The sequence below is a fragment of the Dicentrarchus labrax genome, unplaced genomic scaffold (genome assembly GCF_905237075.1).
Source record: "Dicentrarchus labrax unplaced genomic scaffold, dlabrax2021, whole genome shotgun sequence".
Classification (NCBI taxonomy): Eukaryota; Metazoa; Chordata; class Actinopteri; family Moronidae; genus Dicentrarchus; species Dicentrarchus labrax.
The window spans coordinates 19,406,834-19,478,922 of NW_026136721.1; the positions used below are offsets into that span (position 1 = coordinate 19,406,834).

General features: G+C 38.5%; 1 protein-coding gene and 1 long non-coding RNA gene across 4 annotated transcripts in view; both read left to right on the forward strand.

The window, feature by feature from the left end:
* Positions 1 to 10,184: 10,184 nt before the first annotated feature.
* LOC127354379 (uncharacterized) lies at positions 10,185 to 36,266 on the forward strand. Of its 3 annotated transcripts, XR_007881522.1 has the most exons (6): positions 10,197 to 10,284; positions 18,681 to 18,789; positions 32,515 to 32,605; positions 32,741 to 32,825; positions 33,099 to 33,425; positions 34,583 to 36,266. It is a non-coding gene; the product is annotated as an uncharacterized LOC127354379 (long non-coding RNA). The 3 variants fall into 3 exon arrangements; XR_007881523.1 differs by lacking the exon at positions 18,681 to 18,789 and having other exon boundaries at positions 10,185 to 10,284; XR_007881524.1 differs by lacking the exons at positions 10,197 to 10,284; positions 18,681 to 18,789 and adding an exon at positions 22,465 to 22,483.
* A 35,698-nt stretch (positions 36,267 to 71,964) lies between these two features.
* The window catches only part of LOC127354361 (GTP-binding protein Rhes-like), a 1,680-nt gene continuing 1,555 nt past the window's right edge, over positions 71,965 to 72,089 (forward strand). Inside the window, exon 1 of the mRNA XM_051384255.1 lies at positions 71,965 to 72,089. This exon is cut by the window's right edge and continues 1,555 nt beyond it. The gene's annotated coding sequence lies outside the window, so the exon portion shown is untranslated.

The following is a 72,089-nucleotide window of genomic DNA, read 5'->3' on the forward strand; positions in this document are numbered from 1 at the left end:
GGGAAAAACACTAAGGAGCCAGCTACTCACTGAGTGGAGCCAAGAGTGTACCACCAAGTCTGCTGAACAATCTGGCACCAAGCAAAGGGACACCGGGCTCCTTGAGGGCTGAGACTAACGAGGTGATAGAGAGCAGGTGAGGCAGAGCACAGGTGAGGTGATTGGAGACTACACCCTCAGACACACACAGGGAAGGAGGAGGAGCAAAGGGAGCAGGAGAGGAGCAGGGCCATGACACCAGATTCTGTGGTTGACTCTTTTTGATCACTTAACACAGTCTATAAAGGGATCACTTCAGGCATATATAATCACATTTTTAAGATAAACCCAACTTGTTTAGACGCCCTAACATCCATCAGGGACCAGGACCTCGGGATTACTATGTCAAACAGGCAATGGGGACACATACCACCACAGTCTACTTTCAACTAATGCGAGACTAGCCAAGGTACAGTCAGACAGAACTATATGCACATGTTTGACCACAAAAGTGTTTTGGCCTTCGATATTTGATACACTCAGTGGGGTCTTAGGTATAACTGTAGATCATCTCGCTACCCTTTTTCCTTCTATGCCCAAAGCACCCAAAGTCACACAACCGGTTATTGCATTTACCACTCTGCTTGCTAGAAGTTGTCAGGTGACTTGAAGCCTACAGTGTTTTAAAAATGTTGACCCCGGGAAGACTGGTAAGTGCTTTGGCGACAGATACAGTGGATTCAAACAAAACAAAAAAGTATTTATAGCTACATGAATAATTTTGTTACAATAGGGTAGCCTAGCTAATGAGCTAGAAGTTTCTTTTACTCATAATTTGAAGTCAGTGTGTATTTAGCATGTTTTTTTGTTAGAACCTTATACCTTGCATGAGAGGCAACCATTTTTATGTTTTTGAAATACTACCCAGAGGCAATGTAAATATTCAAGAAAATTCCAGACCTTGTAATCAATATGAAATCTCTGCATTTCAGTCACTTCATCTAGTTGGCAGTTGAAACACAAGCTCTGAAGCTCACTCCTGAGGGAGGACGGATCACTGAGGGGCCACCCATCAAAAGGTGACAGTGACAAGTTGAAACAGCTTTTTGTTATTTCTATAAGATGAATGAAAGTTTGAGTTTACTGACACTAAACCATAATCTCCTCAGTTGCTTAATATATGTCATTGTTCATTAATGTAATTTCAGTTGTATTCATTTTAATTATCGTGTTATTTTTGTTACAGACTAGTAATACAGTAATAATATACTAGTATCAAACATACATGTTTTACAATAGGAGGGCTTAAGTGATTTTTTTTATTTGTATATGATCATGTAAGTTTGGTATAGGCAAACTGTAAATATGAAATCTACACATTTACAAGGTAGAAATTGTTGTAGGAGACAGCACCATTCAGTATTGTTTGGCAGTCAGTGTTGGTTTGCTGTAAATCAGTAACATATGAGGAGCTGGGAGACAGAAATAAATGGATTCTATTTTGAGACACCTGCTGTGTCTAGACAACCTAGATATGCCAATACTTGATCTGGCACACTGTCACTGGCGGCCTTTATGCCTAAATATCTCTTCTGGCCAAGAAAGATTGTATTTGAGCACACATGGGTAGATGTTTTATGCCCCTGGGTTGTTTGATGAGATGAAAAGAAATTCTCTTCTCAGCTTTTTTAAGTCTCACATGCTTAAGGAGAAAAGTGCCACTCTGGGCCTAGAGGGGGTGTTGTCACACGAAGTTTCCCTTTCTGCTTTAGTCCAGAAATACTCAATATCCACACACTGTAGCTGTAGCTATCCCAGCACTTACACAATAGGTTTTGCCTTTTTGTGTGAAATTTCAAAAGCGTGGAAAATACCACCTGCCGCCTTTTAGAGCTTATGCATGTCTCTTGGCCCACAGTTATCCTCTTTCCTCTGGCTGGTAGAAGATTGGGTCTGAATTGGCAGTGTTGTACTGGCACAAAGAAAAAATATCTACATTTTGAAACATTATTCTGCACAAAATATTCTCAAAGATGAATGTCAGACATGCTGATCGATAGCACTGCCATTACTAACACAGTCAATTGGGAAATTAAAGAATACTGAATTCTGATGATGCAAAACCTTTCTACAAAATAAAGAGAACAGAGGGAAAACTCAGGCATTTGGACATAGCACATGGCAACATTGGTGGCAAGACTGAAAAGAACAACTTTCTCTTTTTTTAAAAAAATATGGAAACAGTGAACCTCTTCTGTAACAATCTTTATGACTCCACTGCATGTTTCTCTCTCTCCTAAATGTCTGACTCTAATGAGGATGATTTAACAGTCAAACGCCCAGCTCTATGATAAAAGCGTAATTGATGTCCTGGTTAATTCTACCAAAAGTTGCAGTGGGAGTTTAGTCCATCCACTTTAGAATGACTGAATATTTGATAGTGATAATGATGATGGTTTAATGTAATGGTCATTTTTAATGTTTGTGAATACCTCTCTTTTACTGTATCTTTTATCATTATATTGCCCATATAGGTGTGAAAAGTGAATTGAAATGGACTGAAATGAAATGGGCTTATGTTCCAGATGAACCACACTCCTAAGAGTTTTGGAAGGAAAGTAATTTTCAGAGCGTTGCCAGAAAAAAAGTCATCCCCCTCCTCTACAGACATAATGTGTTTATAACCTTCAGCTGGTTAGCAGTGTAAAACGAAGACTGAAACTGTCCACTGGCATGATGTTGCTGTGCCCCTGTCTGCCTGCTCCTCTCTCCCTCTCTGTTTAAACTCCCATTAACCAGTCACACTTAATGGCTTTGGTATTTCAGACAATTTAAAGCCCCTCACCAGCAGAAAGGACGGCGCGATCGAGCGTGTCGTAGAGCTAATTGAAGTCCGCTGACACCATTAGCAAACTGCCATCAGCCTGATAGCCGGTCGTATAACAAGGGGCTGAGGGCCGAGGAACTGACACAGAGCGACAGCGCATGATGAACAGCACAACACTGATTTCCTTTTCACAGGTCAAACCACGTCTCCCTTAACAAGCTGAAAGAGAGAGGGTGGATATGAGGGCATATTTACCCACATACAGCTTAATGGTGTATTTTTACAGGCTTACATACTGATGTCTCTTTCTCATGCAAACTCACAAATATTAATGCTTATAATCCCATAACTAATTCACCTCTCAGTTATTGTGAAGCCACTCTTACAGAGGTCCTGTACTCTGTTACAAACAGGAAACAAAGCTACAGTCTTATCTACAAAGGTCATTGAATACAGTGACCTGCCAGCTTCTGTCACGCACTGGCCTTTATCTCTGTGGCCCATCCTAATGCACCATGACTGTTGCCTTTGCTGAAAGGACTAACGAGTGTACTGTTGCTGAAAATGGGTTTTATAGTGGAGTCTCAAAGACAGAAGAGTAAGTTAGTGTTTTGTGTGTGTTATTTAGCCTTGTACACACGCTAAAGGTGTATTGAAAATACGGATAATGCATAAATATGCATTATATTTGATGATTCGTGATTTTTTTTAAATGTCTTCCAGCACCATCTAATGCAGTTACTCACAGTGGAAATCAAGCCTGCAGCCTTGGCGGTTTTAACAATATTAAACCATTCAACTACCCCCAGCCTGGCTGAAGAAGCACCACAGAAGGTGTCTAAACAGACCAGTAACATGCTGATCTGCGCCATCTTCTCCCCCACTGTGCTGTGGATTTGATTTGGCTGCGACTGTCTTTATTTCCCCTGGGCTGCACGGCTATCACAGTGAGGCGAGGAGGTGAGCCATCTTGCTGAATAGAAATGCTCCCATAGATGTGCAGTATGTGAGAGACTAGCCCTTGGGACCAATACTGGCTAATGGCTATCTGATTGACTGGGCAAAGAGAGGAAGAGAGGCAAGGAAGTGAAGATGGGGAGTGCAGGAAGGTGATACGCTTGTCTGTCTATTTGTCTTCCCGAGCACTTGAGTATAATACTATGTAAAACATGTTTATGCACGCTTATGAGTCTTTGATGTATACTTGTGTGTTTTTGTGTGTGTGCTCTGTGTCCCCCGGCGCCTTTCAGCCTGTGGCCCTAATGAAGGCTGCTTACAGTATAATGAGAGATGTGGTCAGATAATGGAGGAGGTAATTACTCCAGTGTGCAGCAGCCGCTGGTTAAGAATTATATTATTGATCGGCACGATGCAGCAGCATGATAGGCCGGGGAGGGATGCAAAAATAGAGAAGGGAGGAAAATCAACTCCTAAAATAAACAGCTCGTCTGTCTGGCTTCCAATCAAGGCTGAAGCACACAGGTGAGTGGAGAGTATGTATGTGTACACATAAACACACTCCAGCTGAGCAACTTCCCTCAGCAGGGAACATGTGCAGCTACGCAAGTGTGTAGTGATCCAAACAGTTCCACTGAGCGGGGAAATGTGTAGACTGCAGCTAAGCCTCGTTAAATGTGAGTCTATATTCTCCAAACGTAGATCTATTAGCATGACTAAAAAGAGGAATACATTTGGGAAACATTTAATTCTCAACAAATATTGTAAAACTGATTTCATTTAGTCTTCGTAGAATTTGAACAACTGCACTTAATCTGACAGCTTTGCCCAGAGCTACTGCACTGCCCCAAGCAGCGATTTGCACTGAGCACACACACTTCTGCACATACTTCATAACACAGTTTAACTGCAGTTATTGTTGACCAAAACTGCAGAGTTCCCTCTACAGACAAATTTGCTTGTTAGAGCTTTAAAAATGATACAGCAGACCAAACAAGCTTATTTTATAGGAAAGAATCCAGAGACAGTAAAGCATTATATGTTTATGGATTTAGTCAATACTTATATGATACTGTAGGATAGTTAAGGCTGAAACTGCTAGTTAGTGCTGGTGTTTATAATCTGTTGTTGAAGCTGACTGCCTGTTGTTATTATAGTAAGATTATATAGCATGTCAGCAGGAGACAGTGAACACACACACATGCTGCACATACACCATACACATTATACTCTGCACACGACACACATTATCTTGACCCACTACCCTTCATCCTCAGCTGCAATCGATACATTATATTGATTTTCTCTTAGACAGCAGCTTGTAAGACATAAGGATCTTCTCTAGTTCCCAAGTTCCTCTGACCCCACCCATGTTAGAGCATCTCCTCGCTTTAGCAAGACATCAGAAAATAACAGCCTACTACTAATGCACATTTGAACTTCCTCATTTAGGCATATATTTATAATGCTCACTCCTGCCATAAGGCGGGATTGACATTCCAACATAAATCTCCCTTTCAGCGGGCAAACAAGGTGGTAACTCCAGTTGTTAAATGCCAGCGGGACTCCACATAGCATAAGTAATTATGGACCCAGATCCTCCTGCTAGGAGCTGCTAGCTGTACGTATGTGTGTGTCAGTTTGTATGCAGCATATATGAGAGCTTTGTGTATAGGTGTGATTGCTGGGGCTTATCATTAAAACAGAAGGCCTGGGAAACCAGTGCTTCAATGTATGTCCCCAGAGGCTGCCTTTTTCCATGAGCTCAACCCAATCAATTCGCCAACCTGGGGAAGGGAGAGATGGGAGATGTGAAGGGGTGGACTGAAGAATGGATGGATGGATAGAAGGAGAGAGGGAGGGAGAGACAGGCAGGGACTGAAGCATGGCAAACAGGATTGATGACAGAAAACTCCACCAGCATAGAAATCCCTTCATTTTTGCCAGGAGGACTCCTGCGGGCAACTGGGGAAAGCAGAACAAAGTCAGAGTAGCTGCAGTAAAGAGGAGGGAGGAATAATGAACAAGGAAGGCAGTAAAACTCCGTCTGTCCTCCCTCAATCCCTGAAGTTGTGTCACCCAGTGTGTGATGTCAGGAGCCACATACTGTATGCTAAATGCTCAAACTATTATTTTTCATGAGCCTCATAAAACACTATGTTCAACTAATAGTACACATTCTCTTATGTGTCTGTAGAGAGTAATCTCTAATGTGTAACAATTATTTTCAGTGTACAGACAAACCTTTTACCCCCGAAAATCGAACAATTTCAAGACAGCCTGCAGTTTTATTGTCATATTTGTTACTTTGTCCACTCATGCATTCAGATTTGTCTATTCTTTCCCCCTTTTTATTGCTTTATTGTGAGTAGGTCACACATTTTCCTTCACATGTCAAAACACACAACATACAAATGGATCACAGACATTGCACTCAAACACACTACATTAATTTCAACCTGTCTCCTCTCCCAGAAATAAGTACAAAAATAAATAAAATACAACTCTGACATGTAAACAAGGCCTTGCCTCCTTGCCAAGTTCCTGAACATTGGAATTTCCCCATTGTGGGACAAATAAAGGAATATCTTATCTTAATAGTCAAGCAACGCTCTTCCCATACAAAGTTCTTTAAAAAAAATAACAGAAAGGGTGGCTACTTGGTAGCTCACTGGGTAGAGCCAGAGGCATAGAGATAGAAAGAGTTGCATCATCTCTGTTGCTCTAATGGCAATGGCGGATTGTGAAGTCTCTCAGGAGTTCCCGGAAATTAGCATACTATACAAGCAGCACCGTTGCAGCCTATATCAGATACAGTAATGCCAGGGAACCCAAATTGCTGTGGGGCCATTTCAAGCCTCCCAATCCCCTCCCTTTGGCTCGCGACATAATGTTCAAAATAATATATAATCTGGGACAGACGGTTACTTATTTATTTTTCTAGTTGTTTCATGTCAATGAAAACACAATTATAATGATCAGTATTAATTATCAATATGTTCAGAACATTGTGTTTTCTTGTAGTACTTTAACATTGAAGTGGCCCTCCCATTAGATGACAATAGTAGCAGTAGTCCTCAAGCCAATATGGGTTTGAGACCCCTGAGCTAGGCTGAATGAGTAATCATACTAAACATGTATTCTCTCTCTGTATTATCTAAGTAATGGTGTTTTTAATAATATTACTGTAGTGTACTGAGCACTGGGTGCTGTGTGATGGAGCATCAGTGAGGCTGTAGGTAAGAAGTGCTGAGTGGAACATGGTGACATTGAAAACATAACACAGGTATGTTTAAAATAAGCCAGCAATAAGGAATCATACTAAATGTGTGTAATGCTGCCATGATATATATGGGATCATACTAAACATTTTATATAAATTATACAAGTAATAATACTGAATATGTAATATTTAAGTACTAAATTTAAGAATGGGAAATTAGCACTAGCCAGCAGCTAAATGCTGGTAAAATATGAAAGCAGCTGGTATTTCATACAAAAAATAATGATTTACTATTGAGTGGCTGGTGAATTTAAAGTGGCTGATAGATTTTTTATTTATTAATTTATCTGTGAGTATACACTCATTACATATCTACAAAACAACCCAGGACTATAGAGAACAAAATTCATATCACATCAGTAACTAATGCCACTTGTCTGCAGTCAACAGTCTTATATTTCTATGGCTCTGAGTAAACACAATTTTTTCTTACCATGGTTTAACCCTGAGCCCTTTGCTGCATGTCACCCCTCTCTCTCTCTCTTTTTGCCTTTTCTGTCACTCTCTGCTGTCACTGTCCAAATAAAGCAAAAATAAAAGAAGAAACTAATGACAACACTACAATAAAGATAAGGGATAACACATCTTTTCAGACTGAATCTGTTTTTGTGGATGCCAAACTATAACACACTGGGAAAACACTTCATCAGCCAGTGTTGATCTACACTTGCTGTTCCTAATGGTTCAGAGTAGCTGTTGTAGAGCACTAGTGTGACCTCCTCTTCATAATGGTACAACAAATTGTGGCAAATGTTATTGACAGAAGCCCATTAAAAGCTCATTACATTCCCAGCCATATAGTACAGCAGCACATTGTGGCTTGCTGGTGTGGTTGCAGGCCTAATGGAAAATCTCAAAACCTTTCAGCGCTGAAAGGATATTAAAAGTAGGGTGAGTATGGCTTTATCTCACTCTATACGTCTCAACCCATACGAAAAGCATGCTAATGCGCCACAAAATGCACCAATTGTGTCTCAACGGTTTGTTTACAACTCCAGTTTTTTTATTTACTCATTAATAATTCTGTTCAGCTCAGTTTCTAACATTTCTGATGTTGTATATGTTTTTTTTTTTTTTTTACTTGGACCCATTTCCCCCATGTTTTTCTGACTAGTGGGGACAACAATTTTTGAAATTGGTCCTGTATTGACTGAGAGCTGTGAAACAGGCTGCAACGTAATCCTTCTGGGCAATTGCACATTCCAGACTCCATTGACAAAAACAGCCATTTTACCTCACACCGAGGTTAGCTATTTTAGTTATTGTGTGACAAAAACAACAAAGTCACAAAATACAATATAACAAGGAAACTGTGGCAGCAGTAGACCAGCAAATCCCAATGAGGGAGTATAATGATTGTTTCTGGTTAAACAAAAAGGATCTTACTCTTTAACAAAAATGTCTATCTTTGTCTATTTATCTTTCCATGATGTTTTCAGACACTTATCATATAACAATAACAATCTGAGCTTGTCAGTAGCCAAAGCAAGCACTTATAGTTGACGTACACGGAGGGTGCACGACTGCCCCAAAGGATTATGCTGCAGCACCTTTCGCGGCTGCCGGCACTCTCACTCCATACTGCACAATTTTTTATTTTTTTTGGACCCAATTATCACTTAGAAAACATGGGGAAATGGATCCAGGCTGAAAAATATTAAAGTTTAAGGTCATAATAGAAATATCAATAACCAATAAAAATTAAAACCTTTCATCTGTTGTGTCATATTGGGCTGACAAATGCCAAGAGACACCAAGGGGAAAGGGGGAATTTAATTACTATTGTTCTCTGAGCTGTACGAGGCAATGTCTCAAATTGGGAAAACTTCCTGCATGACTTCATTAGAAACTTTTGTTCTGCTGTGCTAGCCAAGATTAGCTGGAATCAACGACACAAAAGTCTGGAAACCACACCACACCATCCCTCACTTCTTAAACACTACACAAGAGCAAAAAGGTGGTCTGTTGAGACGCTTACTCAGGCTACTCAGAGAAATATAAATAAGTCATAGATCTCTTTCTTAGCATTTTGTTCTTCTTTTTTTATTGTTGTTTGTCGTTTCTCACTGCTAGACAGGCCTACTCCAAAACCCACCTGTCCCCTACATGAGAATCCTGAGCAACAGAAGCTAATTACTGTGCAGATAACCCTAATGAACACCCCTCTGAGGTGGTAAGCCCTCTGCGGGATAAGGATTAGCATGTCTAATAAATAACACAGGGTTTCAATCCAGAATGACTTGGATTTTAAGAGTCCTCCCCACTCTTTACAGCCTACTGTGTAACCACGACTGCTCTCTTCTAAATTCAACCCGAAATTTAGGTAACACATATGCTTGATAAATATAAATATACTGATCAGCTTTACAAGTGATTTCAAATCACAATTCTCTTCATTATCATGCCCTCAGTCTGTCCGACTACTCTGCTGTTGCTCTGCAGGGAATTCCACTTTATTTTGTCAGTCTGCGAGGGTTCTGATTTTGTCTTTGCTGGAGAGATTTCACATTGATTTTAACCTTTGGTGTGTGAGTGGCATGCACACACAGACAGTGATCTGCAGTATTTCTGCTAGATGTGGCAGAGTGACTGCTTTTATGTTGTGGAATAAATCCGAGGGTCTAATTAGGTCTATGACAGCAGTGGTTCCTAACAGATCCTTGAGACAAAGTCTTCTTGTGGCCCATCCTCACTTGCTCATTTTGTGGGTTATAACAAATATAAAAAAAAAAAGGCAAAGATTAGACAAGCATTTGATCAGTATATTTTTAAGTGAAAGGAATGTTTTTTTTCACTTTTTATTTTCTGTTTTCATCATACTGTCATTGGGTTTCATCCACTAGGACTCACTGGAGTATATATTTCAATCACCACAAAATTTAATTCCAAAACTGCTCTTTCACTTTCTAGGAAATATAAAGGACTTAACAAATGTCCTATCTTACCAGGTACAGAGGCAGACCACTGGTCAAGGAAAGGTCAGTTGCAGCAAGCTACAAACATTCAATAGATGTCAAGGAAGGAAGGGAGAAACAGCAGTACTTGACACAGGTGATTTTAAAAAAGGAAGTCGCAAAGACAGAAACAATACTCATGGAAGGAAGTGACTCAGCATTCCATTTCACTGATGTTGCAGATGTATGTGGTTGAGCAGTGAGTGCCAGATAACAAACAGTCCAGGACAGATATGCGCATTGCAAGATATCATTCCACAGCCATCAGACAGAAAAGGGAAAAGGTAAGAGGAAAATTACATTTGTAATTAGAAAGCCTTCAAAGCCCTGAAGCCCTGTGAGAGAATGTTCTCAAGTGGATTAAAATGACATTTCTGATGAGTTTGTTTTGGCTCATATGGCCATGGAGCTACTCCCTTGACACCAACGTAATATAGCCCACTTGTCCTAAATCGACTCCTTCAGCATGGCACACTTTCCAGCTTTATATAAGTATAATCTTAAAGTTGTATTTGGTCCAAGCTTGGTCCAATTTTCTCTAAAGGGTAATCAACAAGAGAAGTTTTATAGTAAGAAGGTGCTGGAAGCTCTCTCTGGCAACAATATTTTTACAAAATAGGAATCTACCGTAGCAAACTTTCCATACCAGATAATAAGCAGTGCTGTAAACTTGGAATGTGCCAACTTAGTAATTTCCTCACTCCTTCCTCTCAAATATAAACAACATGATGAGTGATTTTTAGTTTTCATTGAAAACAGCTGTCTGCTGTGGCCAACAAAGACAGTATGAGAGTGGTAAAAGTGAACCAAAACAATTAGTTTAACATCCAGTGTGTAACCTTTATGATGGTCTATTGGCAGAAATATATATAATACAATATTCACAGATATATTTTCATTAGTGTATAATCACCTGAAAATAAGAATCACTGTGTTTTTGTTACCCAAGACTGAGCCATTTTCTTGCAATCTGCAACTTCACAGCTATGCCAATGACTCCTACACACAAAATATGCTATAGCTTCTTAGGGAGTTAAGGGGAACTGCAGGGTAAGGTGATGAATCTCTCTGACTTCATCGCTACCTTCTATTGTTAATGTAAAAATATTGATTATAGCCACTTCAAAGGTATATGATTGGAAAGAACTAACAGAGGAATACTGGACTTTCTTTTACACAGAAAAACAGATATGGGTCAATAACCTAATGATATTTAACCCTGTATTCTTTGTTTGAGATGGCATGCTTTACTTTCTGGCATTTACTAAGACATTAGTAATTTAAGGTGACTGATTTGACCGGACAGGCTTTGGCAATCTCTCTTCTCATGCTATTGATTTTGACTATCACCAAGATTAAAAAATTTAAAAGTAATTGGGGAACATAACCATTAGATTCATTTTCAGGCATGCTTTGATGTTTGAAATGAGTGTAAATTAAGGAGTGCATATACTTCTGGCATTTGTCAAAGTGGTCAAATATTTCCCTCAATTGAAGGATGTAAGGCTCCCTTCTTTGATGTAACTATAGTGAATGGAAACCCCACACCTCTTTTTCCACAATGAGGCTCCTAGAACAATGGCAGCTGACCACTTTAAATGCAGAGTAGAGACACGTGCATACACACGTGTGTATGTGTGTTGGATGGAGGGGGATGCAAGGGAGCATTTAAAGGTTTCCCTTTCGCCTGTTTGGGTCCTTAATACTCTCCACACCCCCACCGCTTCAACCACCCGCCCTTTGGTGGAAGCCCTTCTCATCTCCAACAAGGACACCACTTAACACTTTAAATCAGCAGGACTTGTTGTGGCAGGATCATATTATTGATGTTTGTCCTGGAGTTTTTTCGTGTTGGTGACCTATAAGGCAAAGATAATGGATGACACTTTCTTAGCCTCACTCCCACTGGGGGAATGATCCTCAGACTCAGGGTCATAGTGGTGTGGGAGCATTGATAGGGGGCCATTTTCGTCAGCAGTAAAACAGCTCATTTTATGCACTATCACTAATGGACAGGGCTATCATTTATGAAGGGTAATGCCTTTAAAGGGGACATCAATGGAGGCTAATGATCTGATCGGGCACTCTCTTAGTAGCAATCCTTTGTTGGATGATATTTAGACTCATATCATTATGGCGTACTTTCTGTGATGAATGGCCAGTCTATCAAAGTTATGTTGATGGAGGAATATTATTAAGAACTCTTATTTTCACCGGTTCATTTACAAAGGAGATTGTAGATAGTATCCTGCAGGTGAATGTAAAAATGGTAGTTTCCATTTGGGGTTTGGTCCCCAACTTCCCGCTGCTTAACACAGCACCATTCTGTCTTACCCCACAGAACATGACTTGTGGAGATGAGCACTCCTGTGAAATAACAAAAACATCTTGAACCCATCTGGGATGATTTTCTCCCCTGTGAATACTTTATTTTCTCACTGTTGCAAAAATCCAAATATACACATAGGTACATCCTGCTTTCCCAATTTTAGTCCTTTCTTCCTTTCTTCATGCATTTAATTATTTCTCAGAAATCAGCATGCAGGTTTGCAAGCACTTTCCCACACACACATACTCTATGTTTATATAGACACTCTCTTATCACTGCCAGATTATGGTCCCTACAGGACCCTGTAAACAAAAGCATGAATCACTTACTCTTGTCTTCAACTGCCTGACTGAAATTCATGGTTCTCGGCTCCACTAAATCACAGTAGATGAGTGCCCAGGAGAGACTAGAGGGCTAGGAACTCACTGTCCATGAATACCATTGGCAGCGAGGCCAGTCCTATATGTCTTAACATAGTCAATGCAGAGATGGATGGGCCTAAGCTGAGCAGCCATAGAGAGATGAGAACACCAATAAGGTTGCTGAGTACTCGCTAATTGTAGACAAGTCAAGACAGATTTATTTATAAAGCTCAGTATCATCAATCCCAAATTTGCCTCAAGGGGCTTTACAATCTGTACAGGATACAACTCCCTCTTTGGTTAGACCCTTGATTAGAATAATGACATACTCCCCCAAAAAGCCCTTTAAAGAAGAAAAAAATTGATGAAACCTCAGCAAAAACAACAGAGAAGGGATCTCTATCCCAGGATGAGCAGACATGCAGTAGATGTTGTGTGTACAGAATGGCCAATGGTCCAGCACAGTGATGTCTGAGTGAAAAGAGAGGATAAGGTGGCGAAACTAGGGAGAAAGAAAGAGATAAGCACACTTGTGGGACACAAACAACCAGAGGGTTGTAGGGATACAGTTGCTTTTAGAAAGTTTACAGTATTGTCTTTGGCAGGACGAGCATGGACTACAAATACTAAGCTTGATAGATGTATTGAGGCTGTGACATACCCAGTGGATAATTGAAAGTTAAGGTGAAAAGATGAGTTTTGAGTTTGGATTTAAAAGACTGATGTTGACAGCAGTTGGGGCTACTGTTACTTCATTGCTGTCTGTGTCAAGCAGCTGCTTGACAGTGAGCATCATTTGCCACTATAGAAAGTGCAGTTTCAGTAAAATCACAGGCCCTGAAAGAATACTGAAAAGGTTAAAAAAAAGCAAGCAGTAGTATAAATATGTGGATCGAAAGCTGCTAAGTCACTTTGTAGTAGTTTCTAAGAAGTGTCTAGTACAAAAGAATGGAAGTTAAGGAGACTGGTCGATAATTATTTAGAGAATGGATTAAGATATGGTATTATTATTATTATTATTATTATTATTATCATTATTATTATTACTGTTAAGTAAATTAATGCAAGTATGTTATGTATCAAGGGCACCATCAAATGAGATGTCAGTTTCAATTATAAGTAAAAAAATAAATAATAATTTGAGGGAACATGAAGAGGATGAAGAGGAATGGCACCCTCCTGGTTACACAAACAGTAAATCAGCCTTAACAATAGAAGGTTAAAGGACACAGGTTTCCTTCCTTTTCTAGACAGGGTTTCATAAGTGTGAGGTTGTCACTGAAAATCGAAAGGTTGTATTGCTACGTTAAGAACATTGACATGTTATTTCCTCTTGGACAGACCGTGTCTGCAGTGTTACAGTGTTACTGTAGCATTGTTATAGTGTGTTATAGCTGTGTTGTACAGAACAGCGTTGTTTATGTTTTTGCTAGCAATGTGGCTATTGGGATGGCATGTCATCCCAAACCTTACTGCTGGTGGCACTAGGGGTTGGGGTTGACATTTTTTATTTTTATTGAAACATCTTGACAACTATGGGATGGATTACCATGTTATTGGTAGAGACATACGTGAACTTTAGCAATCCCTGTAATAACATCATCATCAGATTGAGATTTTAACTTGTCAAACCCATTGTTTTATGACCAAATACCTGCAAATTTATTTGACATTCCAATCAGCCTCAACTATACTTGGTGATATTTTGGTTTGACTATTTTGGTGATGTTTCAACCGAATATAAATGACAATACACATTACAGTTCACAACAATTCATCCCTAAATGTTTAAGATTTCTTATATATTTCCCCAATCTTTACTAACCCAACACTACATATAATGTCATAAGATCTCAAAAGTGACTGAACGTGTTGACCTTTCTCACTTACTCCACCATGACCACTACCAGTGATGGAAAATATGTAACATTTAGGATCTATTGGTAGAAATGGAATATAATATTCAAAGGTATGTTTTCATTAGTGTATAATCACCTGTGTTTTCTGTAAGTTTCACAGCCACCGTAGTTTCTCTTTTGCACGTTGTTAAGTCAAGGGGTTTCCATGGTTCCAATCTCACTGCTAGATGCCACTAAATCTTACACACTGGTCGTGTGGTGCCTTTAAGTAAAAATTTAAATGCATGACTTGCATTTGTATTCCAGAGTATTTCAGCAGTGTGGTATTACTTATTATTTACTTAAGTAAAAAATATCTAAGTACTTCTTTCACCACTGACTGCTAGATCAGAAACACATTTTACAGCCTCACAGAGCTGATAGCATGTCAATTAAATCTTGTTGTTGTGTGTTGTTTCCCCTTTTGTTTGTGGTTAAGTTACCACTGGGATGCAGACTCACCTTGTCATGGTGAAGCACTAAAGCATAATCAACAGAGCTGCATTGTAAGCCCCAGCATGTGAACATCTGTACAGTCTTATTACAAAATAAAAAATAATTTCTCTGTCAGACATGGATGGCTCATGATGCGATGAAATGCATAGAAATGCTTCCGCTGTAATTACCATAATCATTTCCTACTTATAATTAAGGTGAATACCCCCACTTTAAATCTCTGGCAGTGAAAGCACTGTCTATAAGCACTTCAGTGTGAAGTGGTTATCTGAGTGTTGTTAATCACACAGGGGGTCATCTTTTTCACTAAGGCAGATTGAACCACATTTAATCATTCTATCATAAAACACCTTTAGAAGCTAGAATCTCATCTGGGAGTCATGCCAAAATAAGGATATGTTTAGGCCCAGTAATGCTGGAATAACACATCAGCAACTTCAAAGTGCAAGCAAACAGAAGAGGCTAATCCTCTGCGTTAGCAAACATTGGCGTCAAGTTTGAGCATGGCTCTACATTTGCTAAGAAGGTAGGCCAGCTACCCTGTATGCTCTGAGCCAGATTAGCTTCCTGATTCTGAAAAAAACATGCCTCTGATCTCCTCAGAGCTGGTTTCAGAGTGATAAACTCTCCCTCAAACATAAATTTGTCCCGCATCAAAGCTGCTGAAAACACCACCGGGCTTACAGGAGGCATGGGATAGGTATCCAAATATTGTATTTTACCCATTTACAGTCCAAACAAAAGATAACAAGGATCCCTGAGATGGTTGTTCCTTTAGAGATTAGAGAGAATTATGACTCACATAAATCTGATTAAACGGGACAGAAGGATGTTGAGCTGGTCAACAGCAACAGCCTGAATTTGCTGAATCCATGAATCACATGCAGAAACAGTGACAATGCAGATGAGGACAATGCAGATGAGGCAAATACCAGCACAGTGGTACCTTAAACTACTTATTTAACTACAAAACTACTAACTTATATAAAAATATTTTATGAGTTCATTGATATGTGGTGGAGGGGAATGTCACACGTCCTGTCATAACATGCACTCTCTTGAGATTTTATGATCTGTGAATAAATTGGTTTACTGGTTATGCCTTAATATGAGTTTGACTCTGCATAGGCTTACAGTAGTCTGCAGAGTTTTGGAGGGTGGAAGTGACACATTTCAAATGCAGCCTCTTGTTAACCTGATTTTTAAAAATATATATATTTCACAATTTGGCTTAGTTGTTATAATTTAATGTGTAAAATCAGCTGTGGGGTTAATGCAGTCGCAGTGCCATTTTCATTGGATACATTATTCGTATCTGATTAACTTCATTCTTGCATCTCGAGTTGTTAATCAGACAATGAACGGAAAGGAAGTCTTGGCCTTTTTTCACACATGCAGCAATACTCTCCAAGACCTGTAACCACTTTCTGATATGTAAAATTAATCATACTGTAGCTGGAAGAATTTGTGTTGTCATTGCATGCAAAACTACTCTACTACTCTATGCAGTACTGTTAGGCCTCATAATTTGGTTTCAGTTTACTGTGGTAATTCCAGTCCAGCTAAACCCCTTATCCCAGTCGCCTGTGCTCTTCTGAATGCACAGTCTGTCTAATAAATCTTTCATTCTTAATGATCTAATTACATACCATAACCTTGATTTTCTGTTTCTTACTGAAACCTGGCTGAAGCCTGGGGAGTGTTCCCCTCTAGTAGAGCTATGCCCACCCAGTTACAATTTTTTTAATTTGAAAAAAACAAGACTAACAGGCCGGGATGGGCGTATTGCAGTTGTGTTTAAAAACCATCTCAGCCTCGGCTCTTTAAACAGTTTTGAAATCTTAACTTCTAAAATTGTGTGTGAAAACCCCATATGCTGTATAATCACTTACCATGCCCCCAAATCCAACCCCAGTAGTGTTTTTTTCAACAAATTGTGTGAGTTACTTATCAAATTTGATAAGGCCATTATAGCTGGGGACTTTAACATTCATAATGACAAAACTTAAAATCTATTTGCTCCAGACCTTTTAAACATTTGTAAATCTTTTAACCTTGTGCAGCACATCTCTGGCCCTACACATAACTGTGGGCACACCTTTGACTTGGTTTTTACTGATCTTAATTCCCTGAATATGCATTATTATGTCTCTGACCACAAATAGATTACTTTTGATACACATTTTGTATCTGCTTCATCATCCCAGAAACATTTAATCCACACTCGCATCTTTAATAATCAATCAGCAGCCACATTTTGTAGCCATTTTTTCTAGTCTGGCAAATTCCCCTCCTCACTTCTTAAATATTAATGATCAAGTTAGCTGTCCCAGTTATTAATACCAATCCTTGGATCCATGTTAAGATTAGACAACAAAGAAGGTAATATAGGAAGGCTGAGCACAACTGGAAAAAGCTAAGCTGCCACCAAAGACTGGATGTCTCCTGACAAAACTAAAAATAATTTTATTTGGCCCTGAAAACTTTGTCACTGCAGTTGATCAGTTTATTGGACCATTACTCACAAATATCAAACCCAATGCTAAGAATCTGGGTATGATCTTTAATCAGTATATGACATTTGACCTTCATGTTACAAAACTTGTCCGGTCCTGTTTTCTGTAGCTGTGAAATATTGCAAAAATCAGAAGCTTCTTGTCCTCCAGAGATCTTGAACAATTAATTCACGCCTTTATTTTCTCCCGTTTAGATTACTGTAATTCCCTCCATAAGTGCCTCAGTCAAGCTTCCTTAAATCCTTTACAGTTAGTCCAAAATGCAGCTGCCAGACTTTTAACCAGAACCAGCCGTCGGTCCCACATTATTCCTGTCCTCGCATCCTTCCATTGGCTTCCTGTAAATTCAGAATCAACTATAAGATATTTCTGATTACACATAAGGCACTTCATGACCTTGCCCCCAGTTACATTTCAGATCTCCTTGTTTCTCGTTCCACTCCTCGGCCTCTTTGCTCCTCAAATTTCGGCCTTTTATCCATTGACTGCAAAACTAAAGGTGACTGTGCCTTTGCTGTTTTAGCCCCAACATCATTGTGGAATACTCTTCCACAATTACTCAGATTCGCTGAATCTTTGGACTGTTTTAAACGGCTCCTTAAAACCCACCTCTATAGGCCTTTTTATAGATCACCTTCTTGTTTGTTTACTTATCTCTGTCATCCCTCTTATAATTGTATATATTCATATATATACTGTATACCCGTGTGTGTGTGTGTGTGTGTGTGTGTGTGTGTGTGTATGTGTGTTTATATTTTTATTTGTTGGTTTGTGAAGCACTTTGTGACTGTGTGTTTTAAAAAGTGCTATATAAATAAAGCTTTACTTACTTTCTTACTTGATTCAGATAGCAGTTCTCTTGTCTGGCAGTATAGGTTGGTTTTGGGTTGGGTTTGAGATCTGCACTTTATTTGTCTAGCATCTCATAAAATCATCAATAAAAACTGCTTTACAAATGGCTGACACGCACGTGAGAAATAGAAAATGTATAAATTGAATTATAAAATGAATAGAAAAAGCAGTACAGCACTCTGTAGTACCTACAGTACACTGTGTGTCTTTTATGTCAGTAACAGAATGAAAGATATGTTCTTACTGACATAATGGTTTTCTTTCCAGTTTCAAATTCCTCAAAGTCCTGTTCCTGCCAGCTGCAGCAGGCAGCTGTACTACAATCAAGATTATTCAATTGGATCCTTTTGAAGCCTGTAACAGCCCGTAGATTATGGTGAGATTGATGCATCATGAGGCCCCAGATGGCAAAGCACAATGCTCCCTAATGTCTAAATGTTCATGTAGTAGCTGCAGCTTTTTCTAACCACATGAGTGTTATTTCAACTACAGTACAATGTAGCTTTATGCACATCAATATAATGACAGGCCATTTGTATCGATGATGTTGAGACCTTTCAGACATGTGAAGGAATGACCTTTAAAGTAAAGAGTGAACCAATTATATGCATTTATGGCTTACAAAAATGTCAAAAATGTTTCATTGATCTGATGAGCTTTGTGTGTCTTCCCACTAATATGTAATATAATGTTGATGAATTGCATGTTAAAGTGATATCTAAAATGGTCAAAACCTGTAGGGTCAATCAACAATACGCATATAACGTTTCCTGTCTAAATTTTCTTTCTGGTCTGTCACTTGTCTGCACTTTTAAGTTGTTGCTCCTTTTCATTGAAAAGGTCATATATGACTTCCAGGAATAAAGCTAGAGCATAATGAATAATTCATTATATCAGCTTGTCTTTTTATCACAGTGATATGATTTAAAAAAACAATCTAGTTTGTGACCAAATTCTATAATATTTACATCATAAAATATTGTTTAAAAATACACCTTTCTGCTCAATGATTAATATTTATAATAAAATACCTAATTAGTACTGATTGTGTTATATTTTACATTTCTGGAAACAGGGTTTTTTCTTCTTGGTTTTTGCTCTTGCATCCTATTGTATTATACAAGACTGAGTGCAGCCTCTGGACAAGACTTGACAAGATCCTGATTTCTGTTCAGACAACTTTCCTCAAATCCATCCGAATAGTTCATTCCATTCCTGTGTATACTCACATGCTGTACACTGTATGCTGTGCAACAACCCTTCCAATAGACATTAACTGTGTGATAGCAGCCTTTATGGGTGGGGATTGGGTCAGGTGGTGTGTTTATGAGTGCAGCAAAGCTTCTAGATCTGCTCGTAAATGTGATTCATGATTGTGTGTGATGGAGATGTCCTCAAAGTTTAAGGGCTAGAACAGAGGGCACAGAAAGAGAGAGAGGTTGGAGAGGGACAGCAGGGGAGTAATATGTGTTGTTCTGTGCAAGACTATTAGCAGAAAACAGTCTGGAGTTCAAGCTCATGGGTAAACAGGAATTACAGACACCATTGACCTGTGCATGCTGGCTGTGTGAATATGTGTCTCTATACACCAACACGTCCTCATATCTAAACCTCTGAGTATGTCGATTGCCAGTGTCTCACAAAATGACATGACCATTAGAGAGTACCACCAAAGGGCATACTGGATCTTTGATAAACAGAACCTTTGTTCTGGACCTTCGTGGTCACATTGTGAACGGTCGCAGTTTGGTTTAGGTTTAGGCAACAAAACGAATTGGTTAGGTTTAGGAAAGGATCATGGTTTGGGTAAAATAAGTATGTTAGTGTCCTCTGTGAAATTAAAAGCCTACATTACATATGTGACGTAAGTTTAGTATGTTTTGTTAATCAAAATAACTCAGTGTTGACTTTTGGTTAACAGCGGTATTCTGGGTGAAAGTCTGGGTTTGTTTGAGACAGCCATTTCCTCAATCTCCTTCCTATGCAGACTTTGTCGCTCTTTATACTATGTTGAACGATCCACGGACGGCCTATAGGACTGTTTTCTCTTGAACTTGTTTCAGTACCAGCAAATTGATAATCTACTATCGGGTACTCAGAGATTGCTGCAGTTTCACCTTTGAGAGGTATCCACGTTGATACTGTAAATCATATTCATTTTTAGAAACTTTGTTGTAGCAAAACATGTCTGCCATTTAATAATACCATATACAATACAGGCTTTCAACACAATTCTGTAAAATACTGTACTATAAAACCACAAATGTAAACCAGTGTTCCCATAATCACCTCAACAACTTGCATATTTGTGCATCAGTGTATCGTCACAGACCAGATTATATGACAAACTCTACTGTCTTTTTAAAACTACATGTGACTTATATATATTTTACTATATTTTCTTCCCTGGTCTAACATCAAAGATGCCCCATTCTTCCTTTTACATATTCATCTTGCTTTGATATTTATATTGTTACCAAAAAACAGGAAGCCAAATTAGGCTCTGCTGATTCAATAATATAGGCCCATGACTTCAGCGAGAACAATTAGAATCAAACAAAGTATGAAGTATGAAATATTTAATACTTGATTTGAAAATCATTATTGAGATACATTTTGCACCACACTGAATGGTCATGTTATATTCATGGTAAAAATTAAAGGCCTGATTTAGCTTGACTACGGGTGGCTATGGCTCAGAGGCAGAGCGGGTTGTCCACTAATCGGACGGTTGTTGGATCGATCCCTGGCTCCTCCCACCACATATCAAAGTATCCTTAAGCAAGATCCTGAACCCTGAATTGCATCGGTGTGTGTATGAATGATTAGTTTCTGTTCAATGGACTGATTGAAAGGGTGAATGTGGTACATAGTGTAAAAGTGCTTTGAGTGGTCGGAAGACTAGAGAGGCGCTATACAAGTACAGGTCCATTTACTATATAATAATTTATGTCCCTTTATGTTCCTGACGCAGGTAAATAGAATTTACTTGTGTTGAAGGACAGTTCCAAATACATGCGGCACCCCACGCTTTCAATTCAAAATACAATTTGCATAAAGAAAGCAGAGAATTTGAATTGATTTTTTTTCACAGCGTACTATAAACTCAGTGTGACAGCAATGTGAATGCTCCGTGCCTCTTCAAACTTTTGTCCTTAAAAAACACATGACAGCCATCCACTGAGGTGCTCCTGTGAAAGATTGGGAATATTGGCTCAGTGCATACCTGCCAACCTTTCAAAAAACCTTGGAGTGATATTTTTTGGGGGTGACCAAAATTATGCCGCGCACGCAGCCACACAAGTTGTTGGCTCAGATATCAGAGAATTGGAATTCATTTGATGTTGTACCCATGTTGTACCCTGCATTCTGGGGGTTTGTGGGGAGGCCCAAAGCCGCTGATAGGGGCAGCCTACTGGAGATGGATAATATTGGTTACATTCTGAGAAGCAGACATAGCTGAAGGTCCACCCCCAGGAAATTTTGGATTAAGTAGATGTGATTTCCTGCATTCTAGTGCATTTTTGGGTGGTCTGCTAAAGATGTGCAATACCTATTATTCTGATTCATGTTCGGCATCATGACTTGTAGGGCCTTCTAGACTTGAGCTGAACATTCAACCAGAAAACTATTGTTGTGCCTAAATGACTGCCTGTATCACAATAAAGCCTTATTCATAGACCAGTGTTTAAGATTTGACCTAGGTACCTGTAGGTTGATTGATATTTTGATTAGAATGGTATTAAACTTCGACGTGTCACACACGGTTTTGCCTGTTTTCACACGCACTCACGCCCCACATCAGATTTCTCACGCAAAAAAAAAAATCCGATCTTGGGCCGTTTCGGTCCCCTGCAGTTTTTACCGTCCAAAAACAATGTTATGCTATAGTAAGCAGAGACTCGTCAAGCACTAGGACCAAGAGGAAAACGGCCGCTCCAGCTGAAGCCTGTTTCCCTGAGTTTAGACCGCCCATAAGCTCCTCGATTGCCTCTGCCGTTTCTTGTGTGATTGGCCTTCCCCGCTGTCACTCCATCTTGCTTGCACACCGGTCTGCTGGAGTTGCCCAGGTAATATCAGAGGCTTCATTTACATTCACGTTTGAATCGGTGTCCATGTGCGTATGTGCGTGTGTGTCCAGAATGTTTATTCTATATTTACATTTATATTTACATGCTTTACAAGCAGTCAAACCAAAAAATGGAACAATAAACGTAAAGTAGCAATAGAAAACTAGAAGAACTACTATTGTGTGTAGAGGGGCGTCCGCCGCTTAGCTCAGTCCGTAATTGAGGTGAGAGAGAGAGAGAGAGAGAGAGAGAGAGAGAGAGAGTTATTGCAGCAAAATATGTCTCCTCATGCCACGAACTGAGGACGACCAGTGGAAACTCAGATACATGTATAAAATAATTGATTGTTTTAGTTGTCGTTGTTTTTGTTGTTTTTTAATACACACACACACACACACACATTTTAATTTTAATATATTTTAATATTATATATATTATATTTAATTATTTTTATTACTGTTAACTGTAGTCTGTTACTTTACTACTGTTTTAATTGATTGTAATTAATTACTAATTGACTGAGATTGATTGATTGTGACTGTGATTGTGATTGAGTCAATCATAGTTACAGTATTACCAACAGTATAGATTATTGATTATTATTAATTTATTGTAAATATTGTTTTCCTTTATTGTTATTATTATTATTTTTAATTCCAAACGCTTGCTTTGGCAATATGTACAGTGTTACGTCATGCCAATAAAGCCATTTGAATTGAAATTGAATTGAGAAGAGAGAGAGAGAGAGAGAGAGAGAGAGAGAGAGATTCCGGGTTTCAGGTTCGAATCCGACCTGCTGCCCTTTGCTGCGTGTCATCCCCCCTCTCTCCACCCACCATCACTGTCTCCCTACAGCTGTCTCTATAAATAAAGCCATCAAAAGGCCAGAAAAAAAAAATACTTGTGTCCCCCCCACCTCTGAAATCAAAATGTGGTCCTTGATCTGAGCCTAGGTATGTAACAATGAAATGTCGTCCAATTGAGTACTCACTCTCTTAAACTTTAGATCTTAAAATAAATTATTTGTTTGTGCGTGTGAACATGATTTAGTGTGGTGAAAGCTGTCATAACAAGCAGCAGGAGAGCACCTTGTTAACCTCGTAGTATACTGCATGCTCAAAATATCAGCTCATTGCATTGTTTATTTACTCACAGTTTAATACCATTCTTATCAAAATATCAATCAACGTACAGGTACCTAGGTCAAATCTTAAACACTGGTCTATGAATAAGGCTTTATTGTGATACAGGCAGTCATTTAGGCACAACAATAGTTTTCTGGTTGAATGTTCAGCTCAAGTCTAGAAGGCCCTACAAGTCATGATGCCGAACATGAATCAGAATAAGTTCAGGTATTGCACATCTTTAGCAGACCACCCAAAAATGCACTAGAATGCAGGAAATCACATCTACTCAATCCAAAATTTCCTGGGGGTGGACCTTCAGCTATGTCTGCTTCTCAGAATGTAACCAATATTATCCATCTCCAGTAGGCTGCCCCTATCAGCGGCTTTGGGCCTCCCCACAAACCCCCAGAATGCAGGGTACAACATGGGTACAACATCAAATGAATTCCAATTCTCTGATATCTGAGCCACCAACTTGTGTCACCCCCAAAAAATATCACTCCAAGGTTTTTTGAAAGGTTGGCAGGTATGTTAATGCTTTGTTGAATGTGTATTTAATCAGCCCTGTCTCAAGATCTCCACACGCAGCTGTTCTTTGAGGTTGAGGAACCAAGAAAGGAACAAAAGTTAAAAACTAAAAGAGACTAGCTATTAACCTGACCCTAAAAAAACTGTGCTGTACAAAGGTTGTTTTCAAAGTGATATCACTTGAGTGATTATGATTCATTGTGCTGTCATCCGGTCCGGATCCTCCATGAATCCCATACTGTATATTTACTTGTCAAATGAATTGGAATTCCTAAAGAGATGCCAAGTTTATAGTGAGATGGTATTGCTTTATAAAGGGCTCATAAATCTTAGTTTCTGGTGTTGGTAAACAAAATAGTTTTAGATCGATGACTGGTTTTGACACTGCACATTAAACAAGAGCTATTTTTACAGAGTGTACTGCACAGCTGACCCAAATAAGAATTCTGTGAATATCTAAAAAGGAGGAACAAGTTAAATCTCAGCACTGACCCATCTCTCAACCTAGAATAGGACAATGAGTTTGTTAGACAAATGCATAAACAAACATGATAGTGAATTATATTAGGATTCCTTGCTCTTGCCCTTAAAGAGTAAACCAAAGTGACAGTTGAGCCACGGCCAATATCACAATTTATACTGTGTGTCTCAACTGGTTTTACAGGCCCAACACAACAAAAATGGTTCCCAACCAAGTTTAAACTGTCTGTGAGAAACTAAAAATGCCACATGCAAAAAAAATATGGTATGATAGCTCGATGCTCTAGGATTATTGTGAATGTACTCTACTTTGTGTGTTTTTGTGATTCACCTCCAGAGGGGTATTGCACAAAAGTAGGATAAAGAAATCCAGGATAATTGAGCAAGCGCGGCTTGACCTAGCCTGCTCGGCGCATCCTGGCTTAAATGGTTGCACGTTTGCCGAGCCAGGATTAAAAGGTGCAGCTATGTTAAGCCAGATGTAGATAGTCGGGATAAGTGCGTGTTCACGGCATACTGAAATAGACCTCGCGATCGCTCACAGAATCACAGATGGGAACTTGGATAAGAGTCGCGCTTCATATTTCATGGCCGCTGAACAACAGCTCCTGATGGAGTTCTATGAAGAGGTGGAAGATATAAGAAAAAAAAGCAATACCAATGCCATAATTAAAGAAAGAGAGAAAGCCTGGCAGACAATAGCGGACCGGCTTAATACTTAAGTAGTCCAAAACTGTACAATGAATAAACAGTGCTCCACTGGAACTCTCATAATTAGGCTACAATTAAAGGACTAAAGGAGTTACTTTAAGTCCACTTATCAACTGTTGTACACTTTGCTTTAAATATGGCAAGTACAGGTGCTTGTTACTTAAATGTAGAGTATGATTAAGTGCAAACAATTATCCACAATGTGTGTCATTTAATCTATTTTAATCTATTTTATCTTTCTATCCTTCATAAAGAACAAACTTGTCTGGCCATAAAAGGACCTGGCAGCAAGTTAAAATTAAATACAAGAACATTTTGCAGGCTGGTAAGTGACTATAAAGTAGATAACAGTGAACAAATGAGGTGAATAGATTAGATGTCTGCTGACATGTTGAATGTATGATTGTAGCAGTTAAAAAAAAAAAGCCCATAGAACTGGCACAGGGGGGCACAAGCCAGGATGTGTGCTGCAAATGGTTCATTTATTGAGGTTCTCTGCATCCCCAACAGAATAAAGGAAGCTCCCACTTGCAAAACATCTCAATGTAACACAGACCATCTGTGGTACAGTGAGAGCATGGCTTCCTGCCGTCTGGTGCTGTATTTTTGGACCCAGCAGCCTACATAAATATCTTAGTCCATCGCCTGAGAATCTGTATCTCTCAATGAGATTGTCATCTCCAACGGCCAATGGCTCTGACCTGTCCCGGAAGGCTCTTTCATGACTAAATGCTCGTCTGAGGATTAGGGCTTCCTCATTCAGTACATCCTCCAAGAAAGGGCAAGACATTATGAAGAGGGAACAGGTGTGAATAATATATATATATATATATATATATATATATATATATATATATATGGTGTGTGTGTGTGTGTGTGTATATATATATATATATATATATATATATATATATGGTGTGTGTGTGTGTGTATATATATATATATATATATATATATATATATATATACACATATATATTATGGCATGCCGTTTAGGAAATGAAGCTTTGAATATATGGAATGAAGCTTGAATATATGGAATGAATCTGTGAAAGAGCGTGTCTGCAGCCCGGACATCGAGCTCGTCGCCGTCGGACTTCGTCCGTGTTGTCTGCCACGCTGGCTTTCCAGTGTTGTAGCCATCACTGTCAATATTCCTCACAGTGGTCTTCATCATCACCATCACTGTTTACATTTATGATGTCTTATTTATTCTCCTGTACAGCACTTTGGTCAACTTTGGTTGTTTTTAAAGTGCTTAACAAATAAGTTGGATTGGATTGGATTGGATATATGGAATGAAGCTTTGAATATACTGATAAAAATGTGAGAATACTGAATGAAATTCAAAACCTAGTTGTATCCTTTTCATCAAAGTGATAGCCTTCTGAATTAGCTGGTTTTACAAAATGGCATCAGGTGAATACTTTCTTAAACTGGAAAACTTTTTTGCTTTTTCTGTCAGGATTTTGCCTGAGGCCTGTTGTAGTCGGCCTGCCACGATTAAAAAGGGAGTGAACTTCTTCGTCAGGAGAACGGTATTGGGCACGGGTACTATGGAAAGGATTTTGGCCCGTATAAGCACTTGCCAATGAGTTAATAATGTCCTCATTGCTCAGTATTGCTGCCACAAAGTTCCTGACTGACTCATTCTCACTTCTACAAGATGACAGCAGTGCCTTGATGACCAGTCAAGTTTCATTCCATATATTCAAAGATTCATTCCATATATTCAAAGTTTCATTCTATATATTCAAAGATTAATTTCCCAAATGGCATGCCATAATATATATACTATATTGCCCTTGTCACAGATTTCATTGAAAACACCTTTGCAACTTCATCAGCTGTGTTTTGTAATCTCAATTACTGCAATAAACACATATGTATGCAATTTGACAAGCAGTCTTCATTAGCATAGCAATATAACACTTGTCCTGAGTAATAATACTACCACTTGAATCAATATAAAAAGACTGTTGCAATTACAAACACCCAACAGATTTAAATGAAATAAGAAATTACAATATATATGTAATATTTTAATGCAGGATAATTAAAATGATGCAACATACTTAGAAAGACCATGGACACGCTGTAAAACACATTAATTCCTCACAGGATTGACGGTGGAAATACAGGTGAATCACTAGGATTAATCTTAGCCTGGCTGTTAGCCTGGTCTGCGGCAGGCTAACTGCAGAGAATAAATCACCATAGTAACTTGGCCGGGATAAGTTTGACCTGCTTTCATGCAACCGACTTGAGGCTAAATTCATCCAGGATAACCAACATATCCCGGCTTAATCCCTTATCTTGGTTTTGTGCAATACCCCTCTGTTCAGGAAAACCCAAAACACTGTGTAGCACCCCAACACTCAGTAAATGCCTATGTTAAAGGAACTCACCCTGGACTTGAATGATGGGGTGTCTGGGTTTGATTTATAAAAGCTCGCTACCACGAAGGTTTACCTGTTTTGTGTGAAACTTTTTATAGCCTAATACTTTATGAATAACCAACAACACTGTTAGACTAAGCAGTGGCTCTATTCACACGTACTGTACACTATTTTAAATAACTGACCCCAGACAACTCTTTCAAATAAATGAAATAATATTTTACTAAACAGTGGTTTGCAGTGTAACACCAATAATATTTACTTTGTTAGTTAAGAAGAAACAAAAATGAAATAACACAATTACCCAAATTAGACTTCTAAAAAAAAATAAAAATATTATAGTTGAAATGCTGAATTGTAAACAAAATACCCTTTACCAAAATTGGCATAACACTGTAGAAAATCACTTATAATAAGCAAAATAGAATTGGCAATATCAAAATACTATTCAAAACTTAAATTATCTCAGGTCTCTAACATTCCTAGTTCGTACCACTTTAATATGATTTCTCTGTACTCATCAGACTCAGATCAAATATGCTACTTAACTAAACTCTAAACAAAACAGTGGGCCCACACACACACTCTCACACACACACACAAAAACAATAAAAGTTGCAGGCCTGTGTGTTGCTCGGTGCGGTGTGGCAGGCAAATCTTTATCCTCAGTGGCAATTAACTTACTTTAGCTCTGCATTTCTCTCTCTTTTCTCTTCTCTCCTTCTCGTCGATTCTCCTGTCTCTCTTGTTGTCGTTTTTTTTTCTTTACCGCCCCTTTTCCGCTCTCTCCCTTACCTATGGTCAACCAATCAAATGAAACAGCATGAACCAATGACACAAATCTGAATATTCACGTTTGGTTTACCACACACTTTTCTTCAGCTACTATATAGAACAATTTAATGTACTTACTTGATTAACTATTTACACTCTACTTTATTATGAATTTATGTTAATCTCTTGGTTAACATTTCATCTATCACTGCTTTTAATCGAAATTACTGTCAGTTTACTTGCATTACTAAATTATTTAATTAAATAATTGCAATAATTATTCGTATTACAAATGAACTTGTTTTAACCCCTCTACGTTTACACCGGGCTACAACTGCATGTTCAGTTGCCACTAATGCAGCAAGTATTTAAAATGGAAACTTGCAGCAGCAGCATACAACATGCTGTAAGTGAGATTCTTATTGAACTTCTAAAGTTAAGTGCCAGCGCGGCTTAGATTCTTTAAATCTCGTTGAGGCTGAGCTTTAGTGGGGCTTTGGGGGGTTTTAACAGCTAAAGTCTTCAACAGGAATTACATACACAGGAATTATGAGTGCTACCTGTACCAGCAGCTTCCAGACACTGATGCAATGATGTAACTCTGATGCAGACTCTAATGTAATGCAGTAAACAAGTTTCCATTTCTGGCATTCAAAAACCTCACAACTTGTATTAAATGAAAATCATTTATGTACTGAGCGCCATAATTCCTGTTGTCCATAAAGCCCATTCATATGATTTTGTATTGGTAGTAATTAGAACATTATCCAAGGTTTCCTATCACTGAAACATTAGCTTTTGGAGCCACAAGTGATTCATCTAACAGAAGGGACATACAGTAAAGGTCACATAATTCATTCTTTGTTTGGAGCTTAATGACAATTATTACAATTACTGACATTCTCCATGCTAAAGGTTTCTATGAGTGTGATCATTTTTCAGTCCCTAAAAAAGTATGTAATCCTTCAACTTCACCAAGACAGGAGATGTGAATTTTTGATCATACTGCAATAAAAAAAATGGCAGACCAATCACCATAGCAACAGGTCCGAAGTGCAACTCAAATACAACACTGTTGAGTGCAGAATTACTGTCGAACTATGTTTACCAGATGCTCAACAACTTCAGCGGTTTAGTATTCCTACTGCAAATCGTGTTATAGCCACAAAAAAAACTCAGCATTATTGGTAATCTGGTCCCCACAGCAATTAAGTACAGGATAAAACTCGACATGCTGTGTAATAAGCCGCAATGTTGCTGTCATGCAGGGCAGGAAAGGCCTGAGAGTTATACATAGCCAAAGACAGATTACAGACTGGGCAAAACATGAACCTGCTCCAATGCTGCAGATTCCCACTGGCCCTAAAGTCCCAGATTTATGAATAGGAAGTATTTGTTGACACTATTCTGATGTGGCAGATTATAAATGTTAATACAAAGACTTGAGGGCTGGGTCAACAGCTACAGGAAGCTGTGTCAGAGTGAGGAATTTTGTCTACTTTATGACTACGGAGCATTGTTAAAAACGAAAGGTTTGAGGAATAGCAGGAGCAGTCGACTGCTTAATTGAATAAATGTGTTAGTGTTCAAAAAGGGACTTTTTATAATTTTGTTTACTTTTTGTCTACAGAGCATTGTTAAAAACGAAGGAATAGCAGGAGCAGTTCACTGCTTCATTGAATAAAATGAATGAATTAGACACAGTGTAATATAGACATTTAGGGTTTGTCTGTGACTACACTCACTCCCTAACCATAACCAAATATTTACAGTTTTTGTAGAATTCTTCTTCCTTGTCAAAACCATTAACCACAATGCAACTCGCCCGCCAACAGTTGAGTTGGAGATATGGAAATGTTATCCTAGTAGGCCTCAGTGCCCCTGCTGAGCCAGTAGCAGAATTCTGTAGTTGTTTTTATGCAGTGATGTGAACACCAACAGCAATATGTGGCTTTTTACATTTGGAGAGAGGAAAGGATAATTACACATGGTAACTCGAGTTCTGTAATCACGTCCAGAGTGCTCTAATTAGGCTAAATGTACAGGATTTCTATGTCTTGGTGCATTCAAATTTGCATGTGTTGTACGTACTCAGCAGCTTTTGCAATAACCTTCACCAGGGGTCCCTACAGCCTGTGAATCCTTGTTATATGATTGTGAAATGTTGTTCTAAATAACCACATGGATGATCCAAGAAAAGTAGCATCAGTTCATCAGTTTATCTTCTATTATTTTGAGGCTGGAACAGATTAATGGGAACCAAAGTCAGGTTTGCACAGAAGAAGGACATATGGTTAACAAATCAATCCTTGAATGACTCCTTGATAAACAACATTGAAGGCTGCTCAAATTTCTCATGACTTAAGTGTCTGAGATCTCTTTGGCAGCCACTTCTCTGCTCCCTGTCACTTTGTGTCTCCCAGTGCTCAATTAAGTAAATCATAACCAGTTACTTTGTCTCTGTCACACACTGGACAAGCAACTCTCTAATTAACACTCACACTCACCAAGTGACCAAATTTGTTGCATGTGAGATCATTTTTAAAGGATACTACTGGCATCACTTCACAGTTAAAAAATAAATAAAATTCCTAATACAAAGAAAGATGTTAACCATGAAATGACATGTGTCCCTAATTAATTAAACAGTAATGAACAAGTTTATTATCAGTTATATTTGTCAGCATAGCACGTTCCATCCCTAGCATCCTCTGTGACATCTAGTTCTCTAGAGATTGAAAATGTAGCAGTGGACAGTTTCAAAATAAACTGCATACTCATGACGTTTGCATTTTTGGGCAATGTTGCAATTAGCAACTGACAATAGTTGTTAGTAGGATAAATTCAATGTTGGATTTGGTTTCTTCCCTGGTATTTGCTGCTAATAAAATAACAAATATTGGTAGCATTATCCTATAACATAAGCATACGTGTAGCGGTCCCTGGAGAAGGGGATATACTCTTAATATACAGTGTACACCGATCAGCCGTAACATTATAACAACTGACCACTGGTGGGATATATAAGGCAGCAAGTGAACATTTTGTCCTCAAAGTTGAGCAGGAAAAATGGGCAGCATGACGATTTGAGCAACTTTGATAAGGGCCAAATTGTGATGGCTAGACGACTGGGTCAGTGCATCTTCAAACCTGCAGCTCTTGTGGGGTGTTCCCAGTCTGCAGTGGTCAGTACCTATCAAAGTGGTCCATGGCAGGAAAAGTGGTGAACCGGAGACAGGGTCATGGGGGGCCAACTCTCAATGACGCATGTGGGGAGTGAAGGCTGGCCCCTGTGGTCCGATCCAACAGACGAGCTACTGTAGCTCAAACTGCTGAAACAATTAATGCTGGTTCTGATAGAAAGGTGTCAGAACACACAATGCATCACAGTTTGTTGTTTATGGGGCTGCATTACATTATGACCACCAGGGTTCCCAGGGGGTCATAATGTTAAGGCTGATCGGTGTTTATATGAGTGTGCTAAGTGAAGGTCACAAACACGAGACAGTTTTTTCTTTCTACCCTTGGGGTCATTTACCTGCCACTTGTCTTTAATTACTTATATTTTGACCAATGTGTCTGGTGTCTATTACTGACATTCACAACCCTTAATGACTACTTCTAATGACATGAATCATTCACTGAGTGAGAATGACTCTTTGGAATATAACAGATTAAAGTGTTAACCCCGTGGCTTTCGCCATGGAGTCACAGACAGAATCAGTCATATTAACCTCATGGGAAAAATCTGAGTTGAATGCAAAGAAATGAGGCAACAGAAAATTGCTATATCAAAGGCAGTCATACAAGTCTGTAGTTGTGGCAGCTGTATGAATAGGCCCTCACTGTGTCTGTTTTTCCTACTTCCTCTCTCTCACACATACGCTCTCTCACACACACACAAACAAAACAACTCCATTTCACTGTTCAGGTTCCAGCACACACCCACAGTGATAAGGAATTCTCAGTAATTCCTTTTCATAACTCTGTAATCATTAACGTTTGCACTTAGGGACAAGTCTGAAGGACTATATAAAAGCACCAGAAGGAATCATCAGGAGTCTTTGTGGACTAGAGACAAGCTGAGGAGAAAAACACCTAAGGTCAGTTCCACTGAGATATAAGACTTAACAAACATTGTGTTTTTTGTTTTTTTCAAATACGGAGTTGGGGTTGCACAAAAAAACTTGTAGTGTGTATATTTTGAGATTTGTTTTGATTTGTTCTCCATGTTACAGTGAAATACAAAAGAGATGACAATGGGGCTCACAGCAGTGCATATACTTCTCTGTCTTCTGACTGCACCCACTTTTGCAACAAAAGGTAGGCTATGTGAAACTTTTAAAGTAGTTTGAACTAATTTGTTCAGTCTAAATATACATTGAAGAAAAGTCTTTATGTTGCAATCTTCCAGGTTACCTTGGCTATACAGATGGAAGAAATATTAATGTTGTAAACACTACAACGTCGTAAAATTTTACATTGCAATTGTCTTGATAATAACGCTAACTTTAAGATAAAAGAAAGCAACAAAAAAATTCTGTTTTCATTAATCTCATCATCATCTCAGTACAATATCTGTCTTTTTGTCTGCAGAGTTTGGACTAAATGTAAATTCAGAGATTACCAGGTGTGGCAAAGTTACCCTAAACTGCAACGTGTACTCATCTCAAAATGGATTATCAATCAAATTAATGAAGTGGCACCTAAACAATACACTTTTATGCTCGTTGGACAGTGAAGGAAACGTTACCTCACACAGAAGAATCCTAAGTGACTTCCAGTGTGAGTATGAACATAGACAATTCTCCCTCAAGTTTCAAAAATTGCATCTACTGGAGAGTGGAAACTCAAGCGTCTACAATTGCAATCTACGTTCCAACCAAGGAATTGCAAGTGAAAGAACGACAGTGGAGTTTCAAGGTCAGAGATAACGTTAACTCTTTATGACTTTATGACTGAATATACAAAATACAAAAAGACTGGTTTGCTTCTTTTTAGCTATTTTTCTTTAGTTGCAGTGCCATGTGGAATTTTCTTGTTAACAAACAAAAGTTATGTTTGCATTCATTGTGTGTAAAAAAATTTTTTTAGTTAATTATAACCATATACTTTATCACTAGTTAATAAATAACATATTGTCTTTTATACGTCAAGAATCAGTCAGTAAGAACAACCTTTGAGTTACCAGGTTGTAAAAAGTTTATTGTCCTCCAGCTTGACAATGGCTTTGCCATTTTAGCTAGCTCTCATCTGGAGGTCCCCTTTAATGGATTATATTCCTTCTGGAAAACAACAGCACAGCATCTGAACCAAAATGAATTGAACGTATAAATTATTATTTTTTTACAACTGCACCCTAATGGCATATTACAAAATGAGACCTTTTTAAAAGCATGTACTCACTTTGGTGGATTATTGTGGTTGAAGAACTGTTTTCTTAATTTTTAAACACAGACTTGATGGCTTATTAGAAAATGAGCCACCATGTCTGCAATGTAAATTGATTTTGGTCTGCAGCTCTTTTGCAGAAAGTGGTTGAATTAGCCTATTAAAGGATATTTCCTGATTAAATGAAATAGCTCTACAGCTAAAAAAAGACCAAACAAGTTATGCTATCAACACCTGAACACCAGCAAAAAAAATCTATACAGTGTTGATTCATTATTAATTAGCTGATAAATACACAGCTTACCAATCCTAATAACTTACGGCCTGATTAAAATGTTGTTTAATGCAAACTATTTTATATACTTTTGGGAAATAATTATGTTATATGTTGTGTGTGTTCAACATTGAAAGTAACTAGCAGCTATAACTGTGAGATGTAGAAGAGTAAAACTTATTTCTAAAATGTACTGAGTAAAGTACAATTGCAATTTTTTTCAGTACAATATTTGAGTAAAAGTTTTAAGTTACTTCCCACCACTGCTCCCTTGTGATTGGTATTAGTTTTAAAATGGAAATCAGCAATGAACGAGGGGGTTTCTCACAAGCTAAATGTTAAATTCCTAATGTACGAGTATATTACTGAGGTTAATTTCTCTTCCTCTTGGTTTTCCTCTTGGTCTTCTCCTCAGAGTGCGATTCGAGCAATGTGAAGCCGCAAATATTAGACATCCACAGCATCACCACTGGAGCTGGATCACATGGACCTATGACAATATTTTTGTATATTTTGATCTTACTTGCTCTCACACTGAAATAATGAATTTGCCAAAGTAAATGCACGCCAGGGAGCGTGTGAAGACAGGGTACAACGATAACAGAGGAACAATACGCCACTGAGATTTATTTCAGAATTTCACTTCCAGTGAAGTGAGTCATCTTGCAAGTTATTTTATTCTTTCTTTTACCTCTGAGCTGAAGTCACTGTCAATTGTCTGATAATCATTACACTGTATAAAATGACTCTGATGTTTTGTTTCGATAGTTAGTCACAGATGAGGGAGTAGAGCTTATTGGTTCCTTTACACTCTTTCAAAAAACAACAAATACACACATAGAAACACACACACACACACACACACACACACACACACACACACACACACACAGAAACCTTTATCTTGAGCTATAGACCTTCTAGCCACATATTATTTTCAGGAGTATGGATTTCTTTCTGAGAGAGTGAGATGAAAATGTCTGTTGACAAGTGTGTCCACCATGTTTTTACGGGAGGGTTGTGTATGTGTGACTGCTGTTTGAATGCACGCTGTCTGCGAGAGCACCATAAAAAGAATATCTGTCCGTCTCATACAGAATGAAAAGACCTCAAAAGACAGAGAGTGAATTCCAGAATTTCGGAAACACAGAAGCTTTTGTGTCTGAAGTATAAGATAGCTGGACTCAGGAAATCTCAGTCATGCAACCGCTCTGTCTGGGATCTGTGGTTAGATGCTGCCCTCTGGTGAACTAGTTGTGATCAGTAAGACATGTGATTACTGATTCAGGGGCAGGGGGCTGCCAGATAGGGTGGGCAACATGTGGTACATTTAAAGTATACTCCCTAATGATATGTGGTCAGCTTTGGTTTTGACATCTGACAATTTTGTTTTCATATGTAGAAACAATTTTTCTGTAGAAAGTGTGGTTGCAGAAATTTTAGAGATTTCAAACCTGGACAAACAAGACCAACCCTGTTTGTGGCTACATTTCAGACAATAAGTACAAAAATGTTCTTTTTGTGCACACAGTCTTAGTCAGTGTCCTGAGAAGAGCAGATACAGATCACTTCTTCTGTTTAACCATCTTCAACTAGCCCTCTGCCTCTCCCCAGTCAAGTCTTTGCAGGTATAGCTTGAAGCTGGAGGACAAACCCGGCTCAGGGACTAAAACTCTGCCTTTTTCACGCTTCAGTGCACCTTCCATAGACAGGAACATTTGCCTTTTCAAATCAGAATGACTCACTGCTAATGCTGTCACTAAAACAGTGCCATGCAGGGGCAGGATGAGCTTTCAGCAAGACGTTGCTGCGGCTGGGTAAACAAATACGAGGTCACCTTGACCAATCCAGCACACAAGGATGCATCCAGACACAGGCACACACACCCATTCAAGATTTACCATTTCAAGATTAGTACAGTTAGGAACTGTTTTTTGTTGTTGTTGTTGTTGATGTGTTCGTTTAGTTTAGTTTTTATTTGTTGTTTTAAATTTGGTGCATTAGCTGGTATAAATGTTCACAAATCCTAGCCAGTAATAATTACTGTATCCTTTCAGAATGAAGCCTTTAATGGGAAATAAAGAACATTATGAATGAAATGATTTGTGGTTGTTTTCTTGATGATAATAACATACTGGAGGGCACAGTTTATCCATGCTATGATGTGATGAAGGCTACTGTGGCTCAGATTATACCTGTTTTGTACATCACTTTGGACAAAGGCGTCTGCCAAATGAATAAATGTATAAAAGCCGACATGCACAAGAAGTCCTTGAAGCACTCAGAAAAACAAAAGAACCAACTCCATGTTCTGATGAAGATCTGAACTCCATAGCAGGAGTTGAAATGGACTGTGAGATGTCATTTTTTGTTAAGCTTGTAGCCTGAATAATGTTCTTTTTACTGGAACAAATTGCATCAGTGTCGTTCTCTGAACTTGTAGCAATCACTTCTTACCACCAGAGGGAACATGTTACACACTTAACAGTCATCCTCCAAATAGCTGCAAGTATCAAAAGGGCCAAGTTACTTATCAGTGAACGGAAGAAGGAAGCTCGAAAGGTGCTCTTTAATGGGACCGCTGAAAGTACCAGAAAAACAAGATCCAGGGAGTCTTGCTTAATATGAGTGGTGCAGACAGCAATGTAACAAACCAAGGCACTCTGTCTTCAGGTGAAATAATATTATGAATTTATTATGAGCCTCAAACAGACCAACACTTATTGACTCTAGTTCTTCATCAGGTTCTGATAAATACATAATCAGTCTGAATTACATTCCAGCTGTGGGTGACCTAGTAAATAACTCATGTAGGGTGCTAAAATAGTAGCATTGACCTTACTGAGAACTTTTCCACAATTGTTTGCTTCATAATTGAAATTGGTACATAAACTGTTCAATGTGTTACTAAAGCAAACTGCAAAATAAGTTGCCCTAAAATGTACAAATTTAAAACACATATTTATTTGTACTATATTACAATAAATGTGTGTAACTTTATTTCTCATTGCCAAAATGTTTGGATTACTTGTTCATAATTACGGGGGAACAGGTTTTGTTGGTGTTGGACTGGACCAGCAGGATTTTCTCTGTTATCCCAGAAAACATGGGTCTTTTTTCTGCAAGTGGCCCTACTGCTTTGTTACATCAGCTCAATGTTTGAAGTTTGTTTCTCCTCCGAGCACCTCATCTGGCCAAAGTACACAGTGGGGGGTGTTCACTGAGATGTGTGTATGTGAGTGTACACAGGGGCTTCAGGTCAAGTTCCCATGGTAACTGTGAGGTGCCTCACTGTGTGCCCCTGGCTTCATCTGTGTGTGTGTGTTTTCTGTGTGTGTGTGTGTGTGTGTGTGTGTGTGTGTGTGTGTGTGTGCGCGCGCGTGTGTGCCTGGCCAATTATCCCAGTGGGCTGTTATCTCCTCGCAGAGAGGTTTACATTATCACCCTGACAGCCTGGTGGTCATTGGTCAGGTGAGCGGCTGGCCACAGATGGTTATATCATACACAAGAGCAGAGGGAGCGGTGGACAGATCAAAATAGACAAGATAAGAAACTGACTGACTGACAAACAGTGAGAGAGGATGGATAGATGGGACAGAGGAGAGAAGGCAGATGGATGGAGGAATGGAAAGAGGAGATAAAAGCCATATTCTGTCAACAAACAGGGGAGATTTATGTGAAGCACTTATAGCCTGTTACCTAACATTACGGTAAACGCGAGTCACCTTAGGATTAATTGCCCCAAGAGCTGATGTACACAAGGATCAGTGTTGTTGGTGACAGTCATGGCACAGTTACTGTGGACTTCTGTCTGTTTTCTTTCTGTCTCTATGCAGTTCTGTTAGCTGTACTTATACTTATTTACACTTAACTAAGCTTTTGAAAACGGGACTTTAATTTGTAATGTATTGTATGTAGTATTGTTACAGTGTGGAAAGAATATTTAAGTAAGTAAAGAAAAACGAATACTTCTTCCTGCACTAGAAGACAAATGAATACACTATAATGCCACAGTATATATCTCAGGTGCAGGGGCTTTCATTACAGTTCCACAAATCCATCCTCCTCACCATGACCATACTATAGCAGATCAGAGAGAATCAGTGACTCAAGCACTTCCACTGCTGCCAACACGGACTTAATTTTAACAGTCTTGTTATTATCCTGAATGTTTTCACAAGGTTGTCAGAAGAGACTCCTGACAAGCTGCTTCATATAACAGCTGTTGCTTTATAGAGATCAATCTATGAATAACCCAGCAGGAAGATTGAGCAGTGCCTCAGTTGCTTTCCCATCTACACTGAGAGGATGTGGTGCTTGAAGGTTACAGTAGAATAAATATAAATGCTGAAATGTATGAATAAGAATAATCATACAGACAGACAGAGTGAAGTCTTAATAAAACCAAAATATTACAACTAATGCAGAGTGCATTAGTTACACATCCTGTTTATGAAGTCTTACTTCCAGGTGTTATGGCTAAGATCCACTTTTGACAGACTAAGCTCAAGAGAGGAATATGTTGAGCTTTCTTATTTTTTTCTCTCTCCTTCTGCATACTTGAGCTCAAATAGATACAAATAAGGATGGCTTATGGCACCTAAGTCATTCAGTGACCAAGGTCTAGCACCCATATGTGACAGTACACGTTCTTGTCCATGTTCCTGCTAGTAAGCTGCGTGGAAAGCTATATGGTGAGAGAGAACCACTAAGTGAAAGCTAGAATAAAAGGATGAGAATTTCACAACAGCACACAAGTGACCCATGATGCTGCAGATAACGGACATCGTACATTTAACATTTCAGGCTTTGTTCTAAACAAGGACTTTTCACACCTATCTGGTGCTTTCATACAGCTCACAGATAGCAGCCAGGCATGTTTGTTTAGGTGTGTGTGTGTGTGTGTGTGTGTGTGTGTGTGTGTGTGTGTGTGTGTGTGTGTGTGTGTGTGTGTGTCGTAAAGGGAGTATTTCATTTAACTGCACGCACTCCTAGCCTTGGTTGCCCTAGGAGACCACACACAGTTATAATCCTTACCTCTCAAATCTAGCGCTCATTAACATAATGCCTTTTACCAAATCCAAGTGACAAGTCCTGGGCAGCTATACACAACTAAGCATATATTTGCAATATACACTAGAATTAGGATTGTATGTCACAATGTTGCATAACAACAAGACTAATACGTTGTGCCTACACTTACATTTAAAAGATTTCATATTATTTACACAGGACACATATTTATGCAGGATTAACCCGCTTAGAGGGCCTAGGGGCAAAAATTAGCTGTGTGACTCCACTGATCCTGTTGTTAGTAATTTAACTAAACACAAATTTCTTTTTTGATTAGTTTACTTTACTTAATACTGAATTTGATCTAGTTGTAACTGCCAGTGATGGAGAAGCTGTTTTAACCAGTCAAATCTTTTGGTTTGTTTTGTTGTTGTTGTTCTTTCTTGTGGAACATTAAACAGATTGTCATTTACACCTAACATCTTTTCATGTGTGATTGGCATTGACAGTATCTCTGAGTCTAAATAACTGGGAGGCTGATGTGACCAGTTAATCCCATTGGCTGGTTGTAGTTTTAATCTAAATGATTTGACGTGAACATACAATATGAAGCCTATTCCATTTTGGCTGATATTGTGCTTTAGTGGTGCATATTTCCAAACAAATTTGCAGTTAATTTAATTGCACAAACAAACTGAGACACAATAAATCTAAATGCATGTTTTCTGGCATGTCAATCAATTCAATTTATTGTCCTCCAAGGGGGAAATTCATGTTTACATCACTGCACCTGCAGGCAACTCCATACACTCAACAAAGAAACACGCTATCCACAATTAACAAATCTACAGAACAAAACAAAACAAAAACAAAAACAAACAAACAATCAAATGAATAATACATGACAGGTTTACACACTCAGCGCGCCCCTTTGTTTAAAACAGCAATAGCTGCAGGGATCAGGCTTTTCCCATAGCGAGTTTTCTTGCACCCTCAATGTACCTCCGCCCAGAAGGCAGTGTGGTGAGATATTGATTGAGTGGGTGTGTAATGTCCAGTTCTATTGTGTTTGCAATGTGGTATAAATGTGGTATATAGTTATTTTCACCCATTGTATTTGAATATTTTTGCACAGTAGGGTCCATGTATACATATTAATGACTTATGATTCCATTTAGGTAGCAGTACAAGGTCTGTGGCTGATCTAGCTGCCAATTGCAGGTTACTTTGTCGGCTATTGATGTGGGGTGACCGGCACCAGATAATGTTATTCAGCATGGCTGGGTTACAGCTGGCTGGCTAACCTTAGCTTGCTTGTTTGCTAACAAATCATTTTTATGATGTGACGACGCTATAGTTAAAGCCCCTACAAGGAGCTTTTTGTTGATTATGGCGGCCCCTGTGGACAAAAGCAGTAGTGTTTCCACTGCTTCTTTTTGTGGAAATCCGACCAAATCTGACCATGTGGCAGGTTTTCTGAATAAACTATATATAGAAATAGCCAATCTTCTCGCTGATGGTCTTTAGGTTGTATAGAGGCATCGGTATTATATTGAGACTGTTTTATAACCAGGAAAAAAATCTTTGCAGTACGTTTAAGGTTTGGTTTGGTTTAGAGACTAAAACAACTTAGGTTAGGTTTAGGAAAATTATTACTTTGTTAAGGTTAGGGGACCTTCGACATCTAGGTTACCGCGCTAAAAGCTCCAACTTTCATGAAAAGGTGTCTGTGCATTAGAATAACTTTAATAGCATGATTTTGCAATGTTTGTATCAGAATAATAGCAAGGATAGAAATATGAGTTCCCACTGTTCTCACACATTTTGAAGACAGAGAATGGAACTGAGGGAGCACTTTTTTCAATCAAGTCCCACTTCTGAGGTGGCTAACCTTTGTCCAGCCAGTCTTTGAGAGAGGGATTGACCTTGCTGTATTGTTGTTTATATGTGTTTGCAAGGGCTCAGTGATTCTCTGTCCCACCGGGGATCTTACTCACATCATCAAAGGGACACTGGTCAATTTTTTTTAATCAAAGTTCAAATAAAGTGGCAATATTGAGAGACTAGATGTTGTTGTACTCAGATGTTGAAGATGTTGTACTCAGTCCCCTGCTCTTCACCCTGCTGACTCACGTATGCACACCAACCTACAGCACCAATCACATGGTGAAGTTTGCGGACGATACAACTCTGGTGGGACTCATCACCAAGAACAACGAGAGCGCTGCTCTGGAGAGAGTGAGCAGCACCAAATTCCTGAGGGTGCACATCAATGAGGACCTCTTCTGGACCACCAACACCGCATCACTGGCAAAGAAAGCCCAGCGGCGCCTCTACTTCCTCCGCAAGCTCAAGCGAGCAAAAGCTCCCCCACCCATCATGTGCACATTCTACCGGGGCACTAGTGAAAGCATCCTGTCCAGCTGCATCACTGTGTGGGGTGGGAGCTGCACTGAATACAGCAGAAAAGCACTGCAATGCATAGTTAACACAGCTGGTAGGATCATTGGTGCCCCACTCCCTTCCTTGCAAGACACTTACATCACCCGCCTCACCTGTAAAGCTATCTCGATTGTGAGCGACGCCAGTCACCCAGCACACAGTCTGTTCACCCTCCTGCTAAATTCTCTCCCCTCTCTCCCCCCAGTCTGGACTCTGGAACAAGCTGTCTATTGCACTAGCACTATTACTACCATACCATACAGACTGGAATTGGCTGCTATTTTCTATTTACCATTTACTGTTTTCACTGACTGTTCTTTTGCACTGTTAATGTTTTTTGCTGCCATTACCAACTGCCTTTTCTTTGCACTACCATAAGTATTGTTGCACTACCACAAGTATTGTATATTTTATATTATTGTATATTTTATATTTTAATGTCATACCTCCTGTGAAATTGAATGTTTACTTTTAGTTTTAGGAAATGTCTTGTCTGTTTGTGCCAGTGCACTTTATCTGTTTCACCGTGGGAGAGTGAGAAACGTCCTCTCAATTCCTTTGTATGTCTGGTGCATGTGAAGAAATTGACAATAAAGCTGACTTTGACTTTTTTTTACTTTTGTGTCCACTGTATTTCATTAGTGTATGTAAACCAATTATATTCTCAAAATTGACTGTGTGTCCTGTTCTTTACCCTCATATGGAGTGGGTATTGGTATTTCCGGGATCCCATCTTTGAAATGTGCATATTTTATTGAACCATTCCGGGTAATATACAGAATCAATATCTCATCTTTCCGTGTAACTGCATTTAAACATATGAAACTAAGCCAGCAAATGGTGAGTGTCTTACCATATATTGATAACAGTACAGTGCGCCTCCTCAAACTAACAGTAGTTGGAGGAGGTGGACTGTAAGATAACAGACTGAGCCAGACTTAAATCAAGCCCTTTTGAATCATTTATGGATCAATAAAGCTTCATCTACGGTACTTCTTACATAACACACCATCTCTGGAGGATTGCAATCACCGCGGGCCTTGCATCAATGGGCTGTTGATTAGATCATGTCAAAAAGTCATCTCTGTCTTTTATCCATGTGTATTACCTTCCCATTTATCTCACTTTTCAGCTCCAAGAAGAAAGGGAAGAATTCATGGTAATTTGTGCTCATTCTCCTTTCCCTTCAATCTACAGGTCTCACCGCCTATTATCCATTCTTTGCATGAGCGGAGGTGTCTACGCGCTAGAGGTAAAACGGGTATCTGATTGACAAGGTTCACTGTGCTTGGAGAATAACGCCCAGATGGTTCTCATTACTCAGAGACCCCAGCTTTACAATTTGTTGCTTCAGGTTCCAGCCACTGTTTGTGTGTCTGAGTAGTTATGTAAGCTTGGATTTATGTAACACCTGGAAACCTTGACCACCAAACTGGCAAACCAGGCACAGCCTCAGCATCTTCACTTTTTCTACTAATTGCTTGGAAGCTAGGGGAGCATACCTCTTTTGTACTAATAAAGAGATTGCCATATCCATTAGATCTGAGTGCTGTTTGCTGTTTTTCCAAGTACAACAGATTACTTTGAAGTGACCGAGGGCGTAGGAGGAAGGAGAGGTAGAGTTGTTTGGTGACTGAGTCTAATGTGGTTTCCAATTATGGTTAAGAAAGGAGAATTGGAGGGTCCCCTTTGAAGAGTAAAGAACCTTAAATGAAGGTGGCTTACTCTTCAAAGGGGATCATCCTCCCAAGATGACAGAGCCAATTTAAAGAGCAGTTTTTATATGACTCTTTATTTCACAGTATAGAGGAAATGTCATCAGACTTACGGTGATCAAAATTTATTTTCACTCTCCATATGGTAGAAGACTTATTCTTAGTGTAAATGTTCAAAAGCTATATGGGAAGGGAATTTATAAAAATGTATAAATGACAGTGTGATTTTTTCCCCAGGATCTCATCTCAGTTTTAATTTCCCACACTTGTTATGACACATTTTGTGCGCATTGAAGATTAGTTCTTATGGTGTTTTTCTGATCTGATCATCTAATTTCTGCAAATGAAAACCACCTAATTAGTGAACGATAATGATGGTTTATGACAACAGAAATCAAATACCATCTGGGTTGATCATTCACAGATGGTGTTTGATTTCACAGTTTTAATACCTGTAATAAAATGACTGACAGTTATATGTTGAATCATCTTTATTCAAAGGTTTAATCTGGTAAAATTGGATATTCTCTGACACAAACAGAAAATGAATACATCCATCATTTTCTATGAAAAGTATTTAAACCTTTAAAAAAGAACCTGTAGCAAAACACATAAAGGACGCTGATTTTCTGTCATTGTATTAGCCTGCTTTTAGTCATCAGGGCGACAAGTGACATTAGAGCTATTTTGGAAAAGAAAGAAGACTTACTGATGTGCAGTAATATATTATAAGGGATCAATTATTTCTAATGGGTGTAAACATAATATAAGTTGATTCCAGGAAGGATTTTTGACTCCTGACATTTTTTATCCTTAAACGATCAAATTGTAAATATATTTATTAAATGATAAATGTGAATGTGATGAAACACCAAAAGAAGTAAGTTTTAAAGTACCAATAAACATGATTGCTTTTAGAACATTCAACTGAATTGCTTCCTCATTTCTACAATTCTCACAAGTCACAGTGCAGATGAGGAAACCAGCAAATGTGTTAATTAAGTGTTGATGTAAAAAGTGACACTGCAGGTGATTATACACACCACACACTCAGAAAAGCCTTCTTTTGTCAAAATAAACACACACTTGGTGTTCTGGACAATCAATAGAAACCATCTGACACAAAAGACACTGAGACAAGTGCAAAGACAGCACGCCAGACGAAATGTTCTTTGCAAACACAAACACAAGGCCAACACATGCAGTGCAGCAAGCATACAAGAAGACAGACACATATTAAAGTGCACACACCCACACAAACAAACACATATTTAACACCTCCATCGGACGTTATGTTTCTGTTGACATTACTTTAGCAGGAGGAAATGTGCATTTGTGAAGTCTTTTCATGATCAGCAAACAGTCAGATTTCATTCATATGTCCTATTCTTTGACAAATGTTTACACACAATATATTACACAAATACTTTTTATTTTTGCATTGATGCAACACACACTGACACCGACACACACATTACAAATGCACACCTGCACACATACACACATATCTGTCTACTAGACTAAGTATCATAGTAATATTTGTGGCAGTCCACTGTTTAGTGTACCAAATCTGTCACCGCATATCCTTGCACAACATCATCGGATATATATTTATTTTAATATAAATCTCCACATGTAACAAAATATGTCATTGAGCAGAGGGAGGAATTTGGATCACATTCACATCCTGTGACAGTTCATGAGTCACAGCTTCACATTCGACACTCATACACAGAGGGAACAAGACAAACACAGCCAAGCTGCATTTGGGTACAGATTGACAGCAGAATTTACATATTCATCTGTTTTTCTTGTGGTTTTGGCAATATTGTATAGCCTTGCAATGTTGTGTGAAAATTGCTGTCCAAATACCAGAAAAGGGAGAGTGAGACCAAATGTGTGAACGCAACACAATAATAAGTAGTTTATGTGCACATTTTATAACATCAGTTACAGTTGAACGATGGCACTGTGGATGGCTGCCATGCTGAGTTTACCCACAACTCTATGTGTTCGGAGAACTTGAAGTGCAAGTATTTCATTGCCAGCAATGACTGCCACCACTGTAATTGTTGTGCATTTGACAATTAAAACCTAGTAGTTAAACCTCTATTAGTTTATTCTAACCTAAAAAAAAAGTCCAACAAAAGTCACCAAACAAAACAAGAAAATCATGCATATAATGAAAATCTGTTATTGAATGGAAGAAAAAAGGATATATCAGAATGCCCCTTCAGCCTCCAAGTCAGTAGGTGCACAGACACATGTCAACAATACTGAACTGGCAACAAGGGAGATAGTGTAAGGTTAGCAGCCTCTTTCAGCATCAGACTAGTCAAAGCTGGCCAGACAACTGGCTTTATAGCCCGCTAATTGATGTTAGCATGTGCACTATTACCTGACTCACTCAGCTCATTTAACAGGCCATAGTACAAGTCAAGAAACCTGTCCCTTCCTGACAAAACGATACGGTGCTTTCAAAGCACAAACACATCCGCAATGTAGATTGTCACTCTCAGAACTGTGCATTTGTTTTCACATTCTTCTGCCCCTTTGTGACCATGCAGATAACTTACTGTAGTTTTGAGATATGGTCAATACAAGGGAAATTAAGTACATACAGTAATTGTGTGTCTAGTCTTATTGCACATTTCAATTTGCTTACAGGAAAGGAGACATTTTCTCCTTTATTTCAGTATATGTGAAGATTTTTTAGAGGCACAATTTAGTGGCCATTACAAAATTTGCAGTGAAGAACTTTGATATTAACTTTACCAGTCATCCATGGTAGATTGCTGATTGGCTAATTGTTCTTTTTGTGCCATGAAAAAACATGGCAAAAATGACACCCTTGTTTTGCATTGTCATTCTGGCTATAGTAGTTTATAAGATTTAGTTATGTAAGATTTCATATTTTAATAGTAGTTTAAGCACATATATCACAGTTTTCCAACAAAGATTATAGAAAAGCAATCTTCTAATTTTAGATCAGAAGCGGATTCATTGCTCTGTGAATTAAACATTAGGTCAAACTGGAATCATAGTTAAAATCATGTCTGCATGAACAGGCTCTTAGGCAACCCAATGTCAGTATAACCCCTCTGAACAACACAAAAACAACAAACCTAAGGTAAATGCCCAGCTTGAGACTGTGCAGCAGCGGGGAAATGAGGCTGAAAAGGTCTAACAAGGCCGATCTAGGTTATTTTGACCTCTCTTCAAAGAGAAAATTCGGAGACACAATCAATCAGGCCTACTTCTCATTGCAGAAGCCCTGCAGAGCTTTCCAGATGGATTAAGACCTCAGAACTATAAGTCATCATCTCACACACATGCATGGATGCACACAGACATTCACACACAACCGATGAGGGGACGCTGCTGTCAAACCCCCAAATCCTCACTGGTTTTATTTTTTCTTTTAAAGCCCAGAGTCACAAGAGGTCTTCTGTTTGCTTGACATTTGATATTTATGCTTGATTGATGTCTAAGGACATGCAGACTGATAGTGAAAGAGGATGTATGAATGTTAAAGTTGGGTAGTCCATTTTTAGTTGTATTTTTGTTCCTCTGTTTCTCACAGTTTGGCCACACTTTCCAACAGTTCATTTTTACATATTATTTTGATCACATTTCTGACACTTAAAACAATAAAAAGATTGTTGTGAGCAATAGGATAATGTGATCTTAAACAACCAAGATACATGTGAATGTGTTTTTCCAGACTACTACAGTTCCTGTTAATGATTTCATAACCTTTGTGACATTCGATCATAACCAACATATGGATGAAGGTATACATCCTCTCTTAGAGTGGGAACAATCATACAGGCACAGTATGTACTGTTCTGTATCTCCCTGGAAGAAAAAAAACATGCATCACAGTTGGACACAGGTCCAAGAAAATCTTACAGAAAAAGGATAGAGCCCACTGGTTTATATGCTCCAACCAGAAGGCACACTTATGAGTGCCATAAATATATATTAACAACTATATATTATTATATCTGTGGGAAACAACTGTAGAGGCAACTTGTCACAGGCAGTAACATCACAAAGTGTACAAACATTGTCACTGACTGGCCTTCTACTTATATATATACTAATACTAGAAAAAACATAAAACACAGGGAAAAAAACATAAAACACAGGGTTAGAACATAATGTTTGCAGAACATAAACTGGTGGCATCAAATTACTGCACAAAGAGCCCCATGATTCCAGCCCAATATATGCCAAACTGCTGCCTCTATTGATTTAATATTCAGCTATCTCTACGTGTGATGAAGTTAACTGCCATGGCAGTATAGAGGGCAAAGAGGGGGGCAAGTCAATCAAGCTTAGCTGAACTCGCAGAGACAGGACCCTCACCTCCCTGACTTCCAAAATCTCAGAACTGCCTTACAAAAAAACTCCAAAGTAAAACACAAGCCTACAACAGACCAAACATTACTTTTTGGTACTGTAGTTACTACATGCGTGGAAGGCTGAGCTGTATTCAAATGATTGCAATCTGCAGCTTCAACACTAGATGCCACTAAATCCTACACACTGGTCCTTTAATATATGGTGCAAATGAGAGAACAGTTTAATTGAAATATGAATAACTTCCATGCCCTCACCAGTGCGGTGAGCAAAATGTAGACTACCTTCCTCTACACAAAAACCTTTTCAAACAGCCCGAAACTATTTCAGCTGACTCATTTAACCCAATGTAACAGTCCCCTTGTCTTGCAAAGTATGAATAGACTTTCATCATTTGTATTTAACACAAACGTTTTAAGCCCTTTGTCACCAAGCTGTTTACCCAGGTGCATTTTTCAGAGTTTTGAGTTTGTTGTTGAGTGGCTTTCTGATACTATTACAGCAATAACCAGAGCAGACTGTCCCTTGTCTCTGGCCAGGTGGGCTATGTTTTACTTCAATATCCCATTTGTCAGGTAAACAGGCTGGTACAGGGTTTCCATAGCGAGTGATAACCGTAACAGGTATCGACCAAAGTGGTGGAGACTGCATGAGAGAAAGTGGCAAGAGAGGTGAAAGAGGGTGAAAAATAAGCCTGGTAGTACTGATTGCTGCCCAGAGCCTCAATATGCAGAGCAAACACAGCTCTGCGCACTCCATTAACACTCAAACATGGCAGAAATGAGGAGAACAAACACACAAGCCTGCTGTTACAAGTCATTAGTTTGGAGAAAATTCTGTTTTTATCGCTGCTGAAAAATTACATTAGTGTGTTGTTGGTTGCAGATCACTATGTTTACCCCACAAATACGAGATAGCCTCTTGTTACACCTGCTAACTGTGAACATCTTAAATGGCCACTTTAGGGACATGGAGTCTCACACTTTGCAGGCAGTGTTTGAGATGGAAAGCTCACAGGGAATACCAAGTCTATTGTTTTACTCCTCCTGATGTTATCTGGGAACACACAGCCAAATCCTGGGCCCGACCCACTTCAAGACACACCTTCCCTGTGTGACTTTAAAAATAGAACTGGACTTGGAATTGTGCATTTTAATGTTAGAAGTCTCCTCTCAAAAATGGACATGCAAAAACTGTGGGTTGATACAACAGATGTTGACATTATGGTCTTAACAGAAACCTGGTTAAAATCAATAGTTCCATATAATATAATTACCATTGATGGCTACAATGTTTTCAGGGCAGATTTTTAAGGCAAGGGGGGTGGAGTTGCTATATATGTTAAATCAAAATGTTTAAACTCAGTGACATTGTCTTTAATTGAAGTCAAACAATTTGAACTACTGGCATTGAAAGGTAAGGTTAAAGCTTGAGCCACAAATTCTCCTGCTGACTGGTCTGAATTGTAAGAAATGAATGCAAAGCTTGACCAGAAAATATAAATCTGATTATTATTTAAAAACTGTGTTTCTGAAAATCTCAATAATCCCTCTAAATTCTGGAAGCAAACCTCACTTCAGATCTCCCTGAACATATTTTTGTAAATTCAATTGAAATTAAAAACAAAAATGAATAACTGAGCACTTTAACAAGCACTTTGTATCATTTGGCTGTATTTTCAATGAGTCCAAAACAGGTTCTCATTGCTCTAACTCCAGCACTGAAACACCATCAGAATCTTTTGTTTTCAGACCCATTTCAAAAGAGGATATCTGTATTGCTCTTAAAGCTATTGATCCAAAAAGGTCCACTGGACCAGACAACCTAAAGCCCTTCCTATTTAAGGTTGCAGCTGAAAGTATTACTAAGCCTATAGCATACATCTTTAATCACAGTCTCTTCATATAAGTATTTAGGTATTTGGTTTAACGTCCATGTTAAAAAAAAATCTTATGTAGAAGCTGAAATTAAGGATAGGCTTTTATTTTCGAAATAGGGCTTGTTTTAACATGTTAGCCAGGCAGAAACTTGTGCAGGCTACTTTTTTAAGTGTTTTAGACTACGGCGATGTTGTCTACATGCATGCCGCCTCTAGTACTCTCCACCTTTTAGATTCTGTGTACCACAGTGCTCTACATTTTATAAGTAACTCAAGGTTCCCGTACTAATCATTGTACATGACTTATAATTTAGTAGACTTGCTGTCACTAAGTCTACATAGACTGTTCATTTGTATATTTTTGTGTACATATATCATATTTATGTAATCTTATGATGCAGAACTCCAGCAGTCTTTAGCTTTGTTCCACCAGGTGGCACTCTTAGGTTCCAAGCATTTTCACTTAGCTTTCTCTTACTTTTTTGTGTGCAACTGTTCTATATGTCCTCCTCTAGAACATCCACCCTTCATAACAAATGATAGAGGATTTACAAAGGGCAGGGCTTACTGATAGCTCCATCATACTTAGCACTTAACACATAGATAGTACTGGGGACACTGTGCAATCAGATTGGCTTTCTTTTGAGCTTGCAAACATGGATGGGGAGAGGTGTAATCACCTGGGTCCTGGTGTTTACTTCTAGTCCTTCAGTAAGGGTTGTTGTGAGATTGACAGAATGTTATTGCAGCATTCAGTCCAGTGTGGTGTACAATAGATTTGACTTCAGGGATTCAGCAGGCTTGTAGACAGAATAGCCTTGCCATTCTACCTGCCAGCATACAGACCCGTGATGAGTTTGTTTGTCCGCGTGTCCCCGCTTCTGTGTGAAATCAGCAGTTGACATCTTGGCATAGAAAATGTGAGAGATGTATGGTAATAACGGACAATAGCATCAAAATGTGTTCATGATGTATTCCTTATCTGAATGGATGTCCTTTCCCCTTAGCACGCATGCCCTTCTCATGATGTCTCCACTGCATGCTGCTTAAACGCACCTGTGCTCTTCAGTATGCTGAACCAACTTTAACTTTAATTTCTTCACAGCTTCATCTGTAACACACATCTGGCTTTTAGTTGAAGGAGCTCTGGGTCATTTGTTGGCAATTACATTATTAGTGACTGCAATCAACAATTCATCACAGTGCTGATGTTGAAGTATTATTAATTCTAGTCACCTGCATGTGTGCATCTGTGCGACTAATAGTTAAAGTGCGAGCACAGAATGCAATATGAGGACCTGCACAGCAGATGATTATGTTCAGTATAAATGCATACTGTGCACACAGCAAGATACCTATCTGCATGCATTTGCATTTGAGTTCAGTTGGTTACTTTGAAAGCAGCCTCCATTTTATGCTTCCACATTAATTTAAAGTGAGTGTCAAATACATTACTCCTCTGTCTGCTGCATAATATACAGCCACTATCAACCAAGATAACTCTGAAGAGGGTACTTAAAGTGTACCGTACTATCGTGAGGGTTTTGACTTTTACAAGAGCTGAGGATTCATCAGACTTTTTATCTCAATCCCCCACACATTATTTACATTAACACAACAGATCATTACACTGACTAAATCAATAAGTCATACTGCATCAGTGGGTGTAGATGTTGCTATTGTGGTTGTATAAAGGTGGTAGTTTAAATGTGTGTGTAGGTAGGTTCTTGGGTAGTCTATACCTCTGAGCAATTTGTTTGTGTTTCTAATCCAAGGTTCTGTGTGAGCTGGAGTCGTGGGAACCTCATTGAGGTCACTAGGTCGTTCCACAGTGGGATGGTCATGAAAAAAGCAAAGCGTATGGTGTCCATCACTCAACTTCCCTTAGACAGTCATTTAGCTCTCTTGTCCAACGTACATTAACCTGCACACAATAACATTTAGTCTGCACTGTTTATAGGACATCACCATTATTCTCTTTTTCCCCTTTTAATTTGACCTTTGCAATGGCAGTTCAGTGATTGTCATGGCAGCCCTAAGTGATTATATTTTTTGTCTGATGATTATTATTACTTATAATAATGCTCAAGGACAGTTGCAGACATGCAAGACGTTCAGCAGGAGAAGCCGGGATCGAACCACCAACCCTCAGATTAGTGGATAAACCACTCTACCTCCTGAGCCACCCCTAAAATTAATTTAGTTTTTTGCTTTAGACTCGCTTTTCTGTTGTTTGTCACTATACAAATACAATCGAATTAAATTAAAATTAATTTAGAATTTAGACTTAACTAAGGCTTTTTCCTATATATATTAAAAAAAAGTTATGAATTGAAAGAAATTGCTAAAAACAAATTCCCTTTTAAACTGTTGATTGAATTCACACCTGATGGTGGGAAATATCCTTCTCAAAGACCAACCTAGGAGAAACCATTACAATGAATTGCATAAATGCCTGTATGTGAATGAGTAAACCCTCTGGAAATGCCATGGAAACCGATCACTGCTCAGTGGGGCTCATTATGTGCCTCATTGAAGAGAGATGGAGAAGGAGGTGGGGGGTTGGTTGCAAGAAGAGATAGGAGACAGGATGATGAGAAAGCACAGAAGAGTGAGTGTGAAAAGGGTGAGGGAAGAAAAAGAAAAAGTTAAGAGAAAGGGGAGTGAGGGAATGTGATCAATATTCCTTCCAGACTGGGGATCCGATTAGGAGGTTATAATGAGTTTTATACAAGGGAGAAAGGATTCATCCCGAATGGTGTACACACAAGCCATTTTGTAACAGTGTATGACCTTTGAGACTCAAATGGTCAAGCTTTAGAAAGAGAGATAGCCTTATCATTTATAAAGAGATTTTTTTATGGGGTAGAAACTGGATTAGTGATTTAGGAACTTGTGGTACAGTTTACTTTGGTTTGAGCTTGGCAAAAACATTGCAATATGATAAGAATTCAACTTTCTCACTAAACATATAGTACCTGATGTTCCTTCATGAGATTAATTTAACTTGGCGCTTTTTTAAATTGTAATATTAACATTAAGGGATATGACTTTGTGTATAATGTGAAAAGGGTTGCTTCATCATACAAAAATTACAACCCAAATGAGCAGCTCGACTGAGCTTTCAAGCCTCTCTTGTTTTTGTTTTTTTATGCCATCACATTCACTGAGTGGCTCAGTCTAACTAATTTCATCAACCTCCTTTTCAGCAGCAGGAGGCACTGCTTTTCAGAAAAAAAGAGATTATACAAGCCTTGCCTAGCACCAAATGACAAAATGATTAACCAACTGGTGAAGAAGCTCAAACTTCTAGCAAGGCAAAAGGACCTGGATATATTTCTCTGGAGTTGGTAAAGACCAAAGGCTAAAAGGAGATTATCTATCAGATGGCAGGAAACTCCAATGGGAACATAATTTTGCTCTGAAAATGTTTTTTTTACTATAGCCTGAACACACTTGTAGTTGTTTGGAGGATGAACTTACCTCTATCTCCTGTTTTTGCAGAGTTTGAATGCACTCATTAGTTTTAGATTATACAGTGACACTGGGCCAAATGATAGTGTCAGATATTTTGGACGCACAATCCCACAATATGTCTCCTCCATTTTTTAAAATTCATATTAAATATTCTATCACAGACTGCAACCAAGACTTCCGACCCATCTCACACAGTTCGACATGTAATCCACTTCAAAGGTTGCATAGGCACCTTTAGATTTTACAATTTAAGGTTATGTAGGTCTGTCAGCTTGTTTTGCAGCTGTAGCTGTGGCCAAAAATACATTCATGTAGTTTTAAAATTGGTTTGTTAAGAGTTAATGGAGAAGTAAGAGACAGGAGGATTCTGACTGTTATCATCAAGAGGAGCTTGAAACTAACTGGATTGGTCATTTGTTTTTAGTAGCATGTTTGCTCTTTGACATGAAGAGTATCACTATCTTCTACCTAAATTACATTTACTTTTATTTACCATTGGAATGAAATTACACATTTCTACAGCAAATATGTAAGAAGCTATATAAATTGAATGAATGTAGCAGGTTTAGTTAGTTCCCTCCCCTCACAAGAATGACCTCAATTTCCAACAAAGACCCCCATTTCTATTCCACATATAAGCAGAAAAAGGCAATTCCAGAGAATATCCCGTCCATATCCTGTGAATTATTTGGTTGCTTCATTCTGCCTTTGAAGCCAATTGAGGGACTTGCAGTTGCACAATGATTTGCTGGGGATTTTATCCAATCACTGGGGTACTGTAGAGAAGCTTTTCATCACACACTGAGTTCGGGTGACAGAATCGAGATAGCATGGTGTAATTCAGCTCTTTGTGTTGGCAGGAACCTCTGTTTTGTGTAATAACCTTAGAGATGGAGCACAGAGGGCAGGATAGAGCTGTCAATTGCTGCCTTCATCCCCATCTTTGAGAAGTGTGCAGGGTCTTATACGTAAGATGGAGCCTCAATGTGTACGATGAGAGAGAGGACGACGGAAAAAAGCGATTACAAAATAAGGAAAGGCAGAAGGAGAAATGAGAGAACGGGGTAAGGGCAAAGTGGAGGAGAGAGCAGTAATAAGGATTAAGGTGGACAAGGTGTGTGCTGGTCTGTGTGATAACACTGTGTGTGTGTGTGTGTGTGTGTGTGTGAGTGTGTGTGTGTATGAGCGCATATCAGGAGCTGATTTCTTCAGATGTTTAGCATCCTCGGCCGTGTGCAGAAACACACCTGCTGTTAAGCCTATGGGGGTTTTAAGAATATCAGTAAGGCTCTGTAATCTTTCAGTGAGTGAGGTGTAAAGAGGCCCTGCGGGGCAGCTTGTTGTCAAGGACAACATCATGCTCTGCCATCAAGGCTGATGGGAAGCTCACTGTGGTAAAACTGTTGGCAGGCAAACAATTTATCTGATGTGATTCAGTACAACATTGTGTTGTCCGTTGCAACATTTTGAGTGTTGCTGTGCATTGAAACAGACTATGTAACATCCAATACTTCACTTTGAGCGTGACAGGTTTTCTCTACACCTATAAACCCTGAGCCTGGATTATGAGTGTTTAGAAAAGCCATTTTTTTAATGACAGGTGTTATTTGTGGATGACTGAGATTACTGTCAGAATTGTTACCATTTTTTTTTTTTTTTTTTTGCATGTCTAAAGATTTTTTTTTTTTTATTTCTTACATCCATTTCATGTGACTAAACAGATCTCATAATGGTTGCAATGAGCATAGAAAGCAATTTACATTAGAGCAGTTAAAAAAGTATTTGTTAGCATAATGACTTCTATATAATACAATGCAATTTCTCTCCAGATAATTTAGCACTACAATCCAGACTGGATCTCCAAAACACTACCAAAAAGGAACATGCATGCCCATTTGTTGACTTTAGTAATTCTGTTTCACATGAAAGTTCACCATATGCATTAATGCATAAGCCAAGAAGATATGCATAATAAGACATGGCATCCTAGCATACAAAGTAAAGGAAATAATAAATAAACAATAAAATGAACAGATCAAACACTATTTCAATGCAAAAAAGTTCTTTTCTCTATGATTTTTTCTGTAAGTATTCATTGGTCACCGAGCAAAGTCTATTATTTGTCAAAGCACACATTGGAGCATTAAGCACAAGCACAAGTACATGCGGTCATCACCAAGATCTCATTAGCATTTATTGCTAAGATTAGACCAGCACTACTTAGCTTCTATATTTTGATGCATTAAATGATAACTTTATATATTTATTTTCTGGCTGACTCACTTCTGCAAGGTAAGTGACAACCAGCTTATCCTTTTGCTGTGTAAACGTGAGGCTGAGAATTAATCTGATAAGTTAGTGCTGAGTCATTTGAATATAAAACATCTGGATAAAAATTTTCATAATGGATTACCAATCAAAATATTAGTAGGAAAGTTTATTTTCAAATGTATGCAAAATTCACCATTTAAATTTTCGAAAGTTTATATCCTTATTTTCTTACAGCAAAGAAACTGATGACATATTTGAATTATTTCTGTGTGGACAGTTAAGAAGGAAAAAGATAAACACTTTTCTAAGTACTTTCACATCTCGTGTGCTCTTCAAAGGGTTTACCTAAGTCCAGTTGGCTTGGGTTAGCCATCAGCTTTAGGCAAGACAGGGGCCAAAAACACAAAGAGGAACAAGCCCTGAAAAAGTCCTGGACATTAATAATTTGATTGACCTGACAGTTCAAAATTCCCATCCTCTCATTTCACTAATGAAATGTTTACAGAGTGAATACACTGAGAGTAATAGGCAGATACTTCTGTGCCTCAGAACCCACAGACAGTAATCTTAACATCCCTCTGGCTGATTTTCAACTGTGTGCTTCATACATCAAACATTTAATCAAACATAATTTGTAGCAGACTCGATGACCTCTTTGGCTAAGGGTGACTCTCAGTTATTGTGCCGGGGCATAGATTTGAAATGTATTTCAAAGCTCCCATTGGGCATGTTTTACAGCTTAAAATTCTTCCTTTTTGAGACATGGCCTCAAAACATAAAAAACAAACTAAAATGAGAATATTAGGTCAGTTGTCTTCTTCGTTGTCCAAATAATGTTGCAAACTATTGGAGGAAGCAACAAAAATAAAAATATGAACTGTATTACATTCAGCCGCAATGTAAATATAATGTTTAAGTAAATAAATAAATTAAGTAATACTCACTCCATTTCTCAACCTAAAATTCAAGACTGAAATATTAAAGTGTCATTAAAATCACCGGTGCCCCCCTTTAAAGAACTATTGTATGCATGTTACTAGGAAAGCTTTAACCTGCAATAACGATGGAAAGAGTTTTTGCCACTTGAGGGTTGAACTGAGATGAACTTATTTGCAAAAAGCTGCCTTTTTTCCCACCACATCCAGCAGCATTAACATTCATTTGGAGTAGTTTTTCTTTGAAACATATAAATCCAATATTCACTCTCTTTCAGATCTGTTTTTGGTCTAGAGAAAAATGTATTTAAAATTTTTTACACATGCTGCCCATCTTCTTTTGTGAATTTCCTCAGGCAGCATGTAGCTGTAAAAGAGATTGGCGTGAGACTTCAGTTTAGACTTTAGATAGCTGACAGTGTTACACAACCAAATGTGACTTGTTGGCACATGAATGCCCAGCAGGCTGTTTTCCCTCTGCTGCCTCTGACAGCTTACCTGTCACCAACATTGTGCCATGTACAGGGACTAATAAAAGATGAAAACACCACTCATCTAACACACATTCACATACAGTGTGTGTGTACATGTGCATGGGCACAAACACGCACACGTACACACACAGCCAACGAGTCTCAGGATTTTTTTTTTTCAAGTTAACTGAGTTGATGACTAATCTTCAAGGAACATTTATCATCCAAAGATGTGTTATTTAAAAATATTTGAATGAGAATTAATCATTTCTTTTTTACAGCCATTAAACAGGGTCACAGTGTTAAAATGATGACTTGATATCAAGGGATGGCGTATAAATATTACATTACTTCCAAGGACAATTTGTATGTATGCATTTCAAACTTTTAACACGTTACTCAACACCATTAGAGATGGTGCATTTAATGAGTTTTGGATGTGCAGGAAAGGACGAAGTCAGCTGACCTTCATCCTCATCGTAACAATAGTCTGGTGACGTTGTGAAATGGTCGCAGTTTGGTTAGGTTGAGGCATCAAAGTTACTTGGATATTTATGAAAACTTTTGGTTAAAATAAGTATGTTACTTACATCATGTAAATTAAATACGTAACACAATTAAGCTAAGAAAGAAAAGAAAATAACTAAATGTTGACTTTTGGTTTCAGACAGGACACCAACAGCGTGCAGCATTTGTTGCTCTTTACGTCACTTGGCATTTATTCCCTATGACATGCATAAATCTTGATCTAAATCTGTCTTTTTGAACCAATACTCAACAATTGTACATGAAGAAATTCATCATAGAAGAGATGAAACTCTACTGAGGTGCCTCAGTAGAGAAAAATACAATGCAGTCAGTGCTGTGAGTGAAACAAATCTGTATAAAAACACACACTATGGTGCTCAGTTGTCTATCTTCCTTTGCACATTCCCACTGAAAAAAAAACACTCATCGGATTTGCTGAAAAGCATCTGGGAAATGTAGGAAGTCAGAAATCAATGTAATGAACCAAATGAAGGATAGGACCAAACACACATACACACACACAAACAAATTGAAGGCTTTATCACAAACTCCTAGAATGTACTGAATATCAGAGGCTGGTGTAATTTTTATACTAAATACAGAGGGGAAACAAGAGATGAGTTGTGAATGTGTAAAAAAAATATTAGAAAGATATTGATTCCCTCCTTACTGGAAACAGCAAGCAAGATTGAATGGTAGATTAAAAATATTCGAAGTTCAGTCAGGTTTCCAGGCTCAATAAACAGGACCTGGATGGGAATAACAGAAAGGGCGGAAGTTCCTGGTAAATCTGAAATCAGTCAATCAATACTGTCATATCTGACTTTGTGGTTAATTAGTCATCCATTGTCAGAGCTTCATCCTCACTACATTCAGCCTAACAAATACTTCAGCACAATAATAGTCCAGTGGGCTGGGATTGACGTTGCTATCCAACAAAGGCATTTTAATGAAACAAAATGGACTTTCCTAATATAGATGAAGGGAATTCCAATTTGTGGAATCAGCTTAGAGAAAGGCCAACGACAATGCGGCACATTGTAGTCAATACAAGAAATACACAGTGTACCTGGTTAGTGATTAAATCTCTCATCTCGTTGCTCCTCACAGCCATTAGGGCGCAGTGAACTCTCACTACACCAGAGACCTGAATTTAAACAGGACCTTCCAGCAGATTGACACACACACACACACACACACACACACACACACGCACACGTGCATGAACTCATGCACAGCTGTTGTATTGATCTGTTGCATAATGAGATGAGAGGAGGCATGACGAGAGAAGATGGGAGAACTCCTTGTCTTTGTTGATTAAAAAGAGCTATTCCACACTTACTGCTCATTTACTATTATTAATTGTTATTATTTCTGACTCATAATGAGCTTAGTTAAATATCTTTGACAAGTATGCAGAGGCAGCACTGTGTATGTAGGAGCCCTACTGAGTCTGGGTCACATGCACAGCGTGGGCTAAGGGGCTAAATGAAGGACAACCAGACAGACGGAGGAAACATAAACCCTCTGAATCATGCAGTGAGCATGAAATACAAGCCTGCGAGCCACAAGATGATGTACTTTTGGAAGAAGTTGTCATGTGCAGTATTCTTATTTCCATTGAACTGTATGAGCAGAGCTGACACCTCATACATAAAGAACAAGGAAAGAGCTTGTTAGAATATCTGAAATTCTGTAGTTTCAACAGAATTATTTATCAAAGCTCAACCAGGACTCATCTGGGTTGCCCTGTTGAGAATCTGGAGAAGTACAATATTATATATGATAAAATAAGAGCACAACACTCAAAACAGACACTTTATCAGGACAGGTTGGTGAAAATATGGGAAAGCAACATGTTTGCATGTATATTTCACCTCTACGTCAACCCTTTGTGTAATGTAAATGTTTTAGTACCACCAAAGTAAAATGGATGCATCTCCAGGGGACAATGAATGTTTCTACAAAAAATGTTATGTAAACCCATCCAATAGTTGTTGAGATATTTCAGTCTGCACTAAAGTGGTGGAGCGACCGACACATCCTTCCCTACAGCCAGCAATAGCGTGACTTAAGAAACGTGGACAGTTGAGGCTTTTTATGTTTCATTGTAATGACTGCACTATTTAAAAAGTTTAAAAAACAAACAAACAAACAAACAAAGATCAAGAACTAGCCAGTATGTTTTGTGAAAGTTAGCTGAATCAATTGAATGACGGTTGTCAGTTGGTCAGTCCATACATCCACTCGTCTCGTATTTTGATCCAGACCAAAATAAATTTTGACAACTACTGGCCAGATTGTCATTACATTTGTTAAGGTTAGTGGTCCATGAATTTTTACTATTGATGATTATGACACAAAAAATGTTGTTCATTTAACAAATAGAGCCATTACTAATACTTATATCACACAGAAACACTGTTGACCCAGTTCAGCATCTAGAGTTTCATACATACCACTGTAAAACATTATATGTTGTACTAGGGGTGTAAAGATTTACCGATATGAGTCGGAAATCCATTTTAATGTTACAGATGCGACTACATCGGTATTCAGACCCCTGGATCGATAAATGTACAATGAACCCATCGATGGTCCAATTGTAAAGTTATGAATCGGTTGACTGAAGCTTTGCTGCCAACATCGCATCCGTATCAGATTGTCTTAGAAGGGAGAGATGCACACCCCTAATAGCTACTATGTTGTACCTACTGTATTGTAGTGTGTGTTTAAAACATTTAAAAACCAGGGTCATGAACCTGGGTCAAATTACAAGAATTACTGATCCAGCAACACCATCAGTACACATTGCTTTGGGGTCATCGGTTGTGCCATAGTGTCAAAGGAGTGTAAGTAACAAGTTAACACACTGGAAAAAATTGACATAGAACAAATTATCACGCTTAATGAAGTAAAGTGATACAATGTTGAGTCATTTTGTCTCTTGCCTAAATAAACAGGAGCATGAGATGGGATAAATAGATGAAAAACTGCGAAAGAGGGCTCAAGTGTTCTTTTCTCTCACTTCAATCCAGAAAACTGGGTCACTGAATGACTCAGGGAAGATTCAGACAGGTGGTAGTAAGTTTGATGGATCCAACAGACAAACTACTGTAGCTCAAACTGCTGAAAAAGTTAATGCAGCTAAAGGGCTCTACATTACGCATCAATTTTTCAGTTTCTGGGTCAGAGCTTCAGAATGACGTTAACTTATCATCTACTTGAGAGTTGAAATATGTGGGTCATTGATATTAGTTAGTGTAAGCTTGAAAATGGGAAAGCAGGGTAATCTGAGGTTATGCACTGTCTGATAATTAAATTATTAAATTAAGTTAAGAAGCTAAAAACAGTCAAATTAAAATGAGCAAGCTAAATATAATCCATAAAATGCAGAGTCCATAAACTTAAACTACTCCAAACAATATAGGGAAACACGAGGGAACGGTTGGAAAGCTTCACATAAGAACAAGGAAAAACATGCAATGCAACTAAATACAAGATACTGTTGAAAATAATCACGGTGAGGCAGACGATCAAAACAGACAAAGACAGGAAATTAAGTAAAAAGAATAACAAAATAAAACGCCAAGTGACTGCATGGGGGACCCAAATTATTGTTTTTTGTAACGTTTTTATATTTTCAAAAATTTGAATGTCTGAAAATACATATTAACATGAGTCCAACATATTATGAGCAAATATAAATTTCACATGTATGTTTAAAATGAAAACATAAACATAAGAATCTGTCAATAACTATTATTTTAAAAGCGTATTATTGTACAATAACATGGTATGCTTATGCATGGCCACCATGCACATTACTGTAGGCCCAGTTAAATATGCAACACAGTTCAATACAGTATATGTAGAAGCTCTGTCTCCCTATCTATAAGGGGTCCTTGGCTTGAAAAACATCGAAGACCTCTCTAAAACAGTTGTAACAAAAACGTAACATTATCACCCTTGTGAAGGCAGGAATTATTGCAGGGCTGTTGTATTAGACTGCATTCATTCTAGCTAGGTTTAGCTCATAAACTAGCAACTGAATGTACTGTCCTCAAAGTACTCTGAGTTAGACAGGACTACAAAAATCAGACTGGGATATTCCCACCATGTACATTTTTAATTGCTGAATGCAAACTCCCCCCTAGGTTGCTAACCCTTACTCCAGAAGAAAAACTACAAGGCCACAGCATCCTCAAAGGTAGCAGCAGCTCCGTCTGTGTCAACATACTGGTTGCTGGAATGCACATAACACCACAATGTAGGCAGGGGCAGCAGGAACAGCGAGAACAGAGATCAGAAATACACAAAGGCTATAGAATTCTTGGCTTCATTTACAGGCATTAGTGCTGGAATAAAAATCCCACAGGTTAATTCAAACTGAAGCATCAAGCATGGAGAGCAGAGATAGGCCTTGTAGTCTGAGAAGAGAAACTTGTGTGTGCAGCTACAGCTAGCCCTGAATCAAATTAAATTTTTTATTTAAAAGATAATCCAGCAATATGCTACCCTCAGTGGCTCATTAGCTGTATGCCAGTGGCAAAAGAGCCAGCAGCTCTTCACCTTCAACATGCTACTTTCACTGCACGTATTGAATGGCATTTGCATTAATAAAAAGTAGCACTGAAGCAGTGTTTATTGTATGAATTTCAGTGTTAAATAGTCATATAAAGGACTTTTAGGAATCGGTGAGGTGTATTCATGTTTGAAGCAACACAAATTTGAAAACGGTAATAAAATGGGCATCAAAGATGCAGAGGCATAAAATGTAGGGCAGTGATCTGAGGCAAGTTGCACAACACGTTCCTACTTCAGGCACACTTAACACCTACAAGAGGACTCTTCTCAGCATGTAATCGTGGACGACTCTTTGTATTTGCCAAAATATATAAAGCTTTCTGATAGAATTGTCTGGGTAAGTGAGCAATTATATTTTACTCATGTTGTTTTCTGAGGAGGCATTATTACAGTTCATAACACAATCACACATTAAAAACAGTTCTGAAAAGATGGGGTTGGGGTGGTGGAGACAAGAGGTTGGCATTAGAAGAGGATTCAGGAAGAAGTGTGTCAGTGGAGTAGGTTAGTGAGTAAGGAGGGGGCTTGGTTATGGAGCTCTTTGCGAGTGAGTAAAAGGACTCCGGTCAGGAGAAGGAGTGGAGGTTCTGGAGGACAGGGGTGATGTGGTCCCGGGAGCGGGTATGGGTGAGCAGGCGAGTAGCAGAGTCCTGAAGATACTGCGGTTTATTTAGGTTATTTGGATGAGATGAATGCTGTTGCTTTAGTCAATTCTAGATGTGATGAAAGCATGGGTGAGAGTTTTGGCAGCAGAAACATAGAGTGATGGGCAGAAATGAACAATCCTGGAAATCCTGCCTGTCTCCTGAGGGTGAGAAAGGTTAAATATGAATGTGAGTGACTGACTGACTTACATTCTGGATACAGGAAACACTATACCATCTCCGCTGATCCTTCACTCAGTTTTACCCAAACAATGCCTCTTGGCTCACATCCATTTATGTAATCCTGTTTCCCTCTATTACTCTGTTAGTTTTAAAATCTGAAAGACAAATCCCCACTTGTTCTCTCCATCCAATTAAGTTAAACTTCCTCTCGCTTACCCACATGGGAGCAAATTACTAATCAGCATGCCTTTTATTAATCTAATTAGCTGCTTCGTCCACAGTCAGTCATGATGGACGAGGGGAGTTACTGTATGTTGCACTGCCTTTCTGGGTTTCATGTCCCTTAACTGATCCAAACATGTACGCCAAAATCTAATCTTAATTTGATCAATGACACCATATCCGTCGTCTCTCCCGTTGAATTTATGTGATCCTCAACCAGTTTGGCACAGACAAGAAAAGCAAAGCCATTAAATCTGTATTACTTACGGTTAAAAATAGGATTCTTCTTCTCTGTCTAAATCTCAGCTCCATGTGATTTAGCTGTCCTTCTCTATCTGTATCATGTGAGCCAGATGGGTCAATATGGCACTGGTTGCCTACACTCCCTCAAATCCACAACAGACTTTCAGATTAAGAGACAGATTTATGGTTAATCATCATCAGCTATAAAGGAGCTTTGCACCTGTAGATGGAAATACACAACATACAAGACTGCAAATACACACACACACACACACACACACACACACACATTGATGCAGCCAAGCCAAAAAGACTGAAATTAAGTTTTCATTTTCAAAATGCGGCTTTCTTTCATATTTTCATTTTCCTCATGTGGAACCTCGGATCCTTGGAACCGCCGCTGTGATGAATCCAACAGGATGTGGCATGACTGATCACCCAACTGTCACACTGTTGAGCTCAATGCAGACTGACAAGCCATCTGACTGCTGCTGACTCACATGTGCAAACATGCATGTTGACTCTGACAGAGAATGTGGTAAAAAGCTGAACCTCCTGTAAACCAAAAGCTCCTCACCCGTTTTTATATATTATATGGGTCAGAGACTCTCAAGTTTATTTTATGAAGTAAATTAAAGTTAAACAAGACAACTTTTCCGTCCCTAGCATTTTCAGGTGGCACCGCTGTCACAAAGACAACCGATCGCTTTCTCGTTTTCCGCCTCACTGCTTTGCTCCGTGTAGAAATGATCAAAACCACTTTGGAAATAAGAAAAAAGATAAAAGCATGTTCACTGAGGAGGTACGCTGAAATTGTGAACATTTTATTTTGAATTTAGAAACAGGCCAAATGGATAATACTTAAGCCAACATAACTGAGTAGTGAAAGTGAGGCTTACAGGGAACCAATCACATATGGTGCCATTACACTGCAATCAAAGCAAAAACAAGTTGTCTGTTTCCATTTTAAATGCATAAAACTGTACAGATTCGAAACTCTGTAAGACAGAAATATGCACACAAACTCTTTTTGTCAGACGTATAAAGCCGTAAATGGCCATTTTGTAAATGTCAGTCGTTGTGTAATTGTGTGCACAAGCTTTAGTATTGCACTCCTTAACACTATTGGATTTAAAATATGAATGCAGCAGAACCAGGGTGTGTTATCAAAGAGACTATTATGTGTAAGATTCATGGAGTTAATAATTCCTTAATTTATCACAGAGTACCTGCAATCATCAGCAGTGATATCTCAATTTTTATCATCAAACATCAGTTAATTTTACAATTATTTTAGCACTCATTCAATAATAATACTAATTATCTCTCCTAATATCTAATATAATTAGAGATATAAAAATACATTTACAAATTTCTAGTGCCCAATGACAAAAATAAATTTAAATAAATTCTGCAAAACTCGCTTTCTTTTGATTCAACTATACTCTGAAGTATAGTCTCTCACATTCTCACCACACTGTGTCTTTGTACGTCTGGATCTGGCCCAGGGTATCACTAAACATATCAGGAAACATTTTTATTGCTATTCTGGCCTATTAAAGTGTGAAAAAGAAGAGTGTAGCTATTATTTTCTTTCCGTACTTTTCCTCCCCTTTCTTTTCCTTTCTGACATGCAAACACATTCACAAAGCAAGCGTGCCCTGTGCCAGAAATGTCTCGGCACTGAGTCACAGTTATGCCAACAGATTGATTATGAAGCAGGATACATTAATCCACACTTCTGGAAGTGAGTCACAGGGTTGAACTGCGGACTTGAGTGCTTTTTCGCTCACTTACTTCGTGTCGCCATTCCAGTGTGTCCACATTTCAAATGAAGATGAGAGTTAACATGTACTTAAATATTTGATTGCGGCCCACTATTTATGTTTTGAACTGAGATATGCTAAAGTGGTTTGACTGATAATGAGTGTGTCGTTCTACTGAAATTTAATAGTTTCATTTCACAGGAAGCTCTCTGTAGTAAGAGGACCTGACAGCAGTGCCACCAAATACTTTTTAGACTGACTCTTCTCCAAACATTTCAGTAATAAATGATAATCAACTTTCAAGACAGCAAGATCATGAACATAATTAAAGTAGAATTTTAGCACAAACGCAAAATAATCTTATTTCATCCTGTGATGTAAATTGCTAAGTTATGAACGTGTGCAGATGATAGATAGACAGATAGATAGATAGATAGATAGATAGATAGATAGATACTTTATTTATCCCGAGGGAAATTCAAATGCATTAATGTGAGCCATTTTAATTCCTGTGAAAAAACCCATATGCCTTGCGAAGTACTAAAATGATTTACATGCTAAAAAAAAGCGTTAGCATCAGTGATGCCTTAATTAGCCCTTGCTCACCTGACTAATGAGTTGTTCTCAATCAGATGGTGTCATTCAAAACGTTCAATAGCTTAGCCGCGACACGATTCTCGCATCAACAGGAAAATTGCAGCATAATCAGTTACGGGAGAGTTATAGATGGTGTGAATAATTTAGCAACTCCTTTCAGCAATTCCCGCAGCATTTGCCCTTTTTGTTGGACCCCCCATCCTCCACTATAATCTACATCTATTTATCACCTGAGCACGTTTCACAGGGAATCAGTATTCTGGAGTTGTAGCTTGTGAAAACCAGATATTAACATAATGCCCAACAATGAGTAATTTTTCCAGGCATGGAGGCTTACATACTGTACATCCACGCGTGTAGCTCACATCCAGCACCAGTATGCATAATTCAGGCACATTAATTTGGGGATTTTCTCATTGATTGAGAGGATGCGGTTAATGTGTGATGGTATTGCATGTTGGTTATTACACCCAAGAGACACGTGCAGTGTGGAGGGGCAACAGACATATTTTCAGCACAGAGGGATGTTTGTCTAATAAAAGTCCCCGGTGATTTGTTTTCAGCCTCCTTAACCCTTCTGCTGACATGCTAATCAAGACGGGCCAGTTAATTATGGTGAAATGACTATCTTTGCATGGCGTGAACAGATTCTCTAAAGCAGATGCAGAATCACTGTGTTCTGTTATATTCCTGTGTGTGTTGTTCAAGATGCACAACAAATTAGTTGGAGCAAGAATTGCTTTTGATGGTTTTGATTTGAGATTTATTTATTATATTTTTAGATTGTTGTATTTTTGAGGCAAGCACCAAAAACATAAATTACATGTTGAACACGTAATTTTTCCATCTCACGAATGCCCACTGAAGCAAGGATTTTTGAGATTGAGTGCCACAAAACATGACAGATATACACTGGAGAGAAAATTATTTTAGCTAATGTTTCAAAGTTCAGAGCAACTGAGGCTGAAGGAGTGTGGTCTCAGGAAACAACCCTAATCTGTTTAAGTAAGAATGTTCTGAAAATCCGGTGATATTGTGCTTTGCTGCCCCGAATCACAATGAAACTGGAGAAACTGGAAAAATGGAGCCCTGTAAATAGCATCTGTGCAACTAGCAGGACACACAATGAGCAAGAAAGAGTCTTCTTCTCCAGTCTTTTTTGTCCAATTTTCTTTACAATTTCTAAAATGTATGATAAACTGTATTGAATACGTAACGTAACATCAGCCACCGTCTGAATTTTTTATTGTGTGGTAATATTGCAGCAATGATTTCTCACATTATGATTCCTGTTGAATGTGAACGGTACTGAATACGAATATGTTGGTAGGATCAATTCATTGTTGGATTTGGTCTTTTCATGGGATTTGTTGACAAAAAGAAAAATATAGAATATCACCAGACTTATCCTTCAAAATTAAGCTCACTGGGAGAAAACTGTAGTTGATCCAAAGGGAGTCAAACATCTCTTTACAGCCTATTTTTCTTAGTTAAAAGTGCAATTAGGCAAGACAATCTATAAAGATAAGTATGAGAAAATACAGCACATAACAATTTAAAATAATTTGTAGTCATTATGCATTTGACAGGAAGTCCTTTGAGCTATCACTGCATGTTTATCTGCACACTGACAAACATATGAGGGCACTGATAGTGGTTGCCTAGTCGGACATGTGATTTGACTGTTGACGTACAATATCCTGACAGACATCCTGTCAGTCCATCAGTAAGAATTGCACTACAGTATTACAGTAGTTAAAACAGGCCACAAGCTTCACTCCCAAATATAATGACAGTAAAGATGTTTGTTTTATCAGCTACTCGGGCTTATGACTTTACTTTCGAGGTGAAGCGTCTCTCTTCGATGAAAAAAAAACTTAGATGATCTTTAGGAAGTCGTGAAATAAATAGCGAGGGCACAAAAGCCAGCTGTGCAACCATAAAGTCAAAACACAACCATAAACATGGTATCGTTTCTTCCATTAACATTTACTACTCACTATTTACCCAGTGCACATGTACAACTCAATTTGCTTCAACAAGTTGAGACTATAAACCAACACTGGCAGACTGGGAGGCCATTTGGAATATGTCCAAGTCCCATATCAACACAGTGTTACAGCCGGACAGAAGAGTTTACAGTGGCGACAGCCGACAGTAGGTGATCATGACATGTATCAGGGCAGGAGACACACACAGAGGGTAGAGGTTGTGGAAGATTATGAAAATGAATGAATTTGAACTGATCATTGAGTATGAACTACTATTCTAGATTTAGCTTTTGAGCGGTTTTACAGTTTTTTATGGCCCATGCCCAAAATCTGTCTACATAAGAACCAAATATTCACAGTTAGAAATTATGGTGAGTGGACATTTGTTATAAAAAGGTTTTATTACACTACCGTTTTAAAAGTCTAAGCACCAATTAGTTTAGTGTGAATGTTTGCCAATATAAACTCCCACCTCTCCAGTCGCATTTGCTTAGCAGTACAGCACCATCACATCGCCAATCCCCAAAAGTAAAACCTGGGTTTATTACGTAGCTTAATTTGTACTGTAATATTGTACAATGACTACCAGAGAGCATCAGGCTATTAGCTACTGCACGCCAGCTGGTACTGGGCAGCACCTGGGCTAAATTAACAGCCAGATCACAAAAGATAATTCATGAGGTCAGTGTGTGTAGGATTAAACTTTCTAGAATTGAACAGTGTGGAGGGTAAAATGTTTCTTGACAGTTTTAAGTAAAGTATAAGGCTGACAATATTATATATTGTTTTAATATCAATAAAACCAACAATTCACTTTCAATAAACTTTCAAAACTCTGTTTGAAGGCGTATTTAACGTTTCATACAATGTCCTCTTTGTACCTGCATTAAACCATCAACAGCCCTCCTCTTCCTCTTCATGTAAGAACAGATAGGGAGAGAATATTGTAGTAACAGTGAAAGTTAATTCACACATAGGGCAACAGTTATATTTGGCACCTGTCAGAATTCAACACCATCATCTTGACAGGATGAGAGATGGAGGTGCAGGCGTTCAGGCCATGGGGGCCAAGACACTGCAGGCCACTTTCCATCAATATACAGAGCCAGGGCCATTCCCCCTCTATGAAACACAAGGCCACAAGGACATCTATTTCAAATAACGACAAAGAAAACTAACATTAATCGACTTTCCCTCTTTGGAAGACCTGGGACCGGTGCATGAAAAAAAATTGGCTCCTCAAACAACAGCAAAATAACATGGCAACTGTGTTTGTGTTGTTTTTTTGGCAGTCTGTGAAGGAGAAATGAACACGAAGAGGAAGAGGAAATAGCAGCACTCAAGCAACAGGAGGGCTATTACAAAAACACACACTTACTGAAACAAAATGACTGTCATGAACAACCTGTTGAATAAGCACTGGAAACTGGGCAGCTGAACTTAACATAGAGGATGAATGGATGAAGGGAGGATAAAATATATAGATTCTTGTATCAGACAACATGAGTTACAGAAGCTTTGTCTAGAACTAAATACAGGCTGTAAATAAATATCTTTAAATGTAAAAGAATGCATTGAAATGAATGGCAATGACATTTTTTATAATGTGTGATGGTGTGAATAGTGTCTTTTCTTAACACACAGCAGAGCTTGAGCATTTGTTTCAGTCCAACAGGCAATGCCATCTGGTCATTATCATCACCACAGGGCAGCATGACCGTAAATAGAAATACAAGAAACATGTCAGGAATATGAGACATAATAGCACATGAAGCACACAAGAAAACGCTCAGTGGCTTACTGATGGAATGTCCATTTTTCATTTAATTTTAAGTTCATAATGGTGCTGATTTTTAGGCTGAATGGGTTCAGCATCTATAGTTTTGTGGCTTTCTTCAGTTTGCAAGTTGGGTATAAGGGTATTCCACACATATTTTAGAAGATGATCATATGTATAACCTTAAATCCCCCTTCACTCAAAAATGTTTTCCCTATTATTATTACAATTGAATGTTTGTTGTGAAAACTTGAAGCCTCCAGTGCACACACACTGAGAACTGACTTTTTAGTGCAGTAGAAGACATCTTGTATTCAGTAGTTAAACTTTTCAAATTAAAAATGTTTTCATGTTGATAAATTCTGGATTTTTCAGTCAGGATAGACACGGAGTAGATGTTATGTGATCAATTCTTAACTAAGCAACTGAACTCTTTTGTGGAAAAACTATGCCAGACAACTTTTGTATTTGTATATCTTTGAAAATATGTCTAAAGAGGATCTTTAATTTGAAAAATAACTAGTTAATAAAATGGACAGTTAGCTCTTGAGTAAATTTATTCTACAACAAACCCACAAAGACATATGCAGTAATCAGACTGAAATCCATTCTTCACTACTTTGTCATCTCTAAGCTTTGAGCTGTGAAGATGTGCCAATCAGGACAATCCAACGACAACTGTCAACAGCAACCCTAATATGAATTCCTCTGCAGTCACAGCAGCCATTAGCGATTCTCACACTTTGTGTCAGGACAGACCGCAGCTATTATTCTCACAGTGCTTAGCTCAGCTCCGCTGCTCATCAGGTACAGCAGCCCCCTGGGGAGACAGTGTATGGGTGCATATTAAAAGTGTGTGTCAGTGGAACAGCGGTTATAATGTTCCCTGCGGCTTATCTTGGTTCCACGCTGATGGCTAACCTAACAAGGCAGCGAGTCGCAGACTGTGAACAACGCTAGTCTCAAGGGAAATTTAGGAGTCTCACGAGTCAGGCTCACTCCTCTAGAACAAACTCTGACGAACTGGAGGAAGGCAGGATTCATTCTCAGACAGTTACAGGCAATGCATCACATCTAATTGGACACCAAGGACAGCTGAAGGTGATTCACACAGAGTCATGCATTGCCATGTGTGACTGAACTGATCTATAAGCTGCTCTCATTACAGTTTGCCAAAGGGATATGTTTATCAGCTTAAAGGCAGATAAACATTTTTAATTTCTTCACACCACAGGAAATCATATGGTTTCAACTCAGGCTTTTGACCTTTTGTGACTTTGCTTTTATTACAGGAGAAAAAACAACAACAAACTGGAGTGGAGAAACAGTGACTGCATGGACTCCCATCCCTGGCTGACATCCATTCTAAAGAGTCAATAATGTATACTATACATCTATACTGCTGCATGCACTGAAGGTTTTTGGCCGCCAAAAGTTAACAATGTAAATAGATTACTTACACACTAAGACCACGAAAGTGAAGCAAAACTTTGAAGGTCTTAAATCTTTGTACCTGCTTCATGTAATGTCATGTCTGGATTATAGTGTACTGTGTGGTCTAGGGCCTCAACACATTTCTGACTGGTAGTTACTGTTAACCATCCAATGCTCTCAAACCAATGCAGAATTTTGTTTTTATGCACCACATATCTAGAACCTTTTCTCTTTTCCATTTATTGCATTAAATAAAATCATATTTTGTCCTGCTCTGTGATCTTTATTTCTGTTTATTTTATTAAATTTAAGCTTATTTTTAACAATTTTATTGTATTCTTTTTGTATCCTAAAAACATTGTATTTAATATTGTCTTGTATTTCTTTCATATATAAACTATTTAAATATTGTTTAATGCTTTATATAAAGCAATGGAATAGCCCTGTCCTTGAACGGTGCTATGTAAATAAATGCGCCTTTCCCCGCCTTACCAAAATTGATCCATGAATCCACTGTAATTGTGTTAGAATTCTCGCATATTCTGCACAGTGACTACAGACCTATAAACAAGATTACAGACATATGTGAAGCATTTTTCAAAACAGGAAACTGAATAATACAAACATGATAATAGTAAACCAATAGCTTCACTGTCAATTTAATAGAATATTATCTTCCATCTCAACAAATGTGACCTGAACCTTACATACACTTTCATTATCCATGTAAAGGTGGATGTTCTCATATTGGCACATAACAAAAAGGGATCCAGGAAGTAAATATGAATATAAATTACATATGTTTATTACTCATCAGATATGCAAGGTGGCATTCCTGTCAAACATATTTCCTACAAAAGGATGTCAGAGCATGAATAATCAGAATTTATTTGTTGTTTAACAAAGGTAAGTTCATAAATCAACCACAAGGGAAGGATGGGTTTGACTCTGTTATGCTGCAACAGCAGACTCTGGAGGTACTGAACTCTTTGCTGGAACAAAATCTAAATAGAGCTGAAGAGATTTCCTCATATCTGTCTCCATCCCCATCTCCACTCTCTGCTGGCTGTTTATTCACTTTCAGATATCACCTCCTTCCTCCCCGTACACCGATTTACATGCTCTGCCATCATTGGTTCCCTGGATGTTACACTTCAACAGGCTGCCTTCTGCTGATTGGCTGCAAAGGCAGGAGGGCATGAAAGCTCTCTCGTCAAAACAGGCATAAAAGGCAGTGTGTGTGTGGATTCAGGCACAGAGGAGCATCCAACAAGCAACACTGAGTAGTGTTGACAGACAGCCGCTGCCAACTTAACAAAACTGGGAGGTGGGAAAGAAGCACAAGAAGAAGACTCACAAAAAACAGTGGAAGGGGAGAGT